Source organism: Humulus lupulus, chromosome 3, assembly GCF_963169125.1.
Source record: "Humulus lupulus chromosome 3, drHumLupu1.1, whole genome shotgun sequence".
Lineage (NCBI taxonomy): Eukaryota > Viridiplantae > Streptophyta > Magnoliopsida > Rosales > Cannabaceae > Humulus > Humulus lupulus.
This window is the reverse complement of record NC_084795.1, coordinates 267,229,929-267,302,017: the sequence shown is the minus strand read 5'-3', so window position 1 is coordinate 267,302,017 and position 72,089 is coordinate 267,229,929. Positions and strand designations below refer to the sequence as shown.

Here is a 72,089-nt window from a genome sequence, read left to right as displayed (position 1 = left end):
TGTGTTCTTGCTGTTTTCTGGGTTTTTGTTTAGGCTCTTAGGATATTTAGGATTTAAAGGTTATTTCGCGTCTTTTAGCACTATTTTGGGTATGTGCTAATGTCAAAGCTAGCCACAATGAACCATTTAGGCTTTCTTTCATTTTTTTACGTTCTGGACATTCAACCGGTTTCTGGAAAATTTCTAGATTTTGGTGATGTTCCTGAGTTTCCAATGGTGTCTACGGGAGCCAATTTAGGGTTCCGGTGACACTCTTTTTCCTTAGAAATTTTCTCTTTTCTCCACTCACCAAGCAGTTATCTTATGGTGTTCTCATGTTTTGGTCGTCTTTCATTGGGTCAAGGTGCTAACTGCTTGGTTTTTGTTTCAGAAGTCCAAGGAGCTTCACGAGATTCACCAACAAGGTTTCTACGCGTTCAACAACGAGTTGCTTTCCATGGCCTGAAAAGGTGGTAGACAGCCCAAGGAGAGGTGTGTACTAGCCCAGGGACAAGCCCAGACGATAGTGGTCAGAGAGGTGGCTTCGGTGGTAAAGAGGCTTGTCGGAGGAGGAGGTGAATATAGCTCCCATTCCTCATCCTACCCAAAGGTATGAGGCTGGGGGTTCAAGGAGAAGCAGCTCCCCAGCAAAATGAAGTGCCCTGGGGCCCTGAAGCACATAATGAGGCACTACAAGAGCAGAGAAGATTGTCTTGTGAACCTTTGTCAGGACACGGAGAGAGTGCATCGCAGTGTCCACGGTCTCGGGACCCAGAGCCAGTCGCACCTCCAAGCAGGAGCAGCGCTACCCCTCCATCAGTACTTCGTGAACTTTCTGAAGTGTGTAGGGATTGCTCCGTTCCAGCTATCTCCCGAACGAATACAGGGTCCTCGTGAGCCTACACATCCTGTACTAGAGAAGGAATTGGCCTGAGCCTTCTCCAACCAAAATCTTGTATCTTTACAGTTTTCGGGCCTGCCTGAAGAAGAAACATGACGCCTCGATGAGAACTATACCCTAATGAAGTATGCAAATCTGAACATGGTGTACAAGGCTCCCCATCACAACGAGAGCCATGCATTGGATTACAAGGACCATTTCTTCTTCACGAATGGTTTCTCGATGCGGACCAACCTGACTCTTATTCTGGAATTCTCAAGGGTTGGTAAGTATCTTATCACCTTCTGAGCCTATTCTCTGATACCAGTCACCTTCCATTACTTAGTACTTACTTTTTGCTAGGTCCTTATCGATGAACTTCCTTCTTCCAAGCGTTCGAAAATCACTTGCAAGAGATGAAGGATTTTCCAGAGGTGGAGCTGGAGCTGAGTCAGCTGGTCATGAAGGAAAACCTGGTTGTCGAGGGTCTTCACAGAGAGGGACATCACATAAGCAACCTTGACTTAACTCAGTACCAAAACTCCCAGCAGTCCCGTGAACTGGCCTAGCGGCACGTAAACTACGTTGACGGGCAGGCTACTCCATATACAACCAAAGGCTACTGGATGAGCGAATGGAGAATGTTGTGGCTACCCAGGTAGCATAGAAGTAGCAGTTGGATCAGGAGCTTGAAGAGGAGCTCCAGGAAGGGTAGATTTTTCTTCCTAAGCCCAAGATAAATCTCATATCTTAGTGTATAATGCTAAGTCTGTAGGAGATGGGGTAAGTTATGAGCATGTGTGGGCTTTTCTGTCGCTTCTCTGGTGTGGGCTTACCTCAGACCGACCCCAGACTCAGGAGGAGTACCAGGATAATCAGGATATGATAGATCCTTATCATCACCACCCGAAGAGGCGACTACCTCCTTGGGGACTCGTGCCATTGGATGATGTGACTTCCTTTCACGCCCATTGGATTTGCTAGTATGAAACCAATATGACCCAAGCGATAGGGAGGCTTATACTAGAGTTCACGCATTCAATTCTACACCCAGAGGAGCCTTCTAGTGGTGGGGATTCCTGAGAAGCCCACGTGCTCTTGGTACTTTATATGCCTTTTGTGTAATATACTTGTCTTCTATAAATACTAATATTTGTTATTTCCTTTTGCAAATCAAATGGGGCTGGCAGATGCCATTCGCGCCAAGAGGCAGCAACTGGAGGGTCTAGCCCAAATCGATGCTCTCATGGTACTAGCGGTTGTGCCCGTGGCCCCTGTGGAGGTTCCTATGGCCCGAGATCCGGGGCCCGTGATCTAAGAAGAGGTTCTCATGGTGGTGGATCCACCCGTGATCGACCACATGGGTGGGACTCCCACTACCAGAGGGGGAATGTCTGGGGAAGAAGCTGCCTAGATTTCTCTTGAGGTGTTGGACAACTTAGTGGCTAAACTTCCCCGATTGCTGAGCTCCGAGAATTCTACGAGGGGGAGAATCTGACCAAATACCGAGCGATGATGGAGCCTTTTAACTCCCACCTAGAGGAAGGGGAGCAATCCTTCCAGGTGTTGGCCAACCACATCCTCCAATACAAGCCCCCAAATGGCAGGCCCCCGGTGCCTCTAATCGGTAGGACTGAGTTGGAGTCGAATTTTGCAGAGAAGTTGGGTGACATTGTCGCACCACTGGTAGTGGAGATCCTCCAAGGGATAAGCTCCACCATGTGCGAGATAACCTCTTGCAGCTTCGCAAAAATTGGCAGCGACAACGAGGTTGCCTTTCTCACCTCATGTCGCTACTCCACTATCTGAGTAAACACTTGGATTCTTATCTGTCTTTGAAAACAACTTCCAACTTTGGTATTGACTGTGTTCTCTTTTTTTCAGGTTGTTTTTGTAACGCCCTGGCTACCCCAGAACAGTTACGGTGAACGGTGGACCGGAAATTTGACTCATTGCCTGAGTCCTTTGGTCAAAAACGTGCTCTAAATGTGATTAACAGGTTAAGGTACAAAACCAATAAAAAGGAAATGGAGATTTTATTACAAACTACTCTGCAGAGCTAAGCAAAACATTTAACAGTGGTTCTCAGTACAAAATGGTCATTATAGTTGTAAAGTTACAGTCCCACCGACCTAAGCGGCAAAAATAGGGTAAACCCCCTAGTTCCTCTGAGAACACCTTTACCGTGGCGGTCAAGCGGCCGCATATGTACACATCACCACATCAGCTCTCCACTCAAGGCTAGGTGAGCTTCTCTTTCCCTTTACCTGCACCACATAGCACCCATGAGCCAAAGCCCAGCAAGAAAACATAATACTTTTCATAACATCATCAAATGGTTATCATTATAATCACACTGAGCATAAAGCTTTCAAACAAATGAATAACACATGATTTTAGCGGGAGAGTGGCCGTTAAGTAAGCCACTAGCCTCCAAGCTCTCTTTTCTAGCAAGAGAGTGGCTGATAGGTAAGCCACTAGCCTCCAAGCTCTCTTTTCTAGCAAGAGAGTGGCTGATAGGTAAGCCACTAGCCTTCAAGCTCTGTTTTGTAGCAAGAGAGTGGCTGATAGGTAAGCCACTAGCCTTCAAGCTCTGTTTTGTAGCGGGAGAGTGGCTGATAGGTAAGCCACTAGCCTCCAGGCTCTGTTTGTTCATCGACCCTCAGGGTCGGTCAGGCATTAATGCTCCTTGAGTCATTCAATGCTAATGGTCGATTAGATCTAATCTCTGTTGGCTTGCGTGATTCACGCTAAGGCCGTTCTGACAAGTAAGTCAGTGCTTCCTGACCTGTGTCCAGTAACACTGCCGAGCCTGACAAATAAGTCACAGCCTCACAGCTGATACTAACACTTTTGTCGATTCTGTATTCAATCCATGTCCATATTTATACAATCAACATGCCTCACAAATATCCGTGCATGTCACACTTTGGGTGCAGTTTTCTTACCTTTGATTCGAGCTAGAATGAGCAAAAGAACAACCTTTGAGAACAGTTTAGCTTTTAGTCCTTTAGCGGTTACCTAATCACAACACATATGGGATACCATTAATAATCAAGATAATCAAGGGTCTCAAACCATTATCTAACCTCCAAGAGATCAATCCAAACTAATCCAAGTAGCAAGGACACTCCCGAGGCCTTAAACTAGGTTTCCGGGGTCAAAACGAGCAAACGGGGCGAAAACAGGGCAAGGGCTGCGGCCCTAGCACCTTGGGCCGCGGCCCCCAGAATTTTCCAGAGGCAAGCGCCGCGGCGCCCCACACAAGGGCCGCGGCGCCCAGCGAAACAGAAAGGCCACCTGCTTCTTCAAAGAAGGGTCGCGGCGCCACAAGAACAGGGCCGCGGCGCTCCACCCTGGGCCATTCCCAACTGCGTTTCTAACACTTCAAAGCCTCCAAAATCATCCCTAAACATTCCCCAATCATCAAAACAAAGTTCCCAAGCTTCCCCATGCATCAAAACCCTCAAAACCCAAGGCTCGAACGAACCGAAAACTCAAAAATTCACAAATTCAATTCAAAGCTTAGAAACTCGGAAAAACTCAAAACTTAAACTTCGATTACCTTCAATTGGGTTGTTTTCCGTCGAATCCTTCGGTTAAGAAGCTTCTAATCTTCCCTAGGATCGTTGTGCCTCGATCCTCACTCGATTCTGACTCCTAGAACTCAAGATTTCGTCAAAAAGGCTTAAACGGTAAAACGAACTTTGAAAAGGGAGAACGGAAGGTTTTCTTATCGTATGTTCTATCTGATAAGCTACTTCAACCTTAAGTAACCTCAAATAAAACCTAATGCTCGGGGTCCCGAAAACACCCCCAGGGACATTATAGTCAAAACCTCCAGAATTTCACCCTGATCTCAAATATTCCCAATGTATCATCAAATGAACATTTCTATTACCCCAAAATTGACCCCATTATGGTAAAACCGCTAATCCACTAAAAATAACCGTCTCATGTCAAATAGCTCGAATATATCTCCATAATAATGGAATCTCATTCACAAATCACATCATGCACCCAAATACACAAATTACCCTCAACGGCCAAATTATCATCATACCCCTGTAATTGTAAATATGGACTCATATGCATGTATTTCACATCATATCATAATATAATCAACATATACATGCATTTAATCAATTAATAACATAATTAAGCAAGTATGGCCCTCCCGGCCTACTATTCACGCCGTTAAACTCCTCGGAGAATTCGGGGCATTACAGTTTTTATGTGTCAGCGCTTAGGGGACATCATGGCTATGAGGTCCTTCGAGCTGAAACAGGCCCAGGACGAGCTAGCCGCATTAAGGGCCTGCCAAGTTGTCCCTCCCGAGGAGCTATAGTGGGTTAACAAGTCATTGGAGGATGCAAAGACTCGCTCTCAGGAGCTGGGGAAAGTAGTGGAGGAGGAGCGAACCTGACTCAAGCACTAGAGGAAACTCTGACCAAGGCAGTCAAAGATGAGAAGGCTCACTCCCAAGCACTTAAGCAGGCCCTGGCCAAAGCAACCAAAGAAGCCAAGGTTGCTTGGGAAGAGATCAAGGTGGCTCAGGAGGAAAACAAGGCAGCTCAGGATGAGGCCGCTAAAGCCTTGAGGGAAGCCTCGCATTCTATGGATGAGGCTGCCATGGCCTGAGCTCAGGCAATTGAGTGGGCCCGAGAAGTTGTGTCCAAGGTGGAGGCTCTTCGGCCAAGTGGAGAAACTAAACAAGGAAGTCAATGTGCTACCTGAGGACAACATCTATGTCACCTAGTTGAGCATCCGAGACATGGACTTGGGACCGACGAGCCCAACATGAGGTTGCTCTTCGAGGAGCGTCTCTGTGCAATGGAGGCTACCGTTGCTGCTGCCAGGGCTACCAAGGAAGCTAGTCAAGTCCCAGAGGTTGACCCCATCATCGAGGTCATCAAGGAGGTTCCTCCCGATGAGATCTAGGTCGTCCTTTAAATCTCTTTTATTTATTTAAGTAATTAGGCCTGCGTGCCACTTTTTATTGGAGTACAAACAATTTATTGCTCGAGCCCCCGAGCTCATTTGTACATAATTTTTTGAATGGCTATTTCGCTTGCACTATTTACTTGCCTATTTTGCCTCTTCACTTAACAGGTTTTTAACATAGTGTTTAGTAACAATTCAAATTGGACTTAAAATGTACAAGGTTTTACCCAAATTTTTAACGTAATGTAGCATCACGAAAAAATCGATTTATTCGACCTTATTTTATTAACCATATGTGTGTCTTAGCCTTAAGAGACTCAGGTCTTGAATGCCCTAGTTTACATAACTTGGGACTTGAGCTCGAGTCTTGGCAACTCGAGTCTAGAAAACCCAAAACAATTTTGGCTCCCGAGTACTTAGTGTTGCTTCGTGGGCACTTGGTCCTTGAGAAGTAACTTTAAGTTTTCGTCTAAGTGATAAGTATCAAATTTGATTATTTTTTAATTCATTATTCTTCTATGATTATGCACTTTATTATTTTTTTATATATTTTTAATAAGTTTATTTTGTGTTTTTAAGACTTCCAAGACATTTGGGTGAAAAAGAATGAATTTTGGATGTTTTGCAAGCATGGTTAAGTTTAGAATTACAAGTCTGAAACTTAACACTTCATTTTGATAATTTTTCAATATTCTTTTGGGAATCTTCCTGTAAATACAAGTTTTAGATCTATTTCTTAGCTTTCCATATATTTTTTAATCCTCCAATTTCAAGCTATATCGAGGAAGTTATGGTTAAAATATCGCCAGTGGCTGCAGCTGAAGAAAAATGAAAAAATGGAAAAGATGTTATGGTCGCGGCAAGCCACATCCCAGGTCGTGGCCACACCAACAGAGCCTAGTGGTCGCGGTAAAAAATGTCCCAAGCTGTAGTCGAAGCCCAATTTTTGGAAAATACATGTTCCAATGGCCGCAACTACCAAGAAACACTGGGGTCGCGGCCGGCGATTGATTTTTCTTGATTTTTGAATCTTAAATGTATTTTTAAAAGGGTTATTGAAGGGGTTAGCTGTAATGCCCCGAATTTCCTAATAAGGGTTAGGACCTTGATTAGGAGGCCGGGAGGGCCATAATTGATTTATTAAGTTATTTAGTGATCATATGCATGTTTATGTGAATTATATTATTATATGATGATAAATACATGCATATGAGTGTATTTATAATTATAAGGGCATTTTGGTAATTTGGCCGTTGAGGGCGTAATTGTGTATTTTCGTGCATGTGGGTGAGTTATGAATGGTACCACATGATATGTGGATTTGTTCGAGCTTTTCGGCATGAGACGATCATGAAATACAAGTGTTCGGTCTGGTCATAACGGGTTTAAGTTCGGGGCTCGAGGTGAGTCTCGCGGTGATTTTAATGATTAGAGCATTACCGGGAATTAAAGGGTAATGGGATATAATTTATTGGTGTTTGGGAATATTGAGAATAGTGGGAATTGGAGAGCGTTAATTATGATTAACGAGATAGGTGGGAAATACCTATTTTGCCCTTGGTGGCAGTTAAGGTTTTATTTTAGACCTAAGGGTATTTAGGTCTTTTCACCCTTAGAGATTGATATCAGTCCTTAAGGCTGTAGAAAGAAGAGGAAAAACAGAGTGTTGTTTCCTTCTCTCCCGATGGTTTTTCTCCTCCATTTCTCTTTGGATTTTCAAGCTTCTTTTGAGGAACCAAGCTAAGGAACCAAGCTGGGATAAGCTAGGGTTGTGCTCCACAATTGCAGAGGGTGTGTTGCTGAGATTGAGGTGAGTTTTTAGCCATTAGAACTCTTGCTTTTGCTCTGTTTTCTTAGTTGAGTTCCAGCTGGTTTTTGGGTTGGAAATTGGGGAATTGATTAGAGTTTTGGCTAAGGTTCTTGGGGTTGTGGTGCCTAGGACATGTGGAGGTGGTATTTGGGTTCATTTGGGACTTAATTTGATGTTTGGAAGCTTTTGGTTTGGGTTATAAATGGTGGAATCGAAGGAAGAACTTTCTGGGCAGATTTTGGCTGAAGGTAGCGCTACAGCGCCCAATATAGGGTGCTACAGCGCTACCTGCAGAGGAGGCTAGGGTGTTTTGGTTCTGTCTTGAGCACTGGGGCGCTAGGAGGGCAGCGCTACCCTGTTTCTTCATAACCCAGTTTTGAGTGTTTTTAAGGGTTTTTGGCTCTGGGTTTCAATCCTTAAGGCTCGGGATCAAATCTACTCACCGTGTGGGCATGTTTCGAGGTCCCGAGAGTGGGGTTTAGATCAAGACCTTATCTTGGTTGATTTTCATTAATCGGAGATTGTATTTGGTTATGACTAGGTGACCACTAAAGGATTAAGGATCGATCATTCTCCAGGGTCGTTCTTGTTCTAATTCTCGCTCAAACTGGAGGTAAGAAAATTGCACCCTATGTATATGTGACATGCATGGTTATTCTTGATGCATGTTGGATGTTTAAATGTAATGCACGAGAAACATGTGATTAGGACATGCTATGTATACTGAGTAAGATATTGTTCAGAGCTTGAGCCTTTGTGTTTATGCATGATCCTAATTGTACTAGTAATTGTTAAGTAAGCATGATGAATGCCCTGTATTCGGATATTGGATATGTGATATATGTTTGGTGGCATTGCTTACTTGTTTATGGCACTGACTAGTCAGGGACATTGACCTAAGAGTTAGAAACGGCATAAGCGTCCTGAACGCAGGGCCGAATGAAGATTAGATCTAATCGATATCAGCATTGAATGACTCATATGGGGTATTAATGCTGGACCGACCCTAAGGTCGATGAAACTTATAAGCGCTTGGCTAGTCTAAGACTAGTTACTCAGAGCCAAGGCCTAAGGCCTAGGTGACTGCTTGTCACATGGCTAGGGAACAGAGTTCCATGGTTATGACTCTATGGTCATGAGGAAGGTTAAGTTGGTGACTAGTCATCATGCACCTATCCTATTTAAGCTAGTGAAAGGATCACTTATCTACTCGATGGGTTTATGTTGGTGACTATTTCACCATATACATATCTTGTTTAAGCTAGTGAAAGGATCACTTATTTATAAAGGGAATAGAACCCATCTTAGTGAATGTACCACTGTCACTCTTCTATTTGAGGTTAAAATCCTTGGATGATTATTATGATCATTGGTTGATGTGTTATACTCAACATTACGTGGATATGCTTGCCTGCTGGAATAGGGCTATATTTGCTAGGTGTGGCCTTATGATTTGATGACATGTTATTACTGCTCATGAGCATATTAAGTTTTCTTGCTGGGCTTCGGCTCATGGGTGCTATGTGGTGCAGGTAAAGGCAAAAGAATTGGAGAGCTTAGGTGACGATGTGTACATATGCAGCTGCTCGACCACCACGGTCGAGGGTTGAAAGAGGAACTAGGGTTAAACTCTGTTTTGCCGCTTAGATCGGCCTAATGTAAATATTTTCTTGTAATAGACTCTGAATTTTTTTTTATCCCAATGTATACAGTAAACGTTCTAATGAAACGTTACATCTTAACCAAAAATTTTAATCCCTAAACCGCTAATCACACTTAGTTACACGATTTTGGCCAAATGACTCGATTAGCGAGTTTAGCACTGGTTATAAGGCACACTGTAACGGTCCCTGGAGTTTGGAGTGTTACATTAGGGTAAACTTTTATAAGAACTTGGGATTGCGAATTTTAGAGGCTAGAGCAACAGAGGAGGAGAAAAGACATCAGCATCTACAATCTTAAATCTAGTTTTTCTTTGTTCTCAAAACTCATATATTTTCATTGAATATTTATGTTTGTGAATATGAATGTGATTATGGAGTAGTTTTTTTGTAGTTGAGGGTTATTTTTAAACCCTAGATAGAATATTTTGAATGCAATCATAAATTTTATTCCTTCAATTCCTTTATATTAAATTGTTTCTATTTTTCTAATTTAATGCTATGAATATTGTGAGATCTTGTTAGGTAGCAAACTAATTAGGGTTTTGCATTTTTCTACTATCATATTAGGATTGCTATTCACCTAATAGTTTAGGATTCTAAGTAGAGTGATAAATTAGGATTTGGATATTATGTCGGGTATCTTGTTTGTGATGAAAAATAGAACATAAGTTAAATGAATTTCATGCTTAATGAATTTCATGCTTAATGAATTTGTTGCCTATATTAACTTGTTTCCATATAGTGTAATGCTTTTACTAGGTTAAATAAACCGCATGCTTAATGGGTTTATTGATGGGTAAAAAGGATTAATTAAGAGCATTTATCTTTAATTAATTATAATAGGGAAACTGGGATAATTGACTGCGTAAGTGTTATCTGTAGGGTTAATAGTTTAATTAGGAGTAGGGAATATTATTTGTGATTGTGGATAGATTGATTGTCGAAGGTGGAGAGTAATTCTTGACTATTTCTTATTCTTACATCTTTTCAAAACCCTCTCCAAATTAGCCAAACATCTATCAAAAGAGGCCCAAAGATTGAAAAATCATCCAAAAATATATCTATACCTTTTTCCACCATGTCTTAGAAGATAGACATCATACATCTCTGATAGGTTGCTAGAGCATTACATAACTCGAATGGCATTCTTCGAAATGCAAATGTTTCATAAGGGCATGTGAAGGTAGTCTTTTCTTGATTCTCCGGTGCTATGGGAATTTGATGGTATCCCGAATACTCATCCAAGAAACAGTAATAAGGACGACCTACCAATCTGTCCAACATCTGATCTACAAAAGGCAAGGGGAAATGATCTTTCTAGGCTGCCTTATTTAGTTTACAGTAGTCAATACAAATTCTCCATCCCCTCACCGTACGAGTTGGAATCAGTTCATTATTATCATTCTTAACCAGCGTCATGCCACCCTTCTTCAGAACCACCTGAATAGGAAAAACCCATGCACTCTTTGATATTGGGTAAATTACCCCTACATCCAACCATTTAAGGATTTCCTTCCTTACCATCACTTTCATTGAAGGGTTAAGCCTCCTTTGAGTATCGATACTAGGCTTACTATCCTTCTCCATTAATATATGGTGCATCACCATTGAAGGGCTTATACCCTTGATATCTGCCAAAGTCCACCCAATTGCTACCTTGTGAGCCCTCAACACTCTAAGTAGCTTATCTTCTTCAATCAGAGACAAAGAAGTTGAAATAATAACTGGTATTGTGTTGTTCTCACCCAAATATGCATACCTAGGGTGATCAGGCAATGTCTTCAACTCAAGAAGTGGTGGTTTCTCAATAGATGGGAGAGGTCTCTCAGCCACTTGTCTCAATTCCTCATATTTCTTTTTATAAATTTTCCCCAATGAGTTCAACCACTTAACATATTTGCTGGCTTCAATACCATCACACTCTTCTGGACTTGCAACCAAACTCAACTCAAGTGAATCCTCAATAGACTTGACCTCTTCACCTTGTTCCTCCAATACACTAACACTAAAACAATTGTCACTAGCAGAAGAATATTTCAAGGCTTTAAAGAAATTAAAAACTACCTCATCACCTTGTACTCTGAGCCTTAACTCACCCTTCTGGACATCTATCAAAGCTTGCCCCATGGCTAAAAATAGTCTTCCCAATATAATAGGCACATACTCATCTTCTTCCATATATAAAATTATGAAGTCCGCTAGAAAGATGAATTTATCTACCTTTATTATAACGTCCTATATAATACCTCAGGGGTGTGTTAATGAACGGTCAGCTAATTGAAGAGTAACAGTAGTGGTTCGAGCTTCCCCTAAACCAAGTCTTCTAAATACGGACAGCAGCATTAAATTAATGCTTGCACCCAAATCACATAAAGTCCTCTCACAATGAAAGTTCCCAATGGTACAAGGTATAGTGAAGCTACCCGGATCTCTTAACTTTTGAGGAAGTTTCTTGTGAATAATTTCACTACACTCTTCTGTCAATGCCACAGTTTCATAATCCTCCATTTTTCTCTTATTAGACAATATCTCTTTCATAAATTTCACATAACTAGGCATTTGTTCAAGAGCCTCTGCAAAAAGAATGTTAATGTGAAGTTTCTTAAATACTTCAATAAATTTAGAGAATTGTTTGCCAAGATTGGCCTTTCGGAACCATTAAGGATAAGGAATCTTTTGTGTAGGCTCTGGTATTTCGGCTTCTCTTTCTTTGGAAGGTCTTCAGTAACCTCATCTTGTGCTGGACTAGTGACATGCTGATCCTCTATCTTATTTCCCTTGTCATCTACTGTAAGCCCATCATACTTAGTCCCACTCCTTAAAGTTACAGCTTGACATTGCTCTTTGGGATTTACCTCTGTGGAACTAGGAAAATTCCCTTGTTGTCTACTAGAAAGTAGTTTAGCCAACTGACCCATTTGTGTCTCCAAATTTCTGATTGAAGACCTTGTCTCTGTCATGAATTGATTTAATTGGTCTGGCTAAGTTGTTGGTTAGTTCATTGGAGGATGTGGTGGTGGATGAGATGGGTGTGGGTTTGGATCATAATAAGGCCTAGAGTGTAGCCCATAAGTCGATTGATGAGGTGAGTGTTAAGATAGATACTATGGTTGTAAACCTTGGTTATTTTTCCAAGACAGGTTGGGGTGATTCTTCCACGCAGGAGTATATGTATTTGAGTAAGTGTTGGGTGCAGGTCTTTGAAAGTTACCAATAGCCTGTGCCTGTTCCAAAGGCATATTGTTCACATCTGTCGAGCAACTAGCAGTGCTCGAGCATTGCTCATAAGAATGCAGACCCCCACAATTCTCAAAACTCATTACATTCTGTACTTGCATTGCTTGGGCAGCGAGGTTATTCTGCTGCAATAGCTTGGTTAGAGATGCCACTTGAGCAGTCAATAAAGCAATAGGATTGGCCTCTAAGACTCCTGCCACCTTCACGCTCAGTGGGCCAATTGTAGTTCTTCATGGCCATCTCTTCCAATAATTCATAAGCTTCATTAGCGCTATTCTCATAGACGCTCCTTCCGATGCTGCATCAATAATTGTCCTTGTATTTTCCCCCAGACCATTATAAAACGTGTGCACCAGCAGCCACTTCTCTATTCCATGATGTGGGCTCTTCCATTGCAAATATTTAAAATGTTCCCACGCATCATATAAAGACTCCCCATCCAGCTGATGGAAGTTATTAATCTTTCTTCTATATCGGGCTGACTTCGCAGGAGGAAAATATTTACCATGGAATTTCTTAGCCAAGTCTTCCCAAGTGACTATAGAGTTGGCTTGTAATGAATTCAACCAACTCTTAGCTCTGTCTCTTAACGAAAATGGGAATAATCTTAATCTGACAGCATCGTTACTCACCCCGTTCATTTTGAATGTCGCACACAGCTTTAAAAATTTGGTAATATGGAGATTTGGATCCTCGTTTGGTAATCCCCTGAATTGTACACCATTATGTACCATCTGAATGATCGAGGGTTTTATCTCAAAATTATTCGCCTCTACAGTAAGAGGACGAATATTTGAATGTATCCCCGTAACAGTAGGGAGTACATAATTTCTCAATGGCGAGTCAGCCTCAGCTGTTACGTTACCCGCATTACCCAAATTTGCATTGTTGTTGATAGAGATGAACATTTGACCAGCAAAACCCGCCTGACCCGAACCCCGAGAACCCGATTTTTTTAAAAACCCATTCTTTTCGGGCCTAATCTGATCTGAACCCGACATGTGTCGGGTCATGTTCGGGTTTTAAAGTATAGCATGCACAGGTTCAAGAGACACCTGAGCCCAACCGAGTTTAATTAAAAAAAAAACTAAACTGAAGTTGAAACCCTAAAAAAATTAACACTTTCTTTCTTCTCTTTCCCTCTCATAGTCACGCACGGGGGTAACCTCTCTCTCCACTATCTTGCACCAAACTGGACCACAGGACTCACCACCACCACCTCTCTCCACTGTCATTCTCTCTCACGCACGGGTAAGACCCACCATAACCATCTCCTCCCACTGCCGCAGCAGACCCCGCAAGCGCAGCCAGCCACCTCATCCCATACTCAGGGAGCATACCGACCCAATGGGGACCTCCTCCCACCTCCACCACAGCACCACCAGCCAGCCGACCACCTTCTCTCCTCCATCAAAGTACCTAAAAAGCTCATTAATTCTACTGGTACATTTAAATATCTTATATTGTATCAAGTTTTTTTTTTTTGCATATAAATATAAATATTCTTATCTGTTTGATAAATAAGTATGAGATCGGTTGATATATATTATAATTAATAGCCTTATTATTTGAATAAATTAAGGGAATTAAGGAAAGAAGAAGATAGTATATGTCTGGTCATTACTTTGGTTAGATTTTTGTGGTTGTTGAGAAGGGAGGGATGTGTACGAATTCTTTATAAGACCAAAATATTGAAAAAGAAAAAGAAAAGTCAAATGGATGGCATAGTACAAATTTCTAATCAAGAATTTGCAAGACATTTTTTATTTCAAAAAATTAAAAAAAGTGTAAAAAAATAGTATATTTGAAAAATTAGGCTTTTCGACCTACAACCCAATTGGCCTAGGCCAATTCGAAACTCGACCAAACCCAAAACCGAACAATAACCCAAAAATTTCGGACCGGATTTGGTACCAATTTTCTCCACTCGAAACCCGCAAAACCGAACCTGATGCACCCGAAACCCAAAAATCTGACCCGTGTGCACCCCTAGTTGTTGACACCGTTATTTGTGTTCTTAGCCATGGAAAAATCCAGCATTTTCTTTATCTTTCGGTTTTTTCTGCACGTTCTCTCAATTTCAAGATATACCAGTATGAGTTCATTTTGTCTACTTCCCCGCATATACCAATAATTATTAAAACACGATACATCCTTGATCCAAATGAGTATAATATATAAAAACCAAATTAGAACAAAAAACAATTAATTTTGATATTGGATATTAAGTCCCCGGCAATGACGCCAAAAACTTGATTTGTTAATTATGATACGCAAGTATACGTAATCGATTCAAGTAATATAGATAGTAAATAAGAATCGCTCCCACAAAGACTATAACTTAATTACCAATAATTGCTCTTTACTTTCTATTTGGCAAGTAAAATTAAGATGAATAAATATAACTACAAATACAATTTCAATAACTGTAAACAAAACAATTAATCAAAGGATGAAAATCAATAATAAAAATACCTAGGGTATATTAACTTCATCAACTTTTCATTCTATTAATTTTATTAATCAGTTCTAAATTTCTTTCTTACTATTCTAATAGCGGGTTAACATAAATCGATTCCTATTCTTTTTCAAGATATAAGATCTCAACATATATGCAGGTTTTCTACATCTTTGTGGTAAACTTAAACATATAGCAAGCATTAAGCATAGAAACCTAATTGCTACACAAGCCATACAGGTACTTTCGTCCAATATGTAACCTATGTTTGTATAACGATAGCATATTCAATTCGCATCTTTCAAATTTTGAAGCAAAATCATAACTCAAGCAAATATTGATCAGATATTTACTAACATTAAGCAAACATTATATAGGTTAGAATAAAGAAGATGAATCAATAGAACATCCTAATAACATCAAATACAAATCCAAGTGACTACATTAACCCTTAGATAGAGGATTATCAAACATGACTAAAACAACAAAATAATTATTTAGAAACATAAAATTCAAAAGCTTGAAGAAGAAATAAAAATATGAAAGTGCAGAAAAAATTGTCTCAGAATCAAATTTACTCTCTAAATTCGTAATTAGAAATCTGACCTAACCCTAATTAAAACATAAAATATGAATCTATACTAAAAAAAGCTGATTTCGTTTTTTTTTTCAAAGGCGGGTTACGGCTTGGCCTTTCCTAGGTCACGGCCTATGTCTTCTTTAAGCCCATCAGCATCTGGTTAGGCCCTCTAGGAGTCGCCGCCCTCTAAACCCAGGTTGCGGCCTGCGTGTTGATGCACCTCCTGAATTCACATCTGACTTCTCTTAATGTCGCGAATCTATTAACCAAGTCGTGGCTTTCAGCAAACCCGCAACCTCTGACTTTGCTAGAGTCGCGGCCCTTAAGACCATGTCGCGACTCTAGTTCTATTTTTTTTTTTTTTCAGATTTTAACCTTTCAACATCCTTCCTTCATCAAAAGCTCATTATAACTCCTCCTTATCGCCATTTTGAGTCAAACAACCACTGAAAAGCTCCTTTTTCACCATTTTCTATTTTTTTCACATTTATCTCATGATTCATAGCACCTACCTACAATAAAGACAAACACAAGTGTAATCTTCCACAAAACAAAAAAAAAAAGACTCAAGATTACCACAAAACACATCTTAAAACGACACTAAAATGGAGTTATCAAAGAGCCCTTAGCTTTAATTAATTATAATAGGGAAACTAAGATAATTGACTGCTTAAGTGTTGTCTACGGAGTTAATAGTTTAATTTGGAATAGGTAATATTATTTGTGATTGTCGATAGATTGATTGTCAAGGTGGAGAGTAATTCTTGACAATTTATTTAATATCGCTTTATCCTTAGTTATTTAATCTTTGATGATTATTACATTTTATGTTTTCAATTTTTAAAACTAAAATCTCTTTCTAATTTCAGTTTAGTTCTTATTTTGAATAATAATTTTATTATAGTTCTCGTGGGTTCAACCCTTATTTACCGCTATACTGAAGTAGCTGGTATGAGTGAGTGATAAAATAAACATTTAAATTTGATACTGCATACGATACCCATCACCAAGTTTAGGCAACTTGGGACTTGTGCTTGAGTCTGGGAAACTCAGGTCTTGGAATCCCAAAACAATTTAGTTTCTCACGAACTTAGTGTTACTTCGGGGGCTTAAGTCCTCGAGAAGTAACTCTGAGTTCTATAGCTTGCGTTCCCAGTCTAGGAAATTTTACATAACCTTAGGCTTGTGCCCGAGTATAGGCTACTAGGTCTTGTTTGCTTAAGTTTTAGGAAATTTAAGGCTTGAATCCGACTACAAATGACTCGGTTCTTAGACCTTTCACCCTTTTTTAAATCGAGAGCTCAGTGTTACTTCGCATGCGCTTAGTCCTTGGGAAGTGATTTGAGTTCTCTGCTCTTAGGCTATTTAGGTTTGTTTACGACACTAGGTTTACTCTTAGGTGCCCATAAAGGCTTCCCAAACTGAGTTTTCCTGGGTCATTTCTCATGAATTCTCGCAAGCTTTGACACTAGGTTTACTCTGCCCACAATATGCTTAATTCCCTAGGTCATGCTCCGCGAGAGATTACCTCTTAAGGTGACCCATCTATGCCCCCCAAGTGATCAGAGACTGGCATGTGTTCACTTGTCCAGGCCAACGAGCGGGAGCATCTCGGGTATTAAAACGCAAAAGTTAAAAAATATAAGAAAATTCTTTGAATTTGTCTATCTTGTTTTGTGTACATGATTTTCATTAAGGTGCCCAGAGGCTACATATGATTACAAAATTTAGAAAATACAAATTACTCGTATTACTGGTAATACCGGCGAAGGTGCTCGACAATCCAGGCATGGAGCACCAAATCCATGTTTAGTTGGGCCAACTTGTATGTCCTAAGACACACGACTATCTTGACTTGGTATGGACCTTCCCAGTTAGGGCCCAACACTCCAGCACTTGGATCTCGGGTTGCCAAGAAAACTCTTCGCAACACCAAGTCTCCGACCTCGAATTTTATGTCCTTAACTTTTGAATTGAAGTACTTGTCCAATTTTTGTTGGTAGGACGCTACATGGAGTTGTGAAGCTTCAAGGAGCTCCTCATCAAGGTCCAATGATTTTTGAAGTAAAGCGTGATTCGTGGTCAAGTCGTAAGTGTCTCGTCGGTGCGTGGAGATTGCTGCCTCAACTGGGAGCATGGCTTCATACCCGTAGGCCATGGAGAATGGCGAATGACTAGTAGATGTCCTAGTTTTGTTGCGATAACTCCAAAATACTTTAGGCAGCTCCTCAGGCCAAGCGTATTTCTCCTGTTCTAGCATTTTCTTCAAAGTGGCTTTAAGCGTCTTGTTGACCGCTTCCACTTGCTTGTTTTCCTGAGGATGGGTTACGGAGGAGAAACTACGTCCTCCTAATCCCGGACCATTACACTGTGTATTAAAATTAGTGCTCAACTCGCTAAACGAGTCATTTGGACTTAAAACCGTGTAATTAAAACTAACACCGGGTCTAGGTACTTAAAGTTTTCGTCAAAAGACAACAATTTCATTAAAATATTTTGAGTTCAATACATGGGATCCTAAAAGAGTTTATACACTAAACCAAATACAACATAGTTACAGGGCTGGCCTAAGCAGCAAAATACAAGGTTCAACCTTAGTTCCAATAGATATCCTTGGTCATGGCGCTTGAGCAGACTGCATATGTACATCCCACCCCTAAAGCTCTCCAAATCATGCTGGTTCAGCTTTTCCTTTCCTTTACCTGCACCACGTAGCACCTGTGAGCCAAGGATCAACAAGAAAACATAAACATGCTCATAAGCAGTAAATCATCATATTATAGAATCATAATTAGCATGCCTAGCAGTAATAACCCTACTCGTGCATGCATTCAATCCAGATAGGTGACTATAGAGCCACATTGGGGTCCTTTTCCCTATACCCTGTATAACCAGCCTTAGGGCTAGCCAAGCGTACTTGGCACTTTATATTTCAAGCGACCATAGGGTCGTTCAAATGTATATCACGCTTCTGGGTAGGCCTAACCTCATCGGCCTGTGTTTAGGACGTTATTGCCGCCCTCGACTCATAAGCCGAGTCTTTCAATCATATATGACAGAAAAATCCTCGACTTATAAGTTGAGCTTTTCAATTAGATATAACAAATAACCCTCGACTTATAAGTCGGGCTTTTCAATCAGACATAATAGATAAACAGTCATTACTTAATACAGGTATGCACAACGCAATCAAAATGTTTAATTAAACATACTAAGCATGATTATAACCATGTTCGATAACTGGGTCAAGCCCTAAGCACAGACCGGGTGCAGTTTTCTTACCTCAAGTCCTTACAAGATACGTATAACAACCCTAAGCGCGATCCTTTCCTCCCGAGCCTAACGGTATACCCTAGTCACAACCAAAACTAGGTACAACTATCAAGAACAAAATTTTAAAATCTTCTGGACCGAGCCCTAGCCTCTGGGACCTTGAATTCTGCTAAACCCGGTAGTAGAATTATTCTCAAACCCTTAGGTTTGAGTTCACGCAACCCGAAATACGAGCTGGCCATTTGAACCGCAGCGCATCCTTAAAAGAGTCGCGGTGCTCAACTAGGTAGAGAGCCCCGAGCTCAAAACCACTTGACACGCGCCACGGCGCAACTCGCTTAGTGTCGCGGGGCTAAGGTGGTTCGAGGCACCACCTGTGCCACTAAGTTCATGCAGGCTGCGGCGCCCCAAGAACGGCGTCGCGGTGAGACCCTGCAAACCCAGAATTCCAGTGATTTTAAGAATCGCCAATCTTCCCAAAATCATGTCAAAACACGATTTTAACCAATTTCGACCATAGAAATGGTCTCAGCAACTCAGAACATAATAACCCACTTAAAAACTCAACCAAAACTCCATTAAAACTCAAAATTCAATAAAACTTCCAAAAACTTAAACAAAACTAAAAACTTAGAAAATTGAATTTTCCTCTGCTAAAAATATTTTCCTAGCTAATTACTATGTTAACAAGCCTCCAAACTTTGCTAAAAAATATTTTGCTTCATAGTGTAAAAGACTAGAGAGATAGTAAACGAGAGAGAGAGAGAGAGAGAGAGAGAGAGAGAGAGAATGTTGCTTTTGAGTTAATCAACTCTGCCAACTCAAGGAATTCTAATGGTCTAAAAGACAAAAATGTCCCTAAGGCAACACTTTCCTCTCAACGCCCTTCAAGGGCAAAAACGTCATTTCGACTTTCTAACTCCCGCTCTATACTCAAAATTTCCAAATAATTCTGCTAAACCCGGAATATCACTATTTTCCCAAAATATGACTCATACTCCAATGAGTCCCGGTAACTCACCGAATTACTAAAATACCCATTGGCTCACCGTGAGCTGGGTATCAATCCCCGTTGAGACTAAACCACTACCTTACTCAAAAGGACTGACTCCTGGCGAATATCTCAAATATATCCACATAATAATGTGGTCTCACTCATATACTATCATATATTCACAATTATACCCTAGCGGGTCAAAATTACAAATATGCCCCTTTAAATAAAAGCGGGCATGTTTCACACATTTAATACACTTAAACATGCATAATCAGTCATATCATAATATAACTCATAAAATTCAATCAATCACATAATTAATCAATTAAATCACATAATAATTAAATAATGCCCTCATGACCCCATAATCAAGGTGCTAAGCCTTATTAGGAAAGTTGGGTCAGGGCTAGCACTTCATCATCATGGTTTAGGGCCCGCGCATATCAATTCTGTGAGCCGTCATGTGAATAGTTTGTTATCTGTTAAAGTTATGTATTTACTAGAATGAATTGTTATATGTTATGTGCGTGAGTTTTCTTGTTGGATCTTGGCTCACGAGTGCTCTATGGTGTAGGTAAGGGCAAGGGAAAGGCCGACCAAGCATGAGTTGGAGGGCATGGAGCGGTGCGTACATGTTTGGCTTACCTGGCCGCCATGGCTGGGGTTGTTTTGAGGGACACGTTGTGAATTTTTTATTTTGTCGCTTAGGTCGACTGTACTCTAACTTTTGAGTTGTAAATATATTTTGAAACAGTATTTTGGGATCCCAATGTATCACTTTTATAACTTTAATGAATTTCCAAACCTTTTATACTTAATTTTCATTAATCAAGTTTTTATTCTGATTTAAAAAAACTTTTCAGTCAAAAACCTTGATTAGCAAGCTAATGGCACATTTTAAAATCACATGGTAATGACTTTAAGGTAGTAGGGCGTTACAGCGATTCTTTCCTCGAGCCCCTCGGAAACCCTAGTCACAACATTAGTTAAAATCTCATTAGGAACTCAATCCAATTATAGTTTCCAAAGCTAAACCCTAGCTCTCAAGACCTCTAATTTCATTCAACATGGTAATGGAATCGTCCCCCGAGCCCTCAAGCAGATCCCCAAACGAATCCTCAAAAATCCTGACCTAACTCACAAAAATTAAAAAAAATCCTTTTTTGGACACTTGGTGAGGTTGCACCCTACCCTAGTGCGGTTGTCCTATTGCCCAAAATTCCCGAGCTTCTGGGTCACTAGCACGGTCGCGCTAGGTCTCTAAAAACTCAAATCGCAGCCAAAAATTTCAGGTTTTCCCTAAAACAAACCTTGCATTTTTCCAGCACTTAAATCACGACCCAAACAGTTTTTGTTGATGCAACGTGCTGATTAGTCAATTTGCATGTGTTTTTTCAACACTATATTGTTGTGGGGTTGTTGTCTAGTTGAGCTTAGGTTTCTTTTTCAATATTGCATTATTGTGGGGTTGATGTCTAGTTGAGATTGTATTTTTGTAATTATGAAACTTTAAAATTGTATTTTTGAAAACTTGAGTTAGTAAAATTGAAAAAAAAAAAACTTTAGGGATCGTAAAAATGTAAAAAAAAATATAAAATTTTTTGTATTTATGAAAAAACCCCCTTTAAATTTATATATAATTCACCATTTTATTTTAAATTGTAATTTAAAATTTATTTTTTAAATAAATGGGTTTCTCATGGGGATTCCCCATCCCAATAGGGTATCCCCCACCCCACCCCACTCCCGACAAGGAATAAGCAGGGATGAGACAAGGACAGGAGTTAGAATTGCAAATGGGGATGGGGACAAAAGGAGCATTCCTTGCCAATTCCTTGCCCTGTGTGCAATACTAATTACTAGTTTACTGAGGATGGTATGGAGGGTGTGCATTTACATTATGTGGCTGGCTACTGTAGTTTGAGCGTAATAAGGTGAAGATGGGAGAATCTCTTCGTGCCCCAAAGACAGTGCGCGTGACCTTGCTAGGTAGCTGCTTTATGAATTTCAAGTAAGCAACTTCACCTTGCTGGGGCTGATTGGGTATGGGGTGGTGGTTTGAGATGATATAGTGGTAGGTTCGTTCGTTTCCATTCCCACAAAGATTTGTCGACCCCAATAGGGTACTCTCCACCCCCACTCCCGAAAGGGAATAAGCGGTGTGCACTATTCAGGATCAAGGTGGCCTCTCTGTAGAAGATCTACTAGTTGGGGATATCACTTATTTTATGTGTCTTTCATAACTCGGTTCTTGTAACTTTATTCCTCGTAAGGGGAATCAAGTTGTCCATACTCTGGCAAAAACTGGCCTTCAAGATGATTTTCATAAATAATCTTCAGATGATATTAATCATTGTATTGCCCACTGAATTGATGATGATTTAAAGATCTAATAATTGAAGTTCAGTTTCAAAAAGAACTAGTGTACAATTCTCTTATATAAATATAAAGTTTATGTATAATTGAATTATTTGGAGGCAATGCATGTGGCTATGCTGATGGGGTTGGAGGTCATGCCTGTGCTTGCCATCTACCCAATAATTAGATAAGTATTTATCAATTTTTTTATATATAATTAGATGAACATTTTTTATAAAATTGTTTTTTATTATCTTTTAGCTTTGTATTAATTTTACTAATATATTTTATTTTGTAATTTAACTTGTAGAGTCCAAGAACTTTACTTAGCTAGTTAGATTATAGTAGTAATAGTAATAGCTAGTAGTAGTTATAGTATGTTTATTACTGTGGATTTTGGCTCAAGCCGGGACTTAGTTGGACACTCGTAGAAACACTTATAGATTTTATAAGTTTAACATATAGTTTAAGAATATTAATTATAACCTAAGGTTTGATTAATATTACTGATTATGAAGATGATATTTATTATACTATAAGGATTAGATAGACCCAATAAGATAATGACATTTGTCATGTGCATGTTTAATGAGAAATTAAGTATTTTTTAGGAATAGTTTATTAAGAGTAATATTTGAAAATCCCAGAGTCTGCCAGCAACTTTGAAATCATTATAGGACTCAGTCAAAGTTGTTTACTCAATTCAAATTAGGCTGAAAAAAAATGTAATTACGTGTATAATATTTGACCGTATGCCGATATATCGCAGCTCTAGGGGGTGATATATCGCCACACGGGGATACGAAAAACACGTAACTTCGCACGACCATTTCGACGAGCCTCGGGATTATGAGCCCAGGCGATATATCGGCTCTAGGGCTGCATTTTCAAATGATTTTGAAACCGAGCTCATTTTATTCCATAAACCTCTTGATAAGCCAGAATCTTTTTGACCGAGTCTTTAGCCTCTGCTGAACGATTATTCAAATGTTTTTCAATTAAAAAATCATTATTTTTATTCAAGCTAAATGAAGATCTTTTCATTCTTGAACTCTATAAATAGGACCTAGTACCCAGCCATTTCTTTCATTCTTCAAGCTGAGTTCAGAGCCTTCAAGCTGCTAGGTTTACTTTAGAGTGTTAAATATTTGGGTTGGGGTTATAAGCTTTATCATTCTAAGCTTATTAAACACTTGGGAAGTAAGGTTCATAGTGTGTTTATCGTTATCAAGGTGTAGTTCGAGTATAGCAATTTCAAAGATATTCCTATTCTTAGTTCCTTTCTATATTGTTTCATTAGTTCTTATAGTTTTTCTCTACTCATTTCCTAACTCGCTATTTTTATTCATGGTTAGGCATCTAAGTTCTTTGAACTGGAGGTTCTTGTCGGTAAGTACCTTTTCGGTGGTTTAGTTCATTCTTTTTCTTCTTTTTCTTTTAGAATACTCACCTTTCTCAATTATGGTTTTTAGGAGTGTTCCAAAATTTCGTCCTTGTTCTCACATCCCGGTATTTGGTAAGGAAAATAGGATAGTTCATATGTGATATGTGCTATGATTTTAATATGTTATGATTATGCTATAGTATGATTTTATGTGTTATGATATATGTATGTTTGGGGCTTATAGTTGCTATATAGCAAACCCCAACGCTTTTATGTTTTTGGGGCTTATAGTTGCTTAACTAGCAAACCTCATTGTAGTTTGAGGCTTATAGTTGCTTAGTTAGCAAACCCCAATAGTCACCATGTACATGGGTTAGAATTACGACATATGTGTTATAGTATATGATATATGTTCATAGTTTATGTGTATGATTATGTTTCATGCTTGTAGTAGATTTTCTTTGCTGGGCATTAGGCTCATTCCTTTATGTTTTATATGTGCAGGAAAATAGTATGGCGGGGGGAAGATTCTTGGCAGCTTGGGATTGTGTATTGAGGGAGAATGGAATCGGTGGACTGCACGAACGATTCGAGGATGAAGTTGTTTAAGTCTTTTAATTATGATTTCTATGTATTTCCGCACTTAATATTGTAACCATTTTATTTAAGATTTAAGTTATGATATGTTTTATTTTCAAAACAATGGGATCTCATATCCTACTAGGAATTTTATGTGTTTTAACTTTTGTTTTACAGTTTTAATGAAGTTATGATTATTTCATATGTATGTTTTCTTAAAAATTAGTGTCTATGTATAGTAGTTATTAATGGTCCAAAGTCTGTAATAAGTTGGGTCATTACATAACTATACTTAGATATGCCTTTGTTTCAAACTTAATCTCTTAATTCTATTTCTATTTCAATGAATGTATGACTCTGGTTTGAAGTTTTGTTTTCTTAAAATACTGAACATACGAACATTATAATATCTTGAAATTATGTTTGAATCTGCATTATTATAGAAATTATTCTCCCACGAATGAAAATCATCAAGCTAAGCAAATCCATTTTTCTCACAACGAAGATCTCAATGACCAAACACCCTCGTACAAGACTTGTGATCGCAAATGACCAAACTCATTGTCCACATCAACATTATTGCTTTGACACATTAGCTTTCTAAAATTAAGGATAACATTTGCCCCAAGTTAATTTTCATGCGAGCATAAAATTAACTTTTCACGAGACCAATATTTACTTTTTTACAAGTGCGGAACAAGAGACAACCTTTCTCATTCTTTTGGCATGTTTTTTTACTTTACAAATGTCCACTACTAAGACATGAGGCTTTTTATGAGAGACATGAAAGACTATTCTCGTCACCCTATCCTAAAGTTCTTTTTTTAGAGGATGCTACTAAGAGTAAGAGTGCAAAAAATTTCAAAAATAGTCGTAGGGGCTATTTGTAAGAAAGCTTTGAGATTTTCTTTCACCTTGACAAAATAAAATATGGCTGGCTTTTCTTATCAAGTAATTTGCTAAAATACTTGTACTTTTATACTTATTTTTTCAGTTAATGTACTCAATATTTCAAAATATTATATTTTATACCCAAATTTTTTGTATTACATTTTTATACCTAATATTGCAATAAATATATTCAATATCTCAAAAATGTGTATTCTACCACCACCTAGTGTCTAACACTTGGGTAACATGTATTTTAGCTAAAAAAAATAGAATAAAAATACAACATTTTTAAAACATAAGATATTATTTACCTCCAAAAATTTTTTATAGAAATTCAACATTTTAAAAATATTAAATATTTTAACTGTCATTTACTCTTAAATAATAATGGCGAAGCCACTTTACAAATTACAAGGTTCAGAACTCACATTCAAAAAGAAAAGATTCAGAACTCTTTTTTGAAGCTCATTCTCCACTTGAATAATTCATACAAGGAAGAAAAAAATATATATTTTAATTTTAACAGCAAATTGTAGCTCTCAATGTTAGACCACAACTACTGCCTCTATTTACAAGTGTCTAACAGAGAACTCACCTAAAAATGACTACAAATCTCTCAAATACTTATAAGGTACATTGAAATACATCATCAAACTTGCAAAAGAACTGGAATAGGACCATTACCAGGAATTTCTGGCCATATATTACCATTAAGGTTTAGAGAGCATTTAGCACTGAATGAAATGTTGTTTCTATGAGCTGCTGTTCTGAACAGGCTGTGATGAGCATCTTTCCTCGACACCAAACGGACTTTGGATCTTCCTCAAAGAGCGATATTGCAGGCGGACATTTTCACCACTTTCGAGAATCTTAAGCAAGTACCTGAACAAATATGAGATATTAAAGTTTTAGTCGAACAAAATAGGAGAACAAAACAAATTTCAGGTGGTCTTCCCATATCACTAAAAAAAAGGCTCAATAAGCTACCATCAACTCCGATAATAATATGGTCCTTATGGAAAGCACAGTCCTGCCTATTAAGGTCCTTTCAAGCCAAGAGAAACCCATTTCTCACTGAAGTAAATCAGGCAATTCTATAACTCGTGCACAATCACTTGTAACCATCAACACAAACTAACATTTTTGCACTCATGAACATTGAAAGTAACCCTTTCCGATATGGCATATATATCGATAGACTACTTGAATATGTCAATTGTAACTGCTCAAGAAGATGACAAAGAATGCTAGGTATGCAGTGCTCAAATAAATGCCAGAATGTTTAAAGGAGCATGAATTTATGCAAGTGGTTCCCAAGGCTAATATTATTTGAAAAGGTTCCGCACCACTAGCAGTGAGAGTCTTTACATGGTTACAGCTTTGGGAACACATCTCAGTGTACATGGGGTGCTACAGAAAAAGGAGGCTCGACCAAGTTTTATGGGATAAGATTATATTTTGGGCTCCCATTTGATTATCTGATGTAAAAGAGTTCAAGGGTATTTTGTTTTCTGACTTAGTAATGGAATGGCGTTTTATTTTACATTTGTACTGTTAGTGAGGGGTTGCTTTATCACTATCCTTGTTTTCTGACTTAGTAATGGAAAAGGGTTTTCTTATTTAATTATTTTTAAAATAAATAAATAAATAAGAGAGAGAGAGAGAGAGAGGATGTCTAGGCAAGACTTTAGTTCTCACGGTATCTTGGTGATGATGGCACATTACAAAGAAAAAAAAGAAAATTAATGTGGCAACATTTTCATTTTCAATACTGGGCTATAAGCATAAAAAGAGTTAGATTTATCTCACCAGCCATTAAGACATTGAGAAGTAATGACAGCTTCCTTGCCCACAAATTTTTCTGGTGTCCTCCGGTTGCCCTGCAAAATTAAGTATTTCCTTCAAAATTCCAATATTGGAGAAAAGGAAACAATGACCCTCTCAATTTCTCTCGTGTAACACCATTTTAATAAATAATTAATTTAGTTTTTACATTTGTAAATATAATTTAATTACAAAAATAAAAATTAAATTTTATAGAGATATCTGCGGTGAAAGTACCCAAATTATTACGTTTGCAGCACTTAAGTACCCAAGTTATTTTTTTGGCGACAAAAGTACCTTCCGTCAATATTTTGGTTCAGTTTAGTATAGCCGTCAATTCTCACAGTTAAGTTTGATTATGACATGTAGGCGAAAGTACCCAATTCAATGGATATTTGCGGCGAAAGCACCAAATTAAGAGGATATTTGCGGCAAAAATACCCAATTTAAGAAATGTTTGCAGCCAAAGTACTCGAGTTATAAGTAAATTTCACGACATGTAGGCGGACTTACAGCAAAATAAACAGCTGCACTAAACTGCACAAAAACATAGACGGGAGGTACTTTCGCCGCCAAAAAAAATAACTTAAGTACTTAAGTGATACAAACACAATAATTTAAGTACTTTCTCCGCAAATATCCCAACTTCATATATTCATAGCCTATTGAAACCTTTAATAAGAGGTCACTAAAAATATATCCTATGAAAACGTAGCTATAGAAAACTCTTAAATATATATATATATACATATATTTATATTTAAGAGTTTTCAAGGGGTTATCTCTCTTAGATCTCACTAGGGAGTGGAGTAGTTTTTTGATTGTATAGTGGGGTGGTATAGTTGTCTGTTTTTTCTCCTCTTTTGTGTTTTTGTTTTTGTTTGTTACCACAGTTTTCCTCCGCCATAGGTGAGGGCTTTCTATTTTAGTGAGAGGAGGTCAGTCTAAAACAAGGACCTCTGTCTCTTTTTTCAAAAATATATATACATATATATAAATATATTCAAAACAAAACAAACATACCTTAATTACCACTTTTTCATTTACTGAAAATGGATATTGCACACCACGATGCAGCCCATCTTCGCCAACATCACCATTTTCCTGCAAACAACTTGCACATCCATATAAAAAAATGTTGAATCTGAGCAAAAAATAAAAACTAAGTGGCATATGGTTCTAAATTACTAAAATAGCCCATTTTCTTTCATAAGCAAACATATAAAAATTGAAATGAAAATACAAGTGCTGGGGACAACAAAAAATATTATAAGATAGAAGCATAGAAGCCCAATCCCCTAACAAATCCTTACACAACTTAACTCTTTTACATCAGCTAACCAAATTCTTACACAACTGAACACTTTTGCATCAGCTAACCATAATGCAGCCCAATACTAAGATACCACAAATAATCAAATCTCCTTTGTGGGCACATTATAAAAAAATTTCTATTCCTCCTCTCTAACCATAATGTCCAACAGACTGTCACGCAAGTTTGAATTCCATAACGTTAAATTCCACCCAACAATGAAGTGCAGCCATAATGTCCAACAGACTGTCAGGCAAGTTTGAATTCCATAACGTTAAATTCCACCCAAAAATGAAGTGCAACCATAACGTCCAACAGACTGTCAGGCAAGTTTGAATTCCACCCAACAATGAAGTGCAAGCATAATGTCCAACAGACTGTCAGGCAAGTTTGAATTCCATAACGTTAAATTCCACCCAACAATGAAGTGCAATATTGAAAGAATGATCCAGAAACTCAGTATTGCTTACTTTGTGAGTACCTTTCCAAAGATAATAACCAGCCAAAATCTTCAACTTTCAGAGGAGCACATGGCCCTTCAACATGAATAAAGAAATTAAGATTTGTCCATCGCCCCAGATTCTTCTATCCTCCAAACCACTAAGAACCCTCACTTGTGCCAAATCCAACAAAGTCAAAATATCTGTAACCTGAAGCACTTCCCTCTCAATAAGGCCCCACAATATTTTCTGCTATCACACAAAAATTCAACATCCCCTTGCTTATCTAAAAAATTCTTCTATTTCTTCCTGGTCACAAAGACAAACAAACTGCTAAGCAAGCTGAATTCCCCATTTGCAGCCTCAACCTTTACTGCACGTAACTCATACTTGCAACTACATCACACCTTATGTCATAATGGTTCTGGTTCCATTTTTCTCTCCATCTGTCAAGCCTCCTAGCACCATATTAATAACCAAATTCAAAAATCATAACCAAGAGGATTTAATCCCACAGTAATCCCAAATATTTAACTGGCCAACTTCCATAAGAAAAGCCAACACTTTTTGGTAGGCTTTATAGGATATCATCAATGTGGATACCCAATAATACTATTTTTTTCATATTTCTTGCATTCATCAATCATTATATTTGTATTATCTAAACCAAAGAATGTATCATCAGAAAACTGAGAATGAGTGACTTTGATGACATCTTTCCAATGGTTAACCTAAGAAAATGTTTCTTTGTTCAGCATCATCTATTAGTCTCCCCAAACCATCAACAACTATGAATAAAAAGGGCAGAATAAAAAAGTCGTAAATCCTATTCCACCATCTAGGACCAACCCCTTATGCAAAAACAAAAAACAAAAATCTCAAATATACCCAACTCTATAGTTACATGCATTTTCAAATCATTTTTAAAAAAAAAGCCCCCTCTTTTCCCAAAGCTCTATAATCATCCACCAAATCATTTGCTCCATCAACCCCACATCTTAATTTTTCCTCTAGATACAAATGATCGTTGAGCTTCTGTAATAGCCCCAATACCTCCCTTATTCTTAAAGTCAACATCTTAGAACAGACTTCTAAAGAATAATGACTACAGACTACAGTAAAAAAAAACACGAACTTTTGCAATAAGATTGTTAACCTAAAACACTATCAGCAGAACATGATCTAGTATTTCAAATTCTAACAACTTACAAGTTATGTCATTTGGTGGACTGAACAGCTCCATAATCAACTATAAATAGATACTATAGGCCTAAGTAATACACATACTAAATGTTGGGTAGAATTTTTTTTTTGAAAAAGAAACTGAGGTCAAGGAGTGACCTCCTCTCAAATAAATTGAGAACCCTCACTGGCGGAGAAATACCGTGGTGACAATAAAAACAACTCAAACCAACAAAAATAAACAAGCAGTGCCAAAACAACACCCAAGGACTCACTCAACAAAATCTAATGCGCCCATAAACTACTCCACTCCCTACAAAGATCCAAAAAAGAGAAACCGTCAAAGTCTGTCGTTCTATACACCCAAGTGGCCACTCAGAACTTGATTTTATCCTAAAGGCTGTCCACTACAGAAGAGACATCTTCAAAGATTCTACTATTCCTCTCCATCCAAATTGCCCAATAAGTCGCCAAAACAGTACTCTGCCACAAACGACCCATCCTTCGCCCGCCCCCAGATGGCACAGGAACAGTTGAGAACAAAAAGAAGGCACACACCAAGAGACCCCGAACTCTGCCAGTACTTTTAACCACACCTCCCTTGCAAGGAGACAATCTAAGATAAGATGACGAACTGATTCCACTTTATTTTTACAGCAGACGCACCAATTCGGCGAAAGATAGTGAAAAAGGTCTACGCCATTGTAAATTCTCGTGAACGCTCACCTTATCCAAGAATAACAACAAACCAAACAGTTTAACTTTACGGAGCAACACTCCTCCACAAAAACTTAGCCCAATCCAACTCTGGGCCTAAATGAGCATAGCTCAAGGAATGGAAGGCGGACTTACAATTAAAAACTCCATTGGTATTCGGATTCCAATTCCTTCTATCCTCCAAAATCGACGGGAGAGTCACCACCTGAAGCATAAGCATCAACCGAGCGAAATTAGCCACCTCCCTATCAAACAAGTTCCTTCTGAAACGCAAATTCCAACCTAAGGCCCCCCCACTCCCTTCACCGCCCAAGACTGCCAGATCTTTAATCGCACAATTCTTTGCCATGGATACCAAGAATAAATCCGGGAATCGAGACTTCAATGTATCTTCGCCAAGCCAAACATCCTCCCAAAACCGAATCCTATCGCACTTCCCCACCTTAAAACAAACCATTCTTCTGTACTCCTCATACAATGCCGCAATATCCCTCCACAGACCACGAACCGACAATCTTCTCCCTCCTCCCGTATCCCAATGACCCTCATCTAATCCATACCTACTCTTCACCACCTTATACCATAAAGCCTTTCTTTCTAAAGGAAAGCGCCATAACCATTTCATAAGAAAGGCCTTGTTCCTTTTCTCAATATTCCCAATACCCAGCCCACCATAACTTCGAGACTTACAGACTTCTTGCCAAGAAACCAAATGATCGTCCCCCGATCGATCTGCTCCCTCCCACAGAAAATCTCTCATCAATTTCTCTATACTCCTTGCCACCTTCTTCGGAATCCAGAAAAGGGATAGAAAGTAAATCGGAATAGAAGACAGGATTGACTGAACAAGAGTCAATCTTCCACCGCGAGACAGAAAAGCACTCTTCCATCCATCCAGCCGCTTAATGCATTTTGACATCACTGGTTCCCAAAACACTTTGGATCTTGGTGAGCCTCCCAAAGGAAGTCTCAAGTACTGAATAGGCCATTGGCCCACTTCACACCCTATCTCACTAGCCCGAAGATCCACTACCTCCTCGGCCAAATTGATCCCCAACAATTGACACTTCTGCAAATTAATAGATAGCCCAGACACCTCACTAAAGACCTTCAGGATGTCAAGGAGCACCCCATTTGCTTAATTAGTGTAAGAACTAGCATTAAGTGCTTCACCAACTAGCATCATTTCAAGGGAGATACTTTTGTTTTACTAGAGTGAAGAAAGTGACTCAAGTTGTAGAACATTCTATACGGCTCTGATAGTTGCAATCGAATTATTCTAATATATATAGATATCTAAGCATGTGTTTAAAGACTAAACTCACATGAGAATATAAAAGGGTCCGAAAAATTATAATTTCTATCTTTATATACCAGACTCCTAAACCTATTCTATACCTATAAACTATGAACAAATTTACAACTGCTTTCAATTACTCTTTCAACATCATCTATCAACTTCTCAATATCTTCTTCCATTCAGATCCAAACAAAAGTTAGTTATATATTGAAATGAATCTGTGAATATCTAGCACTCAAATAAACCAGCCAATTGAAAAGTACTAGGCATTGATACCCTGTTTGGTCTCCTCAATGGATCCATTTGATCACCCAACTCTTTCCGACGCTTTCTGAGAGCAGCATTATGAAAAAGCCTGCGATTGTCCTCATACTTCACAGCTGCAGCAGCAGCTCTTAGAGCTGGGGAGAAAATAATTTTAAATTATAAGGACATAACACCAAAAGTAACTCTAAATGAAAGAAATAATAACGATACTGATGATGAAAATGTCATAGAGAGAGATAATGGAACAAGAGAAGAGTAGTAGCATTGGGAAATGCAAGAGGAAAAAATCAAAAGAGATGATAGAATGAACTCATAAAATCTTAAATTAAAAAGGAACATACCAATATTTGGGATCATCGACCCAGTCTCAATTTCTTGACTGCAGAGGGTACATCTGGACTGATCAGTTAAGCAACATTTCTAGTCATGATTCAAACATATCTTATTCATCTAGAGGTAATAAAACGTCACATTTGGGAGACAGAAAGCAAGATTAGCAATTTTTTTTCATTTACCTGGATTAGGAAAAAAAATGCACTGATTTTAAAGGTTTAATTCAAAGTGTATAAAAATCCACATATAAAGACACCCAAAGTGAAAGTAAATACAGCAACAAAAAAAATCCAGAAGTGTACAAGCATGCCAAAAAAATCTAATGGTACTACAGTGAATACACTTTTTTTTTAAAAGAAACAACGATCACATGTCCATGAGTGAACTCCTCCCAAATTTATTAAAAGCCCTCACCTACGAGGAAAGCCGCGGTAACAATCATAATGAAAGAAGAATACAAAAAAGATCTTAAAAAGGACTGAAATTAAAACATAATTAGTACAAAAACTTCCCATTCTCTACTAAGATCAAGGAATGAAAGACCCTCAAAATCTTTTACTCTATAAAATCAAGTAGCCATCCAGAATTTCACTAGTACAGTGAATACTAAAGTTGAAAAACTTCCCAAAACATTTCATGCGATACAACCAAGTGGCAACCCAAAGCTTTATGCTCTCCCAAATTTGATCACACGAAGAATACTTATCTTCAAAAACTCTGCTATTCCGCTCTAACCAAATCGCCCAAATACAAGCCATGATAGTGGACCTCCAGATCTGATTCAGATTTTTATCCCACAGTAACCTACAAGACAAAAACTGAGTACAAGAAACTGGCATACACCAACTAAAACTAAACTCCCCCACAACTCTTGACCATAACGCTCGAGCCAAGTCGCACTCTAAAAACCGGTGACTAAAAGATTCAGCCCCCTTTTTACAACAAACACACCAATTGGGGACAGGCACTGATAAGGATGACGTCGTTGCAGATTAACATTAACATTCAACTTCTCAACAAACAACAACCGTCCAAAAACCTTAACTTTGGATGGAGCACGACTCTTCCACAAAATTTTATCACACCTCACGTCATCCCGCTCATTGACTGATCTGAGCCTCTGAAAAGCAGATTTACAAGAAAATAGCTCGCTAGAATCAGGCTCCCAAACCCGTCTGTCATCCGGAATCGACGGCAATTTAACAAACTCTAGGATTCTCAACAACTCCACTAAAGATGGTTGTACTCTATCAAAAAGAGATCTTCTAAACCGCAAATCCAAAACCACCCTTTCACTATCCTCCCTTCCAACACCCATATTAGCTATAGAATCTTTTTTTGCTTCAGAGACTAACGCTAAGGTCGGAAACCGCTCCTTCAAAGCTTTCCCTTCAATCCAAACATTCTCCCAAAACCTCACTAAATCTCCACGACCCACCTTGAAGTGAACAAACCCCAAAAACTCACCGTAAAGGGAAAAAATATCCTTCCAAGGGCCCCTCACAGAATATCCATTCACCACTTTTGTATCCCAATAATTATCAACTCTCCCATAACAACTTAGAACCACCTTATGCCACAAGGACTCACGCTCCAGCAGGAATCTCCATAACCACTTCAAGAGGAGCGCGCTCTGTTTTTGTCTTCTAAATTACCAATCCCAAGACCTCCATGAATAAAGGCTTACAAACCTTACTCCAAGCTACCAGATGATCCTAACCTAAAAGTTCAGCTCCTTCCCACAAAAAATCTCGCATCAGTTTCTCCATATCCTTCAGAATCCCTTTAGGAGTTATGCTTGAAATAGCGATAGATAATACACTGGTAAAGACGAGAGCACTGATTGAATCAAAGTAAGTCGCCCCCCTCTTGAAAGAAAAGCACATTTCCACCCCACCAATCTTTTAGCACACTTAGCCAGTACTCGCTCCCAAAACTTCTTAAACCTCGAATTAGCTCCCAACGACAAGCCTAAATATTTCATAGGCCACTCTTCAACCTCACAACCAATCGTCGTTGCTCGTGAAGCCACCACCTCCTCCGCCACATTAAGCCCCAACAATTGACACTTTTGCAAATTAATCTTCAAACCAGAGACGGCAGAAAACACCTTGAGAATATCTAGTAAAACGTGAAGTGAGTCCTCATCATTAACAAAAAACACAGTGTCATCATCAAATTGAAGAAGGCTCACTCCTACTATATCCTTCCCTGCCAAAAAACCTCTTAATAAAGACGAAGCCTTAGCTATATCCACCAAGCACATCTGCCACTATAGTAAACAAAAAGGGGGATAAAGGATCCCCTTGCCTGAGACCATGAGAGGCTCCAAACTTCCCCCTATGCCTACCATTAACAAACACCAAGAAGGACACAGAAGTAAGACACCCCTCCATCCACTTCCTCCAAACAAAACCGAGTCCCTTCTACTCCAAAACAAAATCCAGAAAATCCCATTCCACGCAATCATAAGCTTCCTCAAAATCAATTTTGAACACCCACCCGCTCTTCCCTATACTCTTCCACTGCTTCATTGGTCACGAGGACAGTATCTAAAATCTGTCTTCCTTCTACAAAAGCCCCTTGAGTTTCAAAAATAGTATCCGCTAACACCCCCTCAATCTATTTGCCAAGACCTTTGAAATGATCTTATACAAACTAGTGACAAGACTGATAGGCCTAAAATCGCTAACCCGACAACTGTTAAGCTTTTTAGGAATGAGGCAAATAAAACTCTCGTTAGATAGATTCGGAATGACCCCATCTACATGAATCCACTGAAACACCACCAAATCACCCTTGATAGCATCCCAATTCGACTGAAACACTACCAAAGAAAACCCATCTGGTCCGGTCCTGGAGCTTTATTGCCTAAACAATCATAAACTACATGCTTAATCTCCTCGAAAGGCCTCTCAATGTTAGATCCTAAATAAACAGGTATTCTCCTCCAATCAATCCCTCGAACACCAATCCACGATCTCACCTCCGAGGAATACAAAGAAGAATAGAAACCAATGATCTCATCAACAATCTCCCCTTCATCTAACAACATGGTCCCATCTGCTTTCTCAATGCAAGAGATAAATTTCTTAGCCTTTCGTGCGCTCAGGACACTACGAAACAATCAAGAATTAGAATCTCCATCTCTGGCCCACTGACATTTTAACTTCAACCACACTCATCTCTCTTCTTCTAAAACCAAATTATGACACTCCCACTCCCTCTAAACTTTTCTCCTTTCGTCAAAGAAGGTCAGCATCCCAATTATCAATTTCCTCCAACCTATCTAGTTCCGACACGCAACGCTCAAGGGTTGTCTTGACCAAATTCCTAGAGTCGTAAACTTCTTTGCTCTGACCTTGAACCTTCCTCCAAATATAACTCAATTTTGACATAAATCTGTGGCTGGACCCACCTGTCACTGAGGCACTCTGCCACCATTGACTAAACTCACAACAAAACTCCTTATGCTCTAGCCAAAGATTGTCAAATCTAAATGGACTTGGACCCTGAGAGGGAGGATTAGAATCCAAAACTATCGGACTGTGATCTGAAATCAGCCGCACACAAACTTCTTGTCTAATAAAAGGGTAGAGCGCACTCCAATTATTAGCAAAAAGAAATTTGTCCAAACGACAACAAATAGGATGATGTCTAAAGTCAGACCACGTGAATCTTCCATTGTTAAGTCTGGGATCAGCCAATTGAAGTTCCTTAATCAACTCATCAAAAATCTTCATCTCCTCGTATTAGAGAGATTATTAAACTTCTCGTCCACACTACGCACTACATTGAAATCTCCTCCCACACACTAAGTATCCCAGCAAAGAGAGCTTAAACCTGCTAACTCATCCCAAAATTTGTCACGACTACTGTACCGTACTGGGCCATAGACACCTGAAAACCACCAAGGGTGTTTATCTTCTGATTGAATGAGAATGGAAACTGAAAATCCCCTACTAGAGTATCAAGGACCTTGATGCTTCTAGTATCCCATACCACTAAAATTCCACCCGACCTCCCAATATACAATAAGAGAACCCACACTTTAAACCTTGACCGCCAAATACTTCCGACGAAACGTCTATCCACTTGACTTCTTTTCACCTCTTGAAGGACAATAAGATCTAGATTTATCTTACACTCTTTTATTGCTTTCTTTTTCTCTGCTGCACCACTACCTCGAACACTCCAAGAAAGGATCTTCATCTAATGGAGACATCACCCCACTCTTTCTCTGAGCCTCAATCATAATTAACATTAAAGGCCAACTTCTTCAATTCTCTGTTCTTCCTATTTGAGGAAAATAAATGTTTCGAAGCACCACTTACGGCATCCTTATGCGGGACTATCACTACTAAAGACTCACAAAATGATTCCCTACCTTCCACTTGCTCGCTGCCCTCCTTAATCCGATCTTTCTCACAAGCTTTTTTAGAATCTTCATACATACACACTTGCTCTTCCTCACCCTCCCTGCCAAAGTTAGAGACCAAACTATGATTGACCAAGTTATTTTCCACAACCAATTCTTCGTTATCCTCCCATAACTTCCTTGTGTGGACCATAATTTCTTCCTTATCCTCACAATCTACTTCATTTATTTCATCCCCATCAACATTAGAAATACTGCCATCTAAACTTTCCTCGTCTAAGAAATACCCTCCAAGCTCTTGCTTTTCATCTTGCTCTATAGAAGCATTTTTTTCCCATTCATCCGGTACAAAAAGTGACTCCTTTTCTCTCATCTCGTGGTCCATTTTCAGTGATGATTTAGCAGTAGTTTTTTTTTTCTTTCGTAAACTAGGAAACTTCGACCAAGGTGGGTAGAAGTGTGCACCTTTTCAACCATATCCTTAATGAGTACAGAAGAGGAACTCTTCTTAACACAAATGGGGAAATCGGCCCAATAAAAAATTGTTGCCTTGGAAAAAGAATCTTGGGCTTTGGGAACAATACTCAACAACTTAAGTGACAAAAAGTAATTGGTATTTTCGATTGGGTTCACAAGTTTCACCAAAGTGGGCTTTAAGAAAGCCCACGGATCATACTGAAAAATTGCTTCTAGCCCACCCCCCAAAGCCCACGTGCTTGTCCCAACAAATCCCACCTCTTGTTTTAATAAAGGTTGCCCACGTCTCCCTAACATCTGACACATTACTATGCAAAGAGTCGAATTTAATAAAAACCTTAGTTCTCTTTGACATATCGTTTTGTAATCTTTTGAAAACCCTGAGCAAGTCGATCGAATTCAATGTTTTCCTATTTGAGAGAGATTTATCTGTAACCTCCAATTGAATTTCCCTATAAATCAGGGATTGGCACGATTCCTGAAAATCCGTAAAAGTTTTATGCGACGGCTCCAAATCAAGCTTTCCTGCATCTATGCCGACCATGGCCACTGGAAAAGCTTCAGATTTCGTCGTTCGATCTAAAAGCTCAGGCGATCCGATCACTTCACCTCTCCATCTCCTCCATCGGGCTTCTGCTGCCCACCCTCATCTTCTACTAATTTGGAACAAGAGTGCATTTTTCCTCACCCAAACGCTTCTAACTCCACTGAGAGGAAGATTGTTCTATTCTCTCAAACTGAATAATCTTAAGGTGATAAAGATTCCATCGTAAGGCAAAGTGATTGAAGCTGGAATGAAGCCTTTCGAATTTCCAACCATTCTCAATCAAGCGGAGGACACATCTTTCATCTCTAACGTTCGTTTGTCCACTTCCATCAACCCTCCACACAAGGCCCCTATAACCTTAAAAAGGTGGATATTCCAAATATTCAAAGGAATCCCATCAACCCCAACCCAATTATGATAACAACTAATTTTCTTCTCCTCCGTCTGTCGACTCCAACTCCAAGGGACCACAGATATCTTAGTGTCATCTGAAATGCACACCATTCCTTTATAGATCAAGTCTTTTTAAAAAGCTTCGATAGGGCACCAAAGGATGGCTCTATCATCAAACATTAGAGATATCTCGACCTTTACTCCTAATTCCCTTTGTATGCATGCAAAAATAGTTTTCCAAGAAGATTGATTGTCACTCTGTGGCAACACTACCACATAGCCCTTCTTGCAAGAAAGCCTGTGACTCGTCGTAGGACTTTTAACGTCCTCACCCTTCCCTGTTACCACGGAGACCAAAGACTTCTTGGTATCTAGCAAGATACTCCTCTGTGATTCTCTTTCATGTCTGCCAACAATCCCGGCAATTATTCAATTCCTTCCAACTTGACTCCCATCCCTCGTCAGGTATTATGACACTTCTTACAACGTTGTTTTTCAGTGTGGAGACTTTGAGGAAGACTCCTCTGTTATTCCTAAAACATTCGATGAAGATAATCAAATTGTTATTTTTGAAAGAATGCTCTAAGCCCTTTTTTTTCTCATCCTTCAAAGACATCAAATTCTGAATCTCTTCAATCAACACCTTGTGCCAACAAGGTGCAATGTAATATCATATCTTGACAATCTAGTTCTTTCACACAAACGAACAGCCCCTTCATCTTTAGATAGTCACCATGAACACTTTGAGTTTAGTTTTGAAACTCCAATACCAATAGAAATCGATACTGTGATTAGCAGAAACAAACTCACCAATTCTTTCCAATTCGAGCGGGGAAAAGGAATTTTTCCTTCCCATAACCAATGGGGTTATGAGAGCTTCTCTTCCTAACCCTCCCACGACCATAAGGGCCATGGGAATTCATTAGGTGAAAACCCAGCACTCACTTAGAAGGACATTATATATCTAAAACAACAACTTGTTATGCTTGTGACAAACAATCAACCCCAATCCTTTAAAATCATTATACTCTATAAGGAACCTAAACCACTTTCCATTAGTCACGCACAAAGATAGTCAATGCACATAATGCAATCCCACTAAATTAAGAAAAATGAAAAAATTCTATGAAAAGGGAAGAAACTGCATTCACATATCAACGATACTCTAAAGCAATCATGAAAACGTAATTAATTAAAAAGTCTTCAAATCAAGATAATAGGATTAAACCTACTTACCATTTCAATAACTCTCCTCAACATTAGACCACCAAATGAATGTCCACATGAAACAAATGTAGCATCTTCGAGAAATGAACCACTGATCCCCGAAAAGTAAATAAATTAATATTAGTAATAATAACAAATACATAAAAATCCCTCGGACATGAAATCCAAATAAACACTTTCATCTTGAATGTTCATTCATGAGAACAAGGTAGATGATAGATCAAAGGAATAATCAAGTTTATAAGAAAGGCCAAACAGAAACTTTTGCTAAAAACCTCAATTTTCTGGTCTAATATTGCAATAGTAGGGGGATACATAATCAAGCATTTGACAAATGACTTAAAATAACAAAATCATTATTTGCACACATAGTTATCAAAAGCAGAGTGCATATGCTTCTAAAATAAATCCTTGAATATTTAGAACAGAAAATCACTAATTGAACAAACAAATAACAAAAAAACCACTCACGATAACGGATCTGAGAGAACACTTCTTAATGATGGTTCCGTATTCAAATTATTCCGAGCTATCTGTGAATTCAAAAACATGATAAGGAATTCATACAGGATATAAAATAGCAATGCAATAACAGAATATAATTTCTCAAAGAAACTACATAAAAATTATATTGGAAAAATTATTTTCTTATATAAGTTTTCTAACTTCTATTTTTTTTCATAAAACTTGAACATGCAAGAAGTCGATAGTAGACAGAGAATAAATAAAACACCCCAAGACAAGGGACGAGTTGACCCAAACCCCAATTGATCAAAGTTCTCAAACATGACATATCAGTTTTTCCACATAACATTGTATGAACTGTGGCTTACATTTATTGGTTGATGGACAATAGTATCAGGAGTACTTTTTATTTAGAGAAACGATATTACCATACTGCTAATCCTATTACTCTGTAGAATATTCTCAAAAAAAAAATCATATGTTTTAAAAAAAAGAAGATAAAGCAACAAGATCACTGAAAATTACTGCTTCTGCTCTAAGTTGTATCAGAAGCAGCAAAACTTTCCACAATTATACAGAAAGAAAACATCAGAAAACTAAAATTATCTTTTCTATCCACCACACATCTTTATCGGTAATTTTCTAGTACATGTAGATACATACACATGTATAGCACGTGCATATATATACTTATGAATCAATGAATAACTTACATAATTATTGTCTGATCGACTACACAAAATGTCTTCCTCGGCTGAAAGATCATCCATAAACTGGCTAACAGATATTGGCACATAACTCTGTGGAATGATATGACCAGCCGCTGCAATTGGAGAACAATCTAATACAGCATTGCCTTGTGGCATAAGTCTAAATGCTAGTGATGCCCTACAATCACAAAACTTGATAGGGTAATTCAAAATGAACTTCTTCGAAATAAACTCCAATAGTTAGAACAAGCTGCAACAAATCCATCACAATATTGAAATCAAACAAAGCAATTATACCTTCCACCACCATTATTGGCCAAGTATTCAGAAGAAGCTCTATAAGATGCAGCCGGACGAAGACCAGCAGTAGTATGGCTAAGTGCCTTCCCTGTAAGAAGTAAAAGATCCCCAGGACTTAATCCGCTGTCTGCTAAATACCAGCGACCATTGGGATCACAGACCTAAAAAATGATTTAATTTGACAAAAAAAAAAAGAGTTAGACATTACAAGTCACCTGGTTCTTTCCATTTACGACTGATAAAAACATATATATATATATGCTACAACTGGTCATAAGTACGAGTAAAGCACCTGCAGACCAGGACTATCCGATGAAAATAATGTCAACAATCCCTTTTCAATCTCTCCATTTATTCCAGGCTTCCCTCCTCCTGTGGTACCTTTTACATTCGGCATGGAAGAATTTGAGTAGGAAGCAACAAGCACTGATGACGACACCTCATTAGCAGGCAACGGCATGTCATCAAGTAAGTGATTAAAAACACTGCAAATATAAACTTCCTGTAAGTAGATATATAGACTTGAGTATTCTAGAATAGAAAAAATAAATACAAAAAAATGCAATATTTTGTAAAGATCTATCACCATACTTACTCGCTTCGCAATCGAAGATGCCTTGCTATTGCACAAAGAGCAGCACGTGAAGCCCTCCCCATGCATCTAAAAATATCAGCCATGCAAGGAGGAGACGAGTCCCAATCTTCCAGAGCCCTGCAAAATCAAAAGCTCGTGATTACTTAGCAAGCTTCAACACTCCCCAAGACAACAGATTTTGAGATCATGCCTTTAAATCATATAAAGGCCACCAAGTTGAGTATCATCATAAATAATGCTCCTTCAGGAGTAACTTCAAACATACATATTATGTTGTAACTACTGTTTATTATGAGGATACCTTATCCCCTTTTTCTGTAACTCCATTATTTTATATCAAAATAAAAATTTTGTTTCACATCCAAGGAAAATAATAAATAAAAAGAAAAAACCAGCCAGTGTGGGCTACAGTAGCAGAGCTCATAGCTAGTTATCTCTTCTTCTTTTTCTTAACAATATAAGTATCACTACGAGTGTCTATTAATCCGTACATTATGTATATTTGAGGGGTATCATCCATCTGAGTCTTACAATCAAGACACCAAAACTGAGAACATTTAGCTGCTGCTGCTGCTTCTTAATTATTATGGAAGAACTATATAGCCAGTACTTCTTCCTCTTGATTATTATTGGTAACTGAATGAAAGCATACTTTGCTGAAAAAAAATAAAGAATCATGGAAGAACTAAATCAATTAACTTCTTCTTCTTGGTTAACACAGATATAAGTACATTTGATAACAATAATAACAAAGAAGAAGAAGTTAATTGATATAGTTTTATGTGCGTTTTACTTTTCCAGCAAAGTTCTAATGCTCTCTGTTACCAATAATAATCAAGAAGAAGAAGCACAAACTATATAGTTCTTCCATAATTTTATTTTAGCACTGACAAATGTATTTAGTAAAAAATAATAATAACAATTAAGAAGCAGCAGCAGCAGCAGCTAAATGTTATACTTAATCCATACATGGTTTTTTTTACCACCAAAGTTCTAATTCATGTGGTAACATATCATAATCAAGGGTTCATAGAAGCTACATATTTGCATACAAGTGAGTATTGGTAGATATGTTGGATTACCCAAGAACCAAGACAATGAGTAAAATACCTTCATCACCTCTGCTAGTATTGTAACCAAAAAACAACAAAAAAACACAATAGATTTCACAACTTCAAAGCCATTTGCTGCCAATTTGTTTTCTTATATTCAGCATTTAATTATTCATTACAAATGTCTTCATAAATCACTCAACTTCAATTTTACCCATTCTACATTGCACAATTTCCAAACCCAAATTTGCATCCACAATTTTTAATAATCACAATTACTTAGCAATTCAAGCACTAAAAAGTACAAACCATACACACATTCAAATTAAAAAAAAAAATATCACCAGTGGAAGGGATTTGACATACCTTCCAGACCTGTACATGTAAAGACTACGGCCTCCCTTCCCGCCACTCTGCTGAGCCCTACTCCTAAAATACAATCTAGCAGCTTCCAAGCCGCAGCGCATAACAGCAGCATCGTCGCTTCCCAATTCAATGACCGCCGCATTGTGCCTCATCAAGGAGCCAGAGAGGGCCTCCACAGCCCTCAGATAGGGCGCAGCAGGGGCACCATCGTAAAGAGCAATCTCCGAAAGCCGAACCCTGGCCAAGGAAGGGGAGGAGGAGGCAACAGCCATGGTCTCACAGGAGGGGTGAGGCAGGAGCGGGCCAATTGCATGGTCAGAAGGGTGGCGGAGGGCGGTAGCGGTGGGGGTGGAGAGAGGAGCGAGAGAGAGAGGGGTGGGAGTGGTGGGAGTAGGAGTAGGAGTGGGGGACCTAAGGGAGGCGGAATTGTTGCTGCTGTTGGTGGCGTTGTTGTTGTTGATGGTGGTAGTGGCGGCGACAGTGGTGGAGGTGGCGGCGGCGGTGGAAGAGGGATTGATAGAGTGCGAGGAGGGCTGGTGGTGGTGGTGGCGATGCATGGTGAGCATGATAACAATCAATCATGATGAAATGTGAGAAAATGTTTGGTTTGTTGGGTTTTGCCTTGACAAAATTCAAATTCAACCATTCCAGACTTTTTGTGTTAACATTTTAGGGTTTCATTTTCATAAAAAAACAATATATTGGGAGATTGTGTGTGCATGATAATATAAGTTATATATATATGTGATATGAGTTCGAGAAGCTTTGCTTTGGATTATTGAATTATGGGTTAGAACTCAGAAGAAGAAGAAGAAGAAGAAGAAGAAGAGTGGGTCACTGAAATTTTGTCTGTTTTTTTTTCTTTTTCTTTTAATAAATAAAGATTTGTTTGTTTCGAAGTATTTTTTTTTTTCAAATTATAATAATTTTTGCGAGGTTTTCTGTTTAGGGTTTTTGGCTTTTCTGAGAGCGGAGGAAGAAAGCTATAGAGTTTTCTTTTTTTGCTTACTTTTTTAGTCAAAGGCACGAGGAGTTTACTTCCATTTTTTATCTTTCTATTTTGTCTTATTATAACCAATCTATTGTTGTCTTTTTCCATTTCATTTAAAAGTGAGCATATGGATTTGATTGAGTCGAGATATTTTTAAGATGTAGATGTTAGAAATTTATTTATTTAGGTCCCAATTGTATATATAAAAATATGTGTTGGGTCATTATATAAATGAGTCAAATTTATGTGGTCTATTTTTTAATAAAGTTTATGATTTAAGAACATGATTGTCATGATTTTTATATGTGGATATCATTGAGACAATTTCTGATTTGATGAGGGGCCAAATTAGAAATAGTAAATAAATTATTAATTACTGTTTTTCAGTGTTTAATAAACAGGTTGGTCCCCATTTTTGCATCGCTTCATATATCGTATCTTTATTCTTGAATGTCCGTCATCAAGAAACTGAGATTCCAGAAAGAAATATTGATGCAAAAATTGGAAGATCATACCATTCAAAATCAATTCTATGGACTCCGGTACGTTTCCGCTAATCTTTAATTCTATTGTTTGATTCTCGTGAATTAATTAGAGCTAAATACATATTAAAGTTTTTACCAACAGTAGAAATTTCAATATTAATGATAGATTGAAAATAATAGAAGCAAACCTTAGAAAATGAACATTATTTATCTTTTGAAACATAAAACAAAAACATTGACCAAATAGGCCTATACGCTATAAAAGAGCCTTTGACTTTCCCAGAATTTAGTTAGTACACAAAATTCTTGCTTAAGAAATTATGAATGTTCCATGCAAATGTTTTTTTTTATTTATTTTATTGAAACAGTAAATGATTCATCATAGAATAAAAATGAAGAAAACTAAAATCTGGAGGAATCATTTCCATCCAAGAAGCTTATTATCTAACAAAGGATATGCAAACTATTCCATTAGCCACGTTTTAAAATTTAAACAAAAAAACTTAACAACATAAACAAAACACAAAATGAAAATTGAGCAAATGTCACTCTAATAAAGCAATAGCTTCTACTTGAATCACCAATAGGCTACAAGAAGTCCAAGAACTCGAGTCCCATAAAGTCCCACCAAAAGAGCAATATCTATGAAGATCCGTAAACCACCATGCAAATGTTTATTTCATTGCAAATGAATTACAAATATTCAAGAAAATATCAAATTTACTTATTGTAAACTTTACAAAAAAAAAAAGGAACAGAGAAAAAACACAACATTGAATTCCAGGTAAATATAGGTTACAATATCCCAATTTTTGGACCAAATTTAAATAGAAAAAGGAATTCTGGTTGTCACTTGTCAGTATTAGTGGAAGGCAAGGAGGACCGAAAGTAGACAAATGTGAGACTTGAGTGTTCATCCACATTCAGCAAGCAATATGAATAACTGTTCATCTGTTATTGCTCCCATCTCCATTGCTCTTTCCAGGGAACTTAGGCCGCCACCATCTTTGATCGATGGACGAGCTCCTCTGCAGAAGGACTATGTCAGTATATTGCATTACTAAAGCAACCATTCATGCAAAATGGAAGTGAGACAGATTATTTATCATACCAAAACGTCATGGAAACCCTTACTAAAAAGGTGTGGTACCAAGTATTTACACGGTTTTAAAAAAATAAAGCATGGGAAAGAATAATATTTTCCCCCCAAATCGTAGGTTAAAAAGTTATCACAAACTTTTTCAGCTACATAACTGATAGGAGGAACATAAACACCAATTTAAACAATTATATGACATTCAGTTTTGAACAAGCACAGATACATTATTACCTTTTAAGGAGAAACTTTGCCAATGAGTTTTTCCCACTGGCAATGCAATGATGCAAAGGAGTCCTTCCGTGGAAGTCCCGCAGATTTATGTTAGCACCAAATTGCAGTAACAATTCAATCATAAGCAGATTCTCACAATGACATGCCAAATGCAATAGTGAACAACCTTGAAGACAGTTCCCTGGCTCATTGGAGTCCTTCATTCTATCACAAGTTGTTGGATCGACGTGTTTCTTTTTAACTGTCTTACCACCTAAGTCAGCTTCTTGTGCAACAACATGGTGGTGTAAATCAACAGGAAACACTACATCAAATGTCGTATTTGTGATATTCACATCTGAAATCACAATGAGTCTGTAGACGTCTTGAAAGTTATTACTCTTAACTGATTCCCAGATTCTTGTAGCACAAGCAGGCATTTCAGCAACGGATTCATCTCTAATCACCATTAATTTCTCCACATACTGGACAAGTAATTCTTCACGTTAGTCATTCCAGACTTTTAACAATATACAACATAGTGAACACTAATCCATTGTAAAAATCATGGGAACTGAAAGATTGAGGGCAGTACATTATAAACATTAGTATACATCTGACAAGGAGTCTTAAAGATTAAAAAAAGAAAAAGGCCAACAGTTAGATGATCTTAAATAGATATTAAATTAATAGATCTGACTGAGAAAAAAGTGTAAAGCACTTTATGCACTCAGCTTAAGATTTTGTCATTTACTGATAATTCTATAGTTCATCATCTGCATATTTTCTGTAGTACGACAAGACTGGACCAACTCATTGCCTGATAAATATGTAGATTATCTTCTGTATATTTCCTGTGATAGGTGTTCCTACTGTGTTGAGTATATTTCTCATTTTTTTTTCTTGTTTACAGAAACAACTAGTCAGTCCCAGCTGGGGTTCAAGCCCCAGAACCCATACACTAACACTCTCACCCAACAACTTGAGCTAGCCTCAAGTATATCCTAAAAAGTTACTTGGTGAATAAATTTTTTGAGCGAGGTGTTGATAGATGTAACTTCTGATATGGTATTGGCTTGGATAGGTTCTCGTTTTTTTGCCATATGAAACAGCACCTTTTATTGATTTCATAATTGGACAATGCATCTTCGACTGTCGTGTGAAGAGAAGTTTTAATATATGTAACTTATGCATGACCAAAATGCTCTTGTGAACTATGATTTTATGACTGAACCATAGTCAGCTCAGTCTTCAGTCATTTATTTCTTTATCTGTCGTGGTCAGATATATGAAGTTTAGTTATTCTCTGGACGGGTCATTAACTCATGGCATACTTTTTTAAAAAAAAAGGGGCTTCACTGTAATTTTTTTTTTTCAAATTAAACTTGTGTCATTTCTTATCAAATTAAACAATATCCAATGACAGAGCAGAAGTGTTATTATCTTTTGCACAAAACAACCTCAAATATGCCACAAATATTTCCTAAAAGGACTGAATTTTCATGAGCTTCTTTTCCCAAGACAATGAAACTGTAATTTTTATCATAGGGTTGAAGAAAATAATAAATCAATGTCTTACCTTAGCTTGAATAAATTTTTCCTTCAGGTGAAAGGCATCTTTGGGGCACAGTTTTGTAATGGAAGTGATCAGAGCATTTGAGTCATCCGTTCTGCATCAGAGTTTCACATTCAACAAAAATCACAATGTAATAAATGATTACAACAACCTTTCCTGATAAACATTTGGTAAACAAAAATCTTACAAGATCCCACTAAATACATTAACTGTAGCAAATCCACCACTTGTTAAGGATCCAGAAATTAGAATGACATATTAGCACTATAACCACCATGTTCTAAGAATCCAAAGGAATCAGAAATAGATGCCACTGAATGAGCTCTCTTTCCTTTTCTTTTTCTTTCGAGGGAATAAAAAAGGAAGAGAGAGAGAGAGAGAGAAATTTATTTATTTAAATAGATAAATAATACAAATGGAGGTCAAGCAATTATCCGAGAATAAAAACAGAGACTTTTCTTACATTGTTTATTTGTTTGTTTGCTAATGTAATTGTTATATACATATGTGTATCTGATAAGAAAACTAAAATTTATTGACAGAAAAATAATTTTTACAGTTAAATTCTGCCCTGTGATTGTGAAAGGAATATAAAAGTCAATTGAATTTTCGCCATTTAGTTGTGTTATTCTTTCAATTTAAGAATTGAACTGCTTTTCTGAAATAATTTATACTAATGAAAGTCTTCTTTTTCTTCTCCTTTTTTTTTCTTTTTTTCAAGACAAGTGGACATAAATATATTTGTTTAAAGAGGTGTCACTATATTATTGACGTAAACTAGAGTGTTGGTATAAATTTCCCTAAAAAAAAGGTTGTCAGAACACAAACCAACCAAGAATTAGACTGGAAAACAAAATTACTAGAGATTTAACAAAGAAAACCAGAAATAGGAATGTGTAAGTATCCTAAGAGGAAAAATGCCCTACTAAGGCAATTTTCATACTAGAATTCAATTTTTTACTTCATATATGTTTTTTTTACTTCATATATGTTTACACTGCATCAAAATACAAATTTGAACTGGCGATTACATAATCAATCAATGAATAAACCAATTCTTAAGCTAAATCGAATGCATAAATTATTTACTTATTTATAATGTCAAACAAACCATAAAACGTTTGAAGCTTATCATCCAATGTATGAAGACATCATTGAAACTAAGTCTGCTGACTACTTACCGTGCATCCTCAAGCTGGAGCAATCCCTCCCATATAGAGTTGCAATAAGTGTTACCCAAGTTGCGAAATAAATCCAAGATAGTAGGTTCCCAAACCTTGACATCTAGTTTTAAAGATCTCACCTGCAGTAGATTGGACATAATGTTCCTATATCTGTTAGTTATCAAACATTTTTTTAAGAAACGAAACTAGTAAAATTGTGTAATGTAAAAAAAAAAACAAAGGAGTTTGACTAAAGGTAACACACAAGGGCTAAAACAAATTCAAAACAATCAAAAATTCTAGAATCATCCACAATCATAACTCAAAATAGGAACAGACTCCAAAACAGTTATAAACTACAGCAAAACATCCCATTTTCTCAACAAATCAGAAAAAGAAAAGGAATTAAACTCGTTTACACTCTTGGGCCAAACAGGAAACTAAAGTTTCATCCTTTCCCAAATATACTCTAGCAAACCCTCATTGTCTTGAAAGATCCTATCATTCCTCTCCAACCAAACTGCCGTCAATACCCCACAGTTGCAGATTATCTTCCCGAACAATAATTAGCCATATGTTATTATATAGATAATAAATTCTTCTTCCACTTCCTTTATTTTTTTTTTTGAGGGGTATAAGAAACTGTTACAACCCAAGTCCCACAGGATACCATACATATATGAATGAGGATTTAGGAATCCAAATGAACCATCAGCTTTACTTTTAAGAGATACCCTATGGTCTTATAGATATAAGACACTTTGATTTTTTAAGAATTAAAACCCACACACACTGGTTATTGAAGATTAAAACCCTTACCTATTGAACGAAATAGCTTAAAAACGAAAAACTATGTAATGCTAACTGTAGAAAATACTGTTTTATTTTATTAGCTAATATTATTTAAATATTTGTTAGAGATATTAGTTACATAGAATGTGAAACCAATCTGTATATTTCCTTTCTTAGATATTTAATAGGCTGATTTAATTGTAATTAGCTGATTTGATTTTATTGTAATCACTCAGAATATTAGGTATTCTGATAGACCACCATTAACTTTTGTGTACAGCCGAAGGTATAACGGACGTAGCAAGGGAAGGGCTGTAGAGGATAATTAGTTGTGGGGGTTAGAATCCGTTAGAGGAGCTGAGTTAGTTTGTGGTGAGGAATACGATAAGTTTGTATGGGGCTGGGGTATTTAGCCAAGGTTGAGAACCTTTGTGTGGGGTGTGGAGATTATTGTAATGTGGAGAGGTCTAGGCTCTCGAATTCCTAGAAGTCAATACACACATACAGAATTTTCTCATTTCTCTGTCATACTTTATTTTTTTCTGGTTCTGTGATATTTCCATAGCTGCCAACTAACCAATTTTGCAGGAAAAGCCTAACAAATTGGTATCAGAGCAAATCGGTCTACTATGGGACCAAAGAGAGCTGACAATCCAATGGAGATCTGGGAAGAGAAATTGGAAGCTGTACAAGTTGAATTTCAGCGAGGGCTCACTGAGGTCAGAACGGATTTTCTCCAATTGCCCAAGGAAATTGACCTCCTGAAAACAGAGATCCAACGTCTGCCTGAAATGGAAAAGAAGATGGACTTCTTAGTTACTCATTTGGCCCATCTGTTGCAAGTATCGAAGAAGAATCCAACGGAGACAGCCGCTGCCAGTGCCGATCGGCATCAACGAGCACTGGATGGTGAATCGTCGCCCATTCCGACAGTCGGATCCCCACCAATTCCGCCACCTTCCTCGTCCACACCGGGATCGGCTCCGCCGCCGCACCAACCACCATTGAACCCAGCCGATCCGTTTTCTTTCACCTCGGAACAGGGCCACGATTTCAGACCACCACGGTTGGATCTGCCAATATTTTCTGGAGAAAATCCAGAAGGATGGATTTACAAGGTTGAACGATACTTTCTCCTCTCTAGGATGTCGGAATCGATGATGCTTGAGGCAGCGATTGTGGGCTTAGATGGCGATGCGCTCACCTGGTTTCAGTGGGAAAACCAGAGACGACCTATATCTTCATGGGCTACGTTGCGAACACTACTCTTACAGCGGTTCCGAGCTACTCCGGTGGGTTCGATTTCGGAGGAGTTCATGTCATTGTCTCAGACTTCAACAGTCAGAGACTACCGTCTTCGTTGGGAGGCTCTGGCATCACGGGTTCCAGACGTTCCCGATCATATATTGGAAGGGAGCTTCGTAAAAGGGCTCAGAGAAGATATTCGTGGGGCTTTGCACATCCTACAACCCGTGGGCTTGGCTAATATCATGGATACAGCCCAACGGGTGGAAGAAGGCCACCTCCTGCTTGCAACGGGTCAGCCTCCTAGGGCTTCCAATAATCGGCCCAACTTGAGCCCAATCTTTCCACCAAGACCGAACGTGCTTCAGTCATTCCAGCGAGCCGCCCATGTCGCGCCATCGTCCTCGGCGACCCCAGCTCCGACCACCGTAGCGTTGGGACCCTCGAAATTCAGTCGACCACCCCTGGTTCGCCGCCTCTCCGAAGCCGAGTATCAAGAGAAGAAGACGAAGGGACTGTGTTTTAAGTGCGACAAGAAATTTCATCGTGGCCACGAGTGCGACCAGAAACTCTTGCAAGTTTTGCTAACCATGGATGATGAGGAAGACCAGTCACTCACAGAATCACCGCCACCATCTCCGGATGCCAGCCAAACAGAAGGGTCCGAAGAAACTCTCGCAACCTTGTCCTTGAACTCCTTAGTCGGTATCTCATCTGCCCATACTTTGAAATTGGCCGGCCGTATAGCATCGAACCCAGTCACGGTCTTGATTGATAGCGGAGCCACGCACAACTTCATCTCCACAGCGGTGGTGGAGGCAGCGGGAATACCGATCAGCCCAACTTCGTGTTATGGAATATTGCTGGGTACCGGTGGTAAAGTCAGAACAGAGGGGATTTGTGCTCATGTTGAACTGGATCTGGGTGCGGTGACGGTGGTAACAGATTTTTTGCCTCTTGAGTTAGGTGGAGCAGACGTCATTTTGGGCATCAAATGGCTTGAAACATTGGGGAACATGGAGGTTAATTGGAAGACCATGGTGATGCGATTCGAAATGGCGGGTACGTGGATCACATTACATGGAGATCCGAGTCTTTGTAAGTCCCCCATCTCGCTGAAAGCTATGATTTATACAGTGGAACACGAAGGAGTGGGGTTTTGGGTTCAGTTGAATAATCTGCAGAAGGAGGCAGTGAGTCCCACTGAAGCAATTCCAGCGCAGTTACAAGCTGTTTTGCAGCGATATGCATCTGTTTTTTCTATGCCGTCGGGGTTACCGCCATCTAGAACTCGCGAGCACCGCATAACACTTAAGGAAGGGGCAGGTCCTATTTCGGTAAGGCCATACCGTTACGCACAGACTCAGAAGGATGAAATAGAAATATTGGTGGCTGATATGTTGAAGGCTGGCATCATTCAGCCGAGTTCTAGCCCCTTTTCGAGCCCCGTTTTGTTGGTTCGGAAGAAGGACGGTAGTTGGAGGTTCTGCGTTGACTATAGGGCGCTCAATAGGGAAACAATCGCCGATAAATTCCCTATTCCAGTCATCGATGAACTCTTGGATGAGCTCCATGGTGCCCAGATTTTTACTAAGATGGATTTGAAGTCGGGTTATCATCAAATCCGGGTGGCTGCCTGTGATGTGGAGAAGACAGCTTTCCGCACACATGAAGGGCATTACGAGTTCCTAGTTATGCCCTTTGGACTTACGAATGCGCCGGCCACCTTTCAAGGGTTGATGAATGAGGTGTTTCGCGAATTTTTGCGTAAATTTGTCCTAGTTTTTTTTGACGATATTTTGATATATAGCAGGTCCCTTAGCGAGCATACAAAGCATCTTGAGCTGGTTTTGGACAAATTAAATCAGCACCAACTGTTCGCTAATAAGAAGAAGTGCTTGGTGGGGCAAACTCAAGTGGAGTATCTCGGGCATTTGATTTCAGGCAAGGGGGTGGCAGCGGACCCAAGCAAGCTGGCTGCCATGGAAAACTGGCCTATTCCGACAACATTGAAAGGTTTGAGAGGTTTTCTGGGTTTAACTGGGTACTACAGGAAATTTGTCAAAGGATATGGGAGTATTGCACGACCTCTTACTGACTTACTAAAAAAGGAGGCGTTTGGCTGGTCCCCCGAGGCTCAGGCAGCGTTTACAGCCCTTAAACAAGCTATGTGTTCAGTGCCCGTACTCGCATTACCAGATTTTTCAGCGCCTTTTATTATTGAAGCAGATGCGTCGGGATCCGGGTTAGGGGCAGTCCTTATGCAAAACAGGCAGCCCATTGCGTTTTTCAGTCAGGTATTATCTTCAAGGGGGAGAACAAAATCGGTATATGAGCGCGAGTTAATGGCAATAGTGCTTGCAATTCAGAAATGGAGACCCTATCTATTGGGCCGCAGATTTATTGTTAGAACGGACCAGCGAAGTTTAAAGTATCTATTGGAGCAGCGTTTGATGGCTTCCGAGCATCAAAAATGGTTAACGAAGATTTTGGGCTACGATTTTGCGATCCAATACAAGCCGGGGTTAGAAAATAAAGCTGCCGACGCACTTTCCCGCATGCACAGTGAGGTTATTTTAGCTGCTGTTTCAGTTCCCAGCGTGATTTCCTTACCAGATTTGCAGTCCCACTTAGCATCCGACCCCGGTTTAGCTAAAATACTCCAAGAGCTGCAGGAGGGCCGCCACAATGGAGGATATTCACTTGTACAGGGCTGTTTAAAGTTTAAAGGCAGATTGGTGTTACCAGCGACATCTCCTTTCATTCCTCTTCTTTTGCAGGAATATCACAGCAGCCCGTTGGGGGGACATTCGGGAGTTTTTCGCACTTTTCAGCGCATGGCAGCCGACTTTTACTGGTCAGGAATGAGGAAAGATATTCAGAAGTTTGTGGCAGAATGCAGCATTTGTCAACTGAACAAGACAGCGGCTCAAACTCCAGCTGGTCTCCTTCAGCCTCTGCCGATTCCAGATCAGATTTGGGAGGATGTTTCGATGGATTTCATCGAGGGGCTACCATATTCCAATGGGTTCGACTCTATTTTGGTGGTAGTGGATAGATTGACAAAATATGGGCATTTTATCCCATTGAGACACCCATTCACAGCGGCTACAGTGGCTGGAATCTTCGTCAGGGAAGTGGTGAAGTTACATGGTATTCCACGTTCTATTGTCTCGGACAGAGATAAGATTTTTCTCAGTTTATTCTGGAAAGAACTATTCCGTTTGCAGGGTACACTATTGAAACGCAGTACCGCTTATCACCCACAGTCAAATGGACAAACGGAGGTGGTGAACAGATGCTTAGAAACGTATCTTCGCTGTTTTGTTAGCACAAAACCCAGCAAATGGGCCAAGTGGTTGCCTTGGGCGGAGTATTGGTATAACACTACATTTCACGTCTCGGCGGGGATGACTCCATTTAAAGCGGTCTACCACAGGGATCCTCCAGCCTTGATTCCTTTTGAACACAATAGTACCCAAGTTTCAGCAGTGGAGAAGAACTTAAAAGACAGAGATGATGTCCTCAGCCTACTCAAACAGAATCTGCACAAGGCTCAGCAGATTATGAAGAGGCAAGCGGATAGGAAACGAAGGGACATTGAATTTAAAGTGGGTGATCTTGTTTATGTGAAGCTTCGACCATACCGACAACGTTCCGTGGCCAAGCGTCTCAATGAAAAGTTAGCTCCCCGTTTCTTTGGACCATTTCCAATCATTGAACGCGTTGGGGCAGTGGCATACCGCTTACAACTACCCCAGGATGCTGCAATTCATCCTGTGTTTCACATTTCCATGTTGAGAGCTGCGCTGGGACCTCAACAACAGGCCTCTAACTTGCCTGCGGGACTCACGGAGGAGCTGGAATGGCTGCTGGAACCAGAGGAGGTGTTAGACGTGAAGCCAGGCTCGCATAAAACGCCCCCCCAAGTGTTGATTAAATGGGCTCAGCTGCCAGAATTTGAAGCAACGTGGGAAGATTTTCGGGTAATACAAGACCAATTCCCTCATTTTCACCTTGAGGACAAGGTGAGACTCCGGGCGGGCGGTATTGATAGACCACCATTAACTTTTGTGTACAGCCGAAGGTATAACGGACGTAGCAAGGGAAGGGCTGTAGAGGATAATTAGTTGTGGGGGTTAGAATCCGTTAGAGGAGCTGAGTTAGTTTGTGGTGAGGAATACGATAAGTTTGTATGGGGCTGGGGTATTTAGCCAAGGTTGAGAACCTTTGTGTGGGGTGTGGAGATTATTGTAATGTGGAGAGGTCTAGGCTCTCGAATTCCTAGAAGTCAATACACACATACAGAATTTTCTCATTTCTCTGTCATACTTTATTTTTTTCTGGTTCTGTGATATTTCCATAGCTGCCAACTAACCAATTTTGCAGGAAAAGCCTAACATATTCAATACCAAATATCTCTATAGGTTGTACCATGCCTATTTTAAATGGCATAGCTCTCAAATAATAAAAAATGAGAGGCTATTTTCCACATGGTATCAGAGTCAGCCTTTGTTTCCTTTTTCCCAATCGCAGCCTTTGTTTCCCTTATGGCAGACCCCACCAACCAAACTCCTCCAATGGATTCCATCACTTATGATAACTCAGCCAACTCCTCCATCAACAAAACTCTTAAGAATTCTTCTGATGCCTCTCTTACTCCATTTGATCACCAAAATTCTCTCCAAATCACAATCCACAAGCTGAATGGTCAAAACTTCTTGCAATGGTCCCAATCTGCGAAGATGTATCTACGTGGATGTGGCCGCTCGGGGTATTTGAATGGTTCTATTGCTGCTCCTGACCTTGCTGATTCATCTTATTCCAAATGGGAGTCGGAAAACTCTCTCATTATGGCATGGCTGATCAACTCCATGGAAGTTGATATTGGTAAGACTTATCTATTTCTCTCCACTGCTCAGGAAGTGTGGGATACTGTCTAGGAAGCCTTCTCAGATTTGGAGAATTCTGCTCAGGTTTTTGAACTCAAGTCTCGGCTTAGGGACCAGCGACAAAACTCTCTTTCGGTAACTCAATACTATGGTATTCTTTATAATATTTGGCAAGAGATTGATTTATTTTATGTGCCTGAATGGAAATGTTCTGTTGATGCTTCTATTTATCAAAAGATGCTTGATCGAGAGACTTTTTTATTTTCTCCATTAACTTAACTGAGACCTAGACGAGGCTTGTGGTCGTCTTTTAGGGAAATATCCTCTTCCCACCATTCGTGAGGCTTTTGCAGAAGTTCGCAGGGAGGAAAGTCGGAAAAGGGTCATGATGGGCTCTTCCGTTGCTCCTGAAACTGACCATTATGCTCTTGCTGCCCAACGTCCTAATGATGGTGAAGACCCTCGAGGGACTCGTCGTGAACACCCCTGGTGTACTCACTGCAGGAAGGTTGGTCATACCAAGGAAACATGCTGGAAGATTCATGGGAAGCCTACTGATTGGAAGCCTCGCTCTTTTAATCGCGCCAATTCCGACAGTCAGGCCTTAATTGCTGCTCCACCTGAGCCTTTTCCATTTTCTAAAGCCCAAATCACTCAACTCCATCAACTATTAAACACATCAACCACTGCTTCCGCACCTGATCCTGTGTCTACTCTTAATCAAGGTACTTCTGTTGCCTTCAATGCTCAAAAAACTGCTTGGATTGTAGACTCAAGGGCTTCAGAACACATAACTGGTCAGTCCAACCACTTTACCACATATTCTCCTTGCCCAGGTACTCACAAAATTAAAATTGTTGATGGTTCTCTTTCTTCTGTGGCTGGTAAAGGACCTATACATTTATCATCTTCCCTTGTACTCCATGATATTCTCCATGTTCCCAATTTGTCTTGTAACCTTCTTTCTGTCAATAAAATAACCCAAGATCTGAACTATTTTGCTTCTTTCTCACCACTTGGTTGTCATTTTCAGGATATGTCCTGGGGGAAGATGATTGGGAATGCGAAGGCATGTCGCGGGTTGTAATACTTTGACTCAATTCCTCCTACTCAAGTCACAAAAGCTTTTGTTTCTGGTTGTATTTCTTCAGATAATAATGATATTATTCAGTGGCATTATAGGCTAGGTCACCCTAGTTTCTCATATTTAAAATATTTATTCCCTAAGTTGTTTCAGAATAAAGATTTGAGCTTATTTTATTGTGAAATGTGTCAGCTTGCTAAACATACTCGTGCTATTTTTGTTCTATCCCTTACAAATCATCACAGCCTTTTAATCTTATCCATAGTGATATATGGGACCATCTCGAATAACAAACACTACAAATACAAAATAGTTTATCACTTTTATTGATGATCACACAAGGGTTAGTTGGGTATTTTTGCTTAAATCTAAATCTGATGTTGCCATAATTTTTAAAAATTTCCACTCTATGATCAAAACTCAATTCAATGCAAATCTTCTAGTACACACCGGCAATGGCACTGAATATTTTAACTCAATCTTTGGTGATTATCTCCTCTGTCATGGCATTGTTCATAAAAGTTCTTATACAGGCACACCCCAACAAAATGGGATTGTCGAGCGCAAAAATAGACATCTATTAGAAGTTGCTCGAGCTATTATGTTCACAACTTCTTTTCCAAAACACTTTTGGGGGAGGCAATACTCACTGCTGCCTATCTTATCAATAGAATGCCATCTTGAGTGTTGAAATTTCACTCTCCTCTCTCTATGCTTCTCAAAGTATATCCAAAAACACCGCTGGTTTCTAATCTTCCTTTGAAAACATTTGGTTGTTTCTTATGTTCATGTTCTTGGTCAACATAGCTCTAAATTTGATCCTCGAGCCCTTAAATGCATTTTTTTGGGTTACTCTTCTACAAAAGAAGGGCTACAAATGCTACCATCCTCCCACTCGTCGTATGTACATTTCAATAGACGTTACATTTCAAGAAGAGCAACCCTATTATCCCAACCTTTCGATTCAGGGAGGGACAGTGAGTGTTGTCTCCAATTGGGATACTTGCCTTCCAAAGGCTATCCCCGAAATTCCGGAATTTCCAAACCCATCTGAACAAAAAGAATCTCAGCCACCTAAGCTTGAGGAACTTAGTCTACTCTCAGCAACCAAAAAATCTTCAAGTAGTACAGTCCATTAATGCTCCAACATCTCATGAATCTGATCCACAGACTACTCCCGATGTAAGTAAATCCTCCCTTGCTCCTATTTTTCCTAATAATACTTTTCATGATGAGTCTTCCCATATGATTGAACCTAAGTCTAAGTTACCTATTGCTAAGAGAAAGGGAGTTCGAAGCTGTACAATGTATTGCAATATAGTTTTAATTTAAAATATGTCAAACCCACAGGGATTAAATATTTAATTCACTAATTACTATTATTTTAAGTCTATAATTTTAATTAGAAATTTCAACAAATAAATCAAACAATAAAATAAAAAAAATGAAATAACAAAATAATAAAAGCTAATAATCTTGGAAAGTGATTAGATAAAAGATAAAAGTACTAGAGTAATGATTTCACTATTTAATTATGAACATGGTTTCTTTATTATCTTTTAGTTCTCCTCATTTGTAATTTCTAGAACTCTAATATAATGCATCTATCTTTCTCAAGCATATATGCAATTAGTCTCAATTAATCAATATGATATCTCTATTCGCTATTAATTAATCAAGACGTCATTAAGCAAAAATTATTCTAAGACAAATTCATAGAGTTCAAGGAATCTCTCAATCTCACAATCACTCTATGTCAAATCTTCTTATGTCCAATCTACGTTTATCTTTCTCAAGCATAAACCTTAGACCTCAATTCACAATGATGATGGCAAAACATTAATATGAGAAAATTAAATCAAGAAGATATGAACAAACAAGAAGAACTTCATAAAAATAAATATTAAAAACCACAATTCAATAATCAAAATAGATTCATCTAATACTCTAGCACAAAAGGAGTTTAGTTCTCCATTACAAACTTAAACACAATAACAATGTAGATGTTCATAATTAAAAACTAAAAATAAGAGGAAGAAAGAAACTAGATGTAATGATGGTGATGTTGATGAATTCTAGCCTCCTTTTTCCTTTCCAAGCATGTAATCCCCAGGTCTAATCTCCTCCAAAACGTAATTAGAACCCTAATTATGCTTTTCCTTTTATATCCCCTCCAAAAAGACCTCTTTTGCCCTTCAAAAATCGCAATTTAAACTTTCCGTACAGATCCGGGCGCTGTTGCCCCTCGAACAAGCGCTATTGCGCTACTGGAAGGTCAGATACACGCTCTCTGTAACAGTCAGGCGCTGCAGCCCCTTATGATGGCGCTGCAGCCCTAATTCAAGTCAAAAATTGAGCTGCAGCCCTTGATTATGGCGCTGCAGCGCCTAGGCAAATTCTGGAATGTTGATTCTTCAGGAAAGGGCTGCAGCGCTAGAACAAGGGGCTGCAGCGCTATTTCACAATTTTTTTCATTTTTTCTCCGTTTCACTCCCGTTTTGTACGAACTTTGCACCAGTTCTCCTTGGACCCTACACATACACAACACAAGCATAAAACCAAACAAAACAACCTAGACACCTACAAAATAGATATAAAATGACACTAATAAGTGAATCTAAAATTCACTTATTAGTTACCTATTGCTAAGAGAAAGGGAGTTCGAAGTTGTACAACACCCTATGTCCAGATATGTTTGCTATAGTAAACTTTCTTCTCATTATAGAGCTTTCCTATCGAAAGTTGAGCAGGTGGTAATTCCCAAGGATATCACTGAGGCTCTCTCACAAAAAGAATGGAAGCAAGCAGTGTATGAGGAGATTGGGGCATTAGAAGCTAACACTACATGGACATTTGTCAATCGGCCTAGCGGTAAACATGTGGTGGGGTGTAAATGGGTGTTTACAATTTAACACAAGGCTGATGGAACAATAGATCGATACAAAGCGAGACTAGTTGCAAAAAGATTCACTCCAATGTATGATGTGGACTACAACAAGACATTTGCTCCTGTTTTAAAGTTAAACACTGTTAGAGTCCTACTATCTATTGCCGCCAATCTAGATTGGCCTTTACAGCAGCTAGATATCAAAAATGCATTCCTTAATGGGTATTTGGAGGAAGAAGTTTTTATGAGGATTCCTCCAGGATTCGAAGACAGGTATGGAAAAGAGAATGTCACCTGAAAAAATCTCTCTATGGCTTAAAACAATCTTCAAGGGCGTGGTTTGAAAGATTTAATCAAGTGATAAAAAGGCATGGATACAAACAAGCTCAATCAGATCACACTTTGTTTTTCAAACACTCATAAGAGGGTAAGGTGACTGTCCTCATTGTTTATGTTGATGACATGATAATAACAGGTGATGACTTTGGAGAGCAAGAAAAACTTAAAGGTGTGCTAGTCCAGGAGTTCGAAGTCAAAGATCTCGGACCCATGAAATACTTTCTAGGTATGGAGGTGGCAAGAACTAAACAAGGAATTGTAGTCCGAAATATATTCTGGATCTTCTCAAAAAAAACTGGAATGGGTGGTTGTAAACCTGTAGCTACACCAATTGAACCAAAAGGGAAGTACAACAAAAATAAAAAAGATAATACTGTTGATAGAGGAATGTATCAACGACTAGTGGGTAAACTGATCTACTTGTCTCATACCAGACCCGACATTGTTTTTGCTGTAAGCTTGGCTATTCAATACATGCATAATCCTCTAGAATAACATTTGGAAGCTGTGTACAAAATCTTGCGCTATCTAAAGAAGACACCTGGGACTGGATTATTGTTCAAGAAAAACGAAGAACGAGATGTTGAGGCCTTCACAGATACAGATTGGACAGGTTCTATTGAGGATAGAAGGTCAACCACGGGCTATTGTACCAAAGTTTGGGGGAACTTAGTTACTTGGAGAAGTAATAAACAGCCAGTGGTAGCTCGAAGCAGTGCAGAAGCAGAACTTAGGGCCCTTGCTCAAGGATTATGCGAATTAATCTAGATCAAACGCATATTTCAGGAGCTGAAACTTCAAAGAACAAAGCCTCTAAAGTTATTTAGTGATAGCAAATCAGCAATCAGCATTGCACATAACCCAGTTCATCATATGATAGAACAAAACATGTGGAAGTGGATCGACACTTCATCAAAGAAAAAATTGTTGGAAAAGAGTTATGTGTTGCATATGTTCCTAGCAAACAACAACAAGCTGATATGTTCACTAAAGGTTTATCAAAAGACAGTTTCAACAAGAATGTTTGCAAGCTGGGCATATAGAATCTCTACGCACCAGCTTGAGGGAGGGTGTAGAAAATACTGTTTTATTTTATTAGCTAATATTATTTAAATATTTGTTAGAGATATTAGTTAAATAGAATGTAAAACCAATCTGTATATTTCCTTTCTTAGATATTTGATAGGCTGATTTAATTGTAATTAGCTGATTTGATTTTATTGTAATTACTCCAAAATATTAGGTATTCAATACCAAATATCTCTATAGGTTGTACCATGCCTATTTAAATGGCATAGCTCTCAAATAATAAAAAATAAGAGGCTATTTTCCACACTAACTGAAAATAACAGAGCCAAATGTTCTAGTGTCTTTAATACTAGCATAGCAGTAATGAAGAAATAGCACTCAAATGAAATTGATAAAGACTGGAGTTGAGATTACATGTACTACTTTAAGGCTTCTGCATGATGGCGTCAAGGTCAATCTTGATTAAAAGAATTGAGTAGTTATGAGTTATATGAAAACCTTAATAAGGCCATATATTTTATATACAAGCAGTTGATTTCCAGATCCAGAAACAGATGAATATTTAACCACCATGGGTACTGCATTCATACTTAAGAAATCAATTTTAGGTTTTTATTCTATATTTCCAACATTTTTTTAAATAAAGAAACAAAACTAGTATATTAGCAAAAAAAAAAAGGTAAATTACAACTATAAGACATTGCATTAAAAATTCCCAGACTAAAAACAAAAACATCAGGAATACCACCCATATAAAATACAAACCCAAACCCCAAAAGCTCCAATTCTTTTTATCCTATCTTTTGAAATACACACCAAGGTGTTGATAGGAAGTCCTCTGGCAGTGCCACTGCACAGATTGTGGTCCTTAAAGCACTTCCTTATATCCCACTGCTGCTATCCTATCTGAAATCTAGACTATCCTAAATGAAATGTACATACTTACAGCCCCAGTACATGAAAAAAGCCAGCATCCAACTAGAGGTTATAAAATTTGTTTAAATCTGCCTTGGATGCAGTCAATATATTTTCAAAACTTCAGCGGAAAGATAAAATTAGAAAAGACTTGTCAAAATTTGAGAAAATACTAGAGCACATATTAAGCAAAATTGATTCAACACAATGTTTCATTCAGCAGAATTGGTAACTCAAAACTGCTGATGAAAAAACTTGTGAACTCCAGCAAAATAAATATCCTCCCAATCCAATTGTTTTAAAATTACATAGTCAGGAAGTGACGCGATTAACTTCCCACAGTTAAATTATGCGCTAGTTGTGAAGTTTTCACCAGTATTCTTTAAGTTAACAAAGATGCTGAAAATTAAGACAAATAAGTTCTGGATTCATTCTTTTTTTATAGAAACTGAAAAATATTTTTTTTCATACCTTTGAAATATGAACTCCGAAATTCCGATGAACACCAGAGCACTCAATGCATAATAATACACCAAGATTAAGAGAAGCCCAGTCAGGCTCAGGAGCACTGCACTCTGCACAGAGATCATTTCCAGGGACTGCTCTAAGAACACTAGAAACACATTCTATTCTGTTTGAATTTATGTCATCCTCCAAGTTTTGGCGGCCACCTAATGTTTGAACATCACAAGAAGCACCACGAGCTGATGATTTATCATTTTCTAGAGTTGTGGCTATGTGTCTCGGCTGCAGAAGTTCCTTACTAGTCAATATTGTATGGCTTGCAGAACATCTTAGTATTAAGTCATGCAAAAATAGGAAAAGAGCTTTTAAGGAGTACAACCTGGTCAAAAATCTGAGAATTCAAAAGAGATGAAATAGCTCCTGTAATTTTGTTTATCCAGTCCATTCTATCCGCCTCATTTTCAGCCTGGGCAAATGAGAAGAAAGAAAAACTGGAAGTCAGGAACTCAACCTATCAGACCTACAACTTATTGATACACAGTTGTCCTCGTGTCATTACTCCCTAAAATTTAGTTAGTAACGCACACAGTTTGTCAGGGACACACAAAAAGAAGCTAATAACCAACAAATCAATTACCTGTAATGTGTAAGTTTTCATGGGAGATATTATTCTAAAGCAAAGACGTAGATCTGAATCATCTGCATCTATTTTTATCGTTGAGGTACATAGATCAACTGTACGACAGCCCAGAACATCTTCATTGAGCGAGGCTGCTCTGTTGTGCTTCGAGCGGAATCTACCAAACATACTGCTAGTAGGTTCAGCTGAACGAGTATAATGGTGTGAATGAGAGCCCTATGATAGTGCAGATCAAGGGATAAGAATGATCAGGAATCTGCTACAACAATTAAGCAATAATAATTCAAAATTAACTTACATCTTATATACTTTGCTTAAAACTGATAGAACATGATATCAGAATTTAGATGAAGAAAAGAAAAATTAATGTCGTAATTACCCAACTAGCACTCATGATATAAGATAAGACCATAAAGTCGAAATGTTGGGAACAGATTAGAATGTATGGCAGGTAATACTAGCAAGGAACGTGTATAAATTAATGCAATAATTAAAAAAAAAAGATACAAATACAAGTACTATCACTAAAACGAAACCCAATCCCTTAGAAAATCTGCAAACAAAAACTTTTGCTATCTTTTGTATCTACTACCCACAAAGCAACCTAAAAAATTATCCCAAAGATAAGCATAAATGTGACATTAGCTGGCATGACACCATTGACTATTGAATAAGACAAGTTTAAGGTTACAAGTGCATTAAAATTAGAACCTATAAATAAACCAACAAATAGGAGTGACTAACGAGTTGAAAAGGTAAATGAGAGATATTTTGTCGAATAATGGTGAAAAATCTGTTCACCTTGTGGCTTGGAAGGAGGTTTGTCATTCTAAATCCAAAGGAGATTTGGGCACTAGGAACTTGGCTTTACAGAACAAGGCTCTGATTTTAAGTGGTTATGGAGATTCCTCAAGAAAAGTATGCTCTGTGGAACACTGTCATTAGGAGTAAATATTGGGCGAACATGTGAGATTTGAATGATCAAAACTTTTCGTCCCCTGTTTTTGTAAGTTTTTCTAATATTTAATAATAGGTTTGTTTCTAATAAGACAAAATAAACTTAAACTTAAACAAAGTGAACTTATCCAACTTGAAGGCATTAAGAGAAAAATGGCCAGCAAAGGCATCCCCAAGAAATCTTTGTGCAACAACCAAAAAATTGAAAAATTCTCTCTAAAATATCCAAATTGATAAAGTAGGTTGACTTTGAATTGCTGTGAGCTATCAAGTACAGTCTAAAGCAACAAAAATCTTTTAGGCATGAAACTTTTGCTACTCAATAGTAATTGCTAAAATCAAGACAAAATTGAAGCCTCAAAATTGGTAGAAACTATAAAGTTTTGTAGTATAACATACCACAGGTTTTGTACCCTTAATTCTGTAATAAAATAGAGCCCCTTGATTATTAAGTACAAAGAATCTCCTCTTCCAGTCTCCCCTTAGACTAGAGGAACGCTTCAATAGATATCCTTGCTTAATTGTCAGGACCTAAAATAATTGAAAAAATAGATTATGTAATGACCAGACCAAGTAATACTTATTTATTTATAAGAAACAAAACTTTTTACTTTTTTAAATGATCAGAAAAGGAGGATAAGATAAACAAAAATACAAACTAAAGCAAAAAGATTAAAAAAGAAAAAGAAACTTAGCACTGCTAAAAAGTATTTTTCTGACCCAATAATACATAATCCAGTCATTTATTTATAGAATCAGAGTTCAATGATATATATTTATGAGACTATCAAGTGAAGAATAAATTATTTGAATATTTCAACTTAGAACAAAAATCTCTTCAAAAAAACATGAGCAACTAAAAGTAGTACTGCAAACATGAGAAGAAACTTCTTGAACCAATAAACTTACCTCCCCATCTGCATTGGACGGCATGACTGCTTCTATACTTTTGTAAGAATCCATGCCAATAACACGAATGCCATCAACTGGTGTGGAAGGCTCTATGTTACTGGATGCTCGTAAAGTGTCCATCTCAGCTTGTGTCCTGAATTCCTGAATTCTTTTGGCAAGTTTATCTTGTTCCACTTTTGCCTGTTCTTTAGATTGCTGTGCATATGTTAATACCTGATTTCAGGAAAAGTAAAACCATTTTAGTTGAAACTGGATTTAATTAACCCAAGTTTAAAAATTACCCAAATGATGAGAATTATAACATATACAAGCTAACAGAGAAGTAGTTCTTCCTGAAAAAGGTAGACAGTTACTTGGACTTATTACATTGAAGTATTCAAAAATGAAACAAAAATCATTAACTTGCGAGAAGGATTTTGGAGGCACCGAAAAAAATATAACTGGCGAAAGTAAATGCTGAAGAGAAGAATGTCAAAGGCATGAAGAAGTTCATGCATAAGGATGAAAAATTTATAGACCATTTTTGGCTTCCTAATCGCAATGAATGACTTAGTTGTACTTGTATGCATAAAAATTAGATTTATGAATTATGACCCAAATTTTTTCAAAAATAAAAATAAATAATAATAAATCAGGATTATGCTGACTTAAAGCTGTCCATAAAGGTAAGGATCCAACTCTCTAGTCATTCTATCTTGTATTACAACCATTAAAAAAAACAAATCAATCAATCAATGCTTATTATTATGTGCCATTTCTACTGTTAAGAGTTAATTGTAAATATAGCATATGTATGGTATAACATATATATTAGTATACATGTGTATGGTAAGAACCACAATATTTAAGCCAGCATCCCATCCCTATAAATTATCTCAGATAGTCATATGTAACCTTTTACTCCTTATTTTACATTAATATTATATTAGTAGCTGATGAGAAATTTATTTATTTACTGGGTAGAGAAGTTAGTTAAAATTATACCTGATGAATATATGGTTCCATTTGGCTCAATAAGTCATAACCCTGAAGCACATAAAAATCAATCTTTAGTTTGAAATGACAAATATGTTCACATTTAAAGAAGGTTACAACTAATAAGTACACAAACGAACCAGCTTAAAATATCTAAGGTGGGCATCCATAATTGCACTAACAGATTCCAAGAATTCGTATTTCTTCTTTGCTTCAATATTCATTAATGAATTTACCTGCAGTCCTTAAAACCACTTTGAGTTAATTAAAACTTACAAGTAGCGAGATTTATTGAAAGCCAACAGACACAAATTAGACCCACAAATGTATAAGACATACTAAATTGAAGCGGCTTTTCTCAAATGCTGATTTGGAATTTTCTAGATCCTGTCACAAAAAACGGATGGTGAGGTTGTCAACTAGCAACAAGACATCTTACCAAAATCATCTAGTGATAACGTACCTGCCTTTTTTATAGATAGCAAAAGAAATACTATGCTCACAACTTAAATCTGAGATTATTTGTTTTCTTTACTTCTTGGTATTAATGATTGTATCCAAAAGATACTAATGAAATATATAGTATACAACATTTACTCACATACCTCCTCTAGTTCAGCAACAACATCTCCCCGAGTGTTTTTCTTTAATGATACAAACCTTTCTCGTGCCTGACAACAGAAAAGAAACTAGTTAGTTAAGAATTACAATAGAAAGCAAATCATACGAGATATCAGGAAGAATCATACATCCAACTGTATGTACAAAAGTAGCAATATCGAATTCTGAGTTAAAATTCTTTGATCCCTTAAAGGTTCTAAAACCTACACCCCTCTCATGAACAAAAATGAGACAAAGCTTTCAACAGTTCTAGACTATTACAGTTTCAGAACCTCCTCAGACAAGTACTCACCCAAAAAAAACACAAGTTAAAACATAAGAATCAAGATTAAACTTTCTTCACTGTCCTAATCCATAAAATATGAAATGAATTAGGCAAAAACTCCTAAAAGCCAGAAACGACCAAGAAAATTAATTTATAATGTGGTTCCCTCACTACAATACAAGTGGTTCCACAAGAACCCTTGTCCTAATAGTTGAAATTGTCAGCCCCCAAGTTCCCTAGAACACAGCAAAACTTATGATTAACACCAACAAGCTGTTAGCACTGCTTTTTAATCCTCCTAATACTTGAAATTGTCAGCCCCTGAGTTTGAACCCTAAAACAAAGAGCAAAACCTTTTAGTTATTACCACTAAGTTGTTAACCCTGATTTTGAAACCTTGTCCTAACTCCTAATAGGAATCTCAGCATTTACAGCTTTCTAATAGGATCGTAGCATTTTCCAACCAAATTTTAGTCAAACAATAAAAGCTCCTTACCTGCAGAAACCACATGTGAGAATGAAACAGTAAATGAGTATAAGCTGAATTTATCAGATGTTTATATCACCAGTTGTTGACAAAGCAAGTTGTTACAAGATGTTTTCTGTCATTTTTTAAAATAAGAAATAACATCAAGATGTGCTGAGGTAGCTAACAGTTAACATCCCTCGACATGCAAACGACTCAGAGAAATAAATTCCCATCTACCATGATACCTATATCAACTCATAATTCAGGGACATTGTCATCATACTTCTCTCCGTATTTTAATCTAAGAAGAAATAAACGAGTAGTGAAATTTTTATTACCATATAAGTTCACGTACCTGGTCATAAACATGTATAGATTTGTCAAAGCGCCGCCGGGATTCCTACAAAATTAAGCAATGAGCACATGAGGAAATAAAAAAAAAAACAAAAGAATAGAAAGCAAATATCCTTCTAAGAAACAGGACTGAAGAAAAGTAGGGCTCATTTAATTATAAGCCTTTTAAAAAGAAACTCCAAATAAAATATTAAATTGTGAATAGCAAAGCTTAAGCTATCGGCTGTTTTAAATAACTTGTCTAACACTAAAGAGAAGAATAAACAGAAAACTTACCATTCATTGTTCTTCCAGCTTCATAATAACCATAACTTAAATGATAAGAGTACTCACCAAACATTTCCTTTTTGACAATCATTAACCTAATTCTAAAAAAAATCAACAATTCCAAGCGAAAGCTCTAGTAATAAAAGTGGTTGTGAAATCCTACAGAGTGCATCTGAAGACTACAGACCAGTTACGTATATACACTTTTTCCACAAAATATTTCTTTTTTTTAAAACAAAACAACTTGTATTAATAAAAGAATGTACAATACAATAAAAGAATATTTTGAAACAAAATATTTCTTTGTCTAGCTGAAGTTCGCAAAGAAAACTGTAAAGATAATTGCTATTTTCTTGGCAACACTAATCATTATTTTTTTAAAAGAAAAAATCACACACACACACAACGATAATCATTATCGAGAGAAGAAAAAAAATGTACCTTTGCTTCTTGCAGATCTACTGTCATAAAATTTGTCAAACGGTCGATTAAAACATGTTCAACCTGTAACACAATATTTTTGACAGAACAAGAAGTTATATTTCAATCAAAATTCAGATAAGAGAGTTCCACTCTCTTTTGTGGCACACAATGACTTCCATGTTACTTTAAGGACATGGAAAAATGAGCCATTAGATATTTACAAATCTTAAAAATGTATTTAAATCCACAAATAATGATCGTGTTGGCTTAGCATTCAAATCTCCATTGAATTGTTCAATAAATTAAAAGGTTAAAGCAAGCCATTATGCACGTTAACTATTGTTTTAATAAGAATAGTCCTCACCAAATGAAAGAAAACAGGTAAAAAAATAAATAAATAAAAATGTCTCCAACTAAGCAAAAATAAAAGCCAAATTTAAAAATTAAATGAATATCTTTGAAATTCTTGAAAACAAAAATACAAGAAGATTACTGCATTTGGAAAATGAAAGTCATTTTGCTTGATCGCTTGTTTTAGTGCCTCATTCTATTTTTATTAGAGGACCTCTTACTCTCAATTTCTTTGTTTCAAGAATTTTTAATTCTCTTTCTTTAAATAAATGTATTTATCTTTGTCCTATTGTATAAAATAATAATGCCATTTTGATCCTATACTGAAGAAAAAGAACAAAAGCAAGCCCTTTCGCGTTCTACTTATATTTTCTTTTTCACTTTCTAGTTTCTACTGATAATTCTTTGGAAGAGCACTTTCATTACTTCAGGCTTGGAGGACTCACTTGAGAACGAAGAAGCTCTTTGTAAGTAGCAAGCTCATGAAATGCAGAAATGAATTTGGACATCACAGGACCTGAAACAAATATGACATAAATTCCATTACACATCCTCCAGCTCAAATAGTGTAAGGTTACAAAATAGACTAATAATCTTCATGTTATCAAACTATTATTACAACAAGTACCTATTTTTTTAGTAAGCAACAAAGCTGCCTACACAAAACATTGATAGGGCAGATATTATTCAATTGTAAACATTTGCCTACTTTAGACAACATTCACCAACAAGTTAATTTTTGGATGTATAAGAACAAATAATGATGACTGCTGAGAGTGACCATTTACTTGCAACTGGGACAAGATGGGAAATGTACATTTACATGCTAAAAGATATTTAATGGAAAAAAAAAAAGAATTTTCTGCCAAAATATAATTTTGTTGAAAACTCAGCTCTCTACCCTGTCTTGTTTGTATAGGTTGATTACATGACATGCACACAGGCATGCAGATTAATTTTTTAGTGTTGCACTTTTATACTAAGTTACAGCTTTATGTTTGATAGAAAGTTTGTTCTCTATCCATAAGAAGCAGCATTTATACCCTAAGTGATATTCCTAACAAAAGGAAGAAATGTAGAACATCAAATCAGTTAAAAACAACCTCCTATAGATACGCTAACAGGATCATCAGTTCCTCCTCCAAATGTTTCCAGAGACTCAGCAAACACAGTATCACCATTGCATGCTTCCCCAAGAGCTGCCCTGTAAAGAGACAATAACAAGAATTACAAATCTGGGTCTGCAGTGTCTTGAAAAATTTAACACAAATTTTCAATCACTAAGTAAATTTAAACTTTAGAGTTTTAAAAGGTAGAGAAAATAGTATAGAGCTGCCACACACTCATGCCCACCTGAGTTCTAGGTAAATTATTTATTTCCCTTTATATAATTAATTGAGTGGCAGAATGTTGTGGTAATTATGAACACACCCTGTCTTCTTACTTAAGAACTGTTTTCTTTATATAATAAAATTACCAGTTTCTTTAGAACTAAAAGGCTTGTTGAGGTACTGCTGAATTAAAAAAAATAGTATACGGTGTTCCTCTGATTTAAATAAATCGTAAAGAAAAGAAATTCTTAAGACTTTAATCATCAAAAGTTTAATGTGTTTAAGTCAGATCAAGAGTAATGTTAGTAAAAGACCACATTGTTAGAATTCTAGTTTGTTTTAACTACCTGGGATACTTTTGCTATTCTGTTGTCAGATCAAGAGTAATGTTAGCTAGTAAAAGACCATATTGTTAGAAGTCTAATCTGTTTTAACTACCTTTTTTAGGAGCCGATATGAGGTTATTGAAATCAATTCTCATTAAAGTTTATTGAAACCTAAGCCTGTACATTTTCTCCACAATTCCTATTTGAACTCCTTGAAAGAATCCAAACTTCACCCTCACTACTTTCTGTTTCGCCAAAACAAGACCACTTTCAACATTCTAAAAAATTCAAACAAAAAAAAAAGAAAAAAATAAATCGACTTTTCTCATTGGAATTTGTGTGTGAGTAATGTAGAAACACTTACATAAACTTCTTACAGCCTTTAAATAATTTCTGGCAGCGATCTTTCAACTCATCAGCTGACTGCTCTATAGAACATACCTGTCAAAGAAGGCAATTGAATCATCATTTCATTATCAGTTCTACAAACAGCACTTAAGTAACTCTACAGGTTCCACTGAACTGCGTTGCATTACTTTCTGATCTCAATAATTACGCATACTACAGGATGTATAAATCTTGTATCAAATAATATAAATTTGAACAATTAAGAATGAAAATTAATGTTCTTGTTTCATACATTTTTTCTCGATTGTGGATTGCCTATGCTTCATTAAACACAAATACATTGACTGAATTTATTAAACATATTATACATACAATCAAAAGAACCACATTCCAATTATTCAAACAACAACCAAAAGAAATAGAAAATGAAACTTCGAATCAGAATTTTCAATGTTCATCCAAAAAAAATAACTTAGTTTCATTTCATCGAAGCAAACCATAAAAATGCACTGAAATCCACTCTGTGAAGCTCAGGGTATGAAGAAAAGGATATGGCGACGAAATCCAATGGAGATGAATGAGGAATGGGATAGTAGTTACCTGATTCTGAAACATAGGGGAATCGTCCAGCCTGATAAAGGCCGCCATTGTTGGGTTTCTCTCAAAAACTCAAATCCAACAAATAATTTTTTTTTTTTTTTTTTTGAGATCCAGTGGGAAAGAAACTCGACATAAATAAAAAGAGAAAAGCAAAAACAAAAATTGCAGGTGCGGAGGGGTAAAATGATCATTTCACTTGTACTTTTAAGTAAATGACAGAAATGAAAGTCTTCTAACTATTAGCTGATGATGAGGAGAGAGAGAACTGAGGATCAGAAAAGGAGGGTACGAAATGACGAAATTATCCTTGGAATGTGATGTTCCAACAGCTGCGTATCGTCTGCCACGTCGGTAGATGGCAACTCATGTCACTCTAAACTTAGCCTGTCGCATATCTACACTTTCTCGGTGTAATTATAAAATCATTAATGGGCTATTTATTTTCCGGTGAAAATTTGAGTAATGGAATGTGCATGTCAACTAAATTTTTGCGGATGTGGTTTTTGTTATTTTAACAATCACATTTTAAAGTAAGAATTATTAGGTTAAAAAAACATGTCTTTTAAAATAATTATGCTATCACAATTTCATAGGAGTAGTTACTCCACAAACTTTTACACTTTGTTTAGTAGGAAAGATGGAGAATAAGAATAATGGAGAGTATGAAACAGAAAAAAAGTAGTAATAATCCCTTCCAATTATTTGTTGAGGAGGATTGAGAGCTAGAATGATAAATAATTACTTAATTTTAAAATTATGTTATTATTTTTATAATTAAATTTTAGTAATTTTTTATGAGGCTATATAAGTAATTTTAAATCAAATAAAGAGGATAGTCAAAATTCTTCCGGATTGTAAATGGTGGGCGCATGATAATTTTTAATCATTACACATCTCCTCTCTCTCCCATAATCCTCTTCTCTCCCACCACCTCTCTCCCTCCTTCCCTCTCCATCCACTCATGTCTCCCTCCTACCAAACACAGCCTTTTGTGATGAAGCGAGAAACCCCACTACCAATAGCATGTCCTACAAGTGATGGTAAAAAAAATTATATATATATATATTAGGGATATTTGCGGCATAGACCCAATGTTTATTTTTAGTGCCAATAGTACCCAAAGTCAGTGAAAGTGTAATTCCGTCAGCCTCCTCCGTTA

The 72,089-nt window shown here is 37.7% G+C and overlaps 2 protein-coding genes and 1 non-coding gene across 3 annotated transcripts; 1 reads left to right on the top strand and 2 right to left on the bottom strand.

Annotated features, from left to right (window-relative positions):
• Positions 1–12,883: 12,883 nt before the first annotated feature.
• LOC133828365 (small nucleolar RNA R71) lies at positions 12,884–12,989 on the top strand. Its single transcript, XR_009890990.1, has one exon. It is a non-coding gene; the product is annotated as a small nucleolar RNA R71 (small nucleolar RNA).
• A 12,474-nt stretch (positions 12,990–25,463) lies between these two features.
• Positions 25,464–43,900, bottom strand: LOC133824092 (uncharacterized). Its single transcript, XM_062256959.1, has 12 exons — positions 42,920–43,900; positions 41,502–41,618; positions 41,199–41,391; positions 40,904–41,067; positions 40,610–40,784; positions 39,903–39,964; positions 39,441–39,522; positions 32,418–32,475; positions 32,086–32,210; positions 27,882–27,962; positions 26,844–26,914; positions 25,464–25,916 (listed from the first exon to the last, which is right to left on the bottom strand). Exons 1-12 carry the CDS (start codon positions 43,483–43,485, stop codon positions 25,787–25,789), a joined length of 1,824 nt encoding a protein of 607 aa, XP_062112943.1. The 5' UTR covers positions 43,486–43,900; the 3' UTR covers positions 25,464–25,786.
• A 1,025-nt stretch (positions 43,901–44,925) lies between these two features.
• Positions 44,926–71,080, bottom strand: LOC133824090 (ADP-ribosylation factor GTPase-activating protein AGD4-like). Its single transcript, XM_062256957.1, has 19 exons — positions 70,931–71,080; positions 70,347–70,423; positions 69,429–69,529; positions 68,772–68,842; positions 67,993–68,055; positions 67,286–67,330; positions 66,181–66,246; positions 65,915–65,962; positions 65,716–65,811; positions 65,585–65,626; positions 64,598–64,813; positions 64,088–64,219; positions 62,729–62,947; positions 62,471–62,557; positions 62,098–62,373; positions 48,462–48,583; positions 47,284–47,374; positions 45,726–46,189; positions 44,926–45,423 (listed from the first exon to the last, which is right to left on the bottom strand). Exons 1-19 carry the CDS (start codon positions 70,976–70,978, stop codon positions 45,309–45,311), a joined length of 2,379 nt encoding a protein of 792 aa, XP_062112941.1. The 5' UTR covers positions 70,979–71,080; the 3' UTR covers positions 44,926–45,308.
• Between the last annotated feature and the right edge of the window lie 1,009 nt (positions 71,081–72,089).

Coding starts and splice junctions, on each gene's coding strand:
- LOC133824092 (XM_062256959.1), bottom strand. CDS start 43,485: ATGCTCACCATGCATCGCCACCACCACCACCAGCCCTCCTCGCACTCT. Junction 41,619..42,919: donor TACATGTACAGGTCTGGAAG/GTATGTCAAATC, acceptor TTGATTTTGCAG/GGCTCTGGAAGATTGGGACT. Junction 32,476..39,440: donor TGAGGAGAGTTATTGAAATG/GTAAGTAGGTTT, acceptor TTAACTGATCAG/TCCAGATGTACCCTCTGCAG.
- LOC133824090 (XM_062256957.1), bottom strand. CDS start 70,978: ATGGCGGCCTTTATCAGGCTGGACGATTCCCCTATGTTTCAGAATCAG. Junction 48,584..62,097: donor TCGGAGTTCATATTTCAAAG/GTATGAAAAAAA, acceptor AATCTACTGCAG/GTGAGATCTTTAAAACTAGA. Junction 47,375..48,461: donor CTCCAGCTTGAGGATGCACG/GTAAGTAGTCAG, acceptor ACTCTGATGCAG/AACGGATGACTCAAATGCTC.